This window comes from Triticum urartu, chromosome 4, assembly GCF_003073215.2.
Source record: "Triticum urartu cultivar G1812 chromosome 4, Tu2.1, whole genome shotgun sequence".
Classification (NCBI taxonomy): domain Eukaryota; kingdom Viridiplantae; phylum Streptophyta; class Magnoliopsida; order Poales; family Poaceae; genus Triticum; species Triticum urartu.
In genome coordinates, this window is record NC_053025.1 from 319,992,002 (window position 1) to 320,064,090 (window position 72,089).

Here is a 72,089-nt window from a genome sequence, read left to right on the forward strand (position 1 = left end):
TCGGGTTCCATCCGGAAGGAAATCCGTCCGGGATGTCCTCAACGTCCCCAAACGATGTGTGCAGGGTTCCCGAGACACCAAACGGGCGACTCGGTACACCGTGCCACGGTGTATCTACCGCATAATAGCCCACCCCTAGGGTCAGCGCTACGAACGGCCGCCAACACATAACCTACAAACACCAGAAACTAGTTGCAACTCCTAGATAGAGGACGAGAGGGGTCAGTAAGTCGAGCAGGGTCATATTTCAGGGCCCAATGTGTGGTAGTAGCTGAATCTTAAATCACGCATACAGATCTCAGTTCTTATGGACGGCCTCAATGAAATAACCCACCATGTACTCGTACATGGCCTCTCATCGATACCTTTACCAAGACATGTTCAACACATCCCTCACATCACCGACATAACCATTTCACTCTAGCCCATCACCCAGATGAACCAGACCTGACACAACTCTAAGCATAGCAGGCATAGCAAGGTAGGAAACACATACATGGCTCAATCAACTCCTACACATGCTAGTGGGTTTCATCTAGTTACTGTGGCAATGACAGGTAATGCAGAGGATAAGGGTTCAACTGCCGCAGCACACAGTAGTTTGAAACATTGTTGTCTTAAAGCAGTAAGTGAGAGCAGAAGCGAGAACATGGGATTGTATCGATATGATCAATGGGGCTGCTTGCCTGATGGAGTAGTAGTAGGGTACTGCCCTTCAGTTGGATATTCGGAGATATCCTCAGAGGCAGAACCTACCACGAAACACAACACAGAGCACAATCATCACATGGCAATATGGAACAATTTTATGCATGCTATGACATGGCCATATGAGGTGTCCTACCTAATGCAATGTGAAACAAGTTTAAATGGGTCCATTTGAATCAAGGATACAAATTGGAGCTTATGTTCTTAAGCATTATAAGTGTATTATCTTGTTTCACCTAAACAGCAAGGTTAAAGTGTTTTGTCATGCATGAAACGATTACAGATGGAAAGATTGAATTTTTCTGATCAAATTTCATATATAAATCTTTTCAATCTAAGTTATAGATTATTTTCTATGATTTTTAGAAGTTTTGGTTATTTTCTGGAATTTCCTATATAAGAATAAATCCAGAAAAGGATTTACTGCATCAGCCTGGCGTCAGTGTGACGTCAGCGGGTCAAAGGCGCCAACCCAGGTCAAACCTGACCGGTGGGCCCCATCTGTCAGTGTAACATCTAACTAACAGAGTTAGTTAGTGTTTCGTTAGCACTAAACTAGGTTAGTTAGGCCCTGGGCCCACATGTCAGTGAGACGGAGTTAGTTAGCGAGGTCATTAACCCCTAACAGTGTGATTAGCACTAACTAAAAATTAAACTATTTTAGTTACGAGCCGGCCCCACATGTCATTGACTCAGGGGGGGTTCAAACTGGGGTCAACCCGAGTCAAACTCGCCGGAGTTGACCCAGGGCTCGTCACCGACAAGGCCAGGGACGGCGGAGGGGTGTGGGTTTCCTCCTCCGGCGACCATTTGGCCGGCAGAGGGCATCTACGTGACGCGGGCACTCGTCCGCGTCGAGTGGTGTAGGTGGTTGGGCCTGGGGTGGCCGGAGTCGTCGCCGGCGTCGACCTTGGCGGTCGCCGGGGCTCGGGTCATGTCGGGGTTGTCATTGTGATGACCATAGTGGCTCATGCGGGGCGCGTACGTGCTCTACGTAGCGCGGGGAGGAAGCTGGGCACGACGGCTGAACCATTAGATGGCCGGAGACTCATCGGCGGCGAGAACAGGCGGCAGTGCGTGCGGGTGAGCATGGTGCGGTCGCTATGGCGCACAAGGGGAATAACGGAGAGGGGGGAAGGCTCAGTGGCTCACGGCGGTTGCGACGACCGTCGAAGTGGGCTCGGGGAAGGTCAGGGCTGAGCGAGGAGGTGAGGGGGATCTCCGGCGATGGCGGATCGAGAAGAGCTCGGTGCAGCGTCTCTGGGGCGAGCGAGCGCTCGGGGATGGGTTGAGGCGAAGCAGTGGACGACGGCGGAGCTTGTTGGCGCGTCGAGGCGACGAGTGGACGGTGGTGGCTGCGGTTTTCAGGACGGCGTGGGCGCGGCTGCGTCGGCCATGGCGTCGAGGGAGCGAGGGAGAGAGCAAGGGGGAGTGTGAGGTGTCGGGCAGTCCGGGGCGGCACCGAGGAGACGTGCGCGGCGTCGAGGTGGTGACCAGGTGAAGCAGGCGAGCAGGGAGGTGGCGTGGCGAGCTCGGGCGCGTGCGCCGTGTCCCTCCTCTGCCTACTGGGAGAGGTAGGCGATGACTGGCACGAACCAGCACAGTGCTGGGCCGGCCAGTGGGCTGCCAGGTGGGCAGCACCAGGTTAGTTCCCATCCCTCTCTTTTTCTGTTTTTATTTATTTTCTATTATTTTTGTAACTTCAGGGCTTTATTAAAAATGCCAGGGCATTTCCAAAAATCATAAAACTAGTCATGGCTACTGCTTAGAATATATCCAACAGTAAACATTTTAGTTTATGATTATTTGAGCATTTAAAATATTTTATAGCATTTAAATGCCCAAATGCAAATACTATATGAATTAATCCAATGACCTTAAGATGTCCGAGAAAAATGTTCACCATTTTTGTCAAAGGTTTTAACCCAAAACAAAAAGGGTGGGCTTTTTAGAAGGGCATTTCAGGTTTATTGAAAAAGTTTTTAGTAAACCCTAGTTGTTCCAGGGGGGGTGCTGGGGGTTCTGTCATCCCCATTTCAGTTTTCTGGGAAATTAAACATGATGCAACACTCTAATGCATGAACTAGCTAGGGTGTGACAATAGTGCTTTCGCTTGAAATACAATGACCGTCACGCGTGAATGTGTCAGGGGCATGCATACTTTTAGAGGGCCGAGAGATAGTTTGTGTGCGTACGTGAAAGTTGTGTAGAAAGAGGCGGTGTCCGGTGGAGACAAGGAGAGATATACCCTTCGTTTCTCTTTCCCGTGACTAATATTTAGGAGAAAATATAAACATTCACAATGCAGAACAAAAAAAATTGGATGCACCATGCAATTAACTTTCATGTATAACATTGTACTATTGTATATGCTTATTTTCTTAGTGGCCGATTGCGTGTGTGGTGTGGTGGGCACATCATTTCTAGTTGTGGTGGGTGTCAGTGTCAAAACCGGCGGATCTCGGGTAGGGGGTCCCGAACTGTGCGTCTGAGGTTCATGGTAACAGGAGACAAGGGACATGAAGTTTTACCTAGGTTCGAGCACTCTTGATGGAGGTAATACCCTATGTCCTGCTTGATTAATATTGATGAGTATGGGTGTTACAAGAGTTGATCTACCACGAGATCGTAATGGCTAAAACCCTAGAAGTCTAGCCTATATAATCATGATTGCATCTATGGACTAAACCCTTCGGTTTATATAGACACCGGAGGGGACTATGGTTGTACAAAGTCGGTTACAGAGAAAGGAATCTTCATATCTGAATGCCAAGCTTGCCATCCATGCCAAGGAGAGTCCCATATGGACACGGGTGAGAGAATCTTTGGTATTGTATCTTCATTGCCCAACAGTCCGGCCCATGTCCAACAGGCCGGATGCCCGAGGACCCCTTAGTCCAGGACTCCCTCAGTAGCCCCTGAACCAGGCTTCAATAACAAGGTGTCCGGTGCGCATATTGTCTTCGGCATTGCAAGGCGGGTTCCTCCTCAGAATACTCCAAAACAGCCTTGGAACAAAAAGAACGTGTCCGTCTCTGCAAAACAAGCACCACACACAACCGCAGAGAGTATAATATTTCACGAGTCCAATCTACAGACAACCTTTTTCTAGCGTGACACCACATCACCGCCCGGTCATTATTTCGAACCATTTTTAAGCCCGCCGCTTCATATTTCAAGATGCGGTTTTACTGGCACGTCTTTTCAAAGCAGAGATCGTGTCCCCTTATTACGGGATTCTCATCAATACGGGCGTGGGTAATCCAACTGTGACGTCTGCACAGCCGTTGGGAAGCAGGCGAGTTTTAAGGCAAGTGGTGAGGCGCTTGATATTCGCTGCCTTTACAAAGGGATAAAGACTCACCCCCTTTCACCCATGCCTTCTCTCTCTGCCCACCCATTCTTGAGCTACAGTACCCAAGTCCTCATCTCTTCCGCCTCAAGAAAGCACTCCGGTCATGTCCGGATTCGGAGCACAGGGCAAGGGGATGGTCTCCTCCATTAAGGAGAAGGACATCACCCAGCTCTGGGAGGCTAGATACTTGGCCAAGGAGGTCACCCACCGGCTTCCAGCCGAGGGACAGATCGTCCCTACCCCGGAGCCCCATGAGAGGGTAGTGATCATCCCTCACTTCATCCACGGGCTGGGATTTCCACTCCACCCATTCGTCCGCAGACTTATGTTCTACTATGGGGTGTATTTCCATGATGTGGCCCCCAACTCCTTCCTCAACATCTCGGCATTTATTGTCGTGTGCGAGGCCTTCCTCCGCATCTCACCCCACCTCAGCTTGTGGCTGAAGATCTTCAATGTGAAGCCGAAGGTGGTGGATGGCCAACACACAGAGTGCGGAGGCGCAATGGTGAGAAAGATGCCCAACGTCGAATGGCCCAAAGGTACTTTCGTGGAGACTGTCAAAGGGTGGTAGAAACAGTGGTTCTATGTCACAGAGCCCCGCGACAACACCTGGGCCGATGCTCCCGAGTTTAGGTCTGGGGCCCCCATGCGGCTCACCTCCTGGCTAGAGAAGGGCCTAGACTGGGCCTCGTCGGACAAGCTAACAGCGCAGCAGACGCGCATAAAGAGCATGGTCGATGTCGGTGTCAAAACCGGCGGGTCTCGGGTAGGGGGTCCCGAACTGTGCATCTAAGGTTGATGGTAATAGGAGGAGGGGGTTACAATGTTTACCCAGGTTCGGGCCCTCTAGATGGAGGTAATACCCTACTTCCTTATTGATTGATATTGATGATATGAGTATTACAAGAGTTGATCTACCACGACATCGTAGAGGCTAAACCCTAGAAGCTAGCCTATGATTATGATTGGTGTTGTCCTACGAACTAAACCCTCAAGTTTATATAGACACCGGAGGGGGCTAGGGTTACACAGAGTCATTTTCAGAGAAGGAGATCTACATATCCGAATCGCCAAGCTTGCCTTCCACGCAAAGGAGAGTCCCTCCCGGACACGGGACGAAGCCTTCAATCTTGTACCTTCATAGCCCAACAGTCCGGCCAAAGTATATAGTCCGGCTGTCCGAGGACCCACCAATTCAGGACTCCCTCAGTAGCCCCTGAACCAGGCTTTAACGAGGATGAGTCCGGCGCATGGATTGTCTTCGGCATTGCAAGGCGGGTTCTTCTCCAAATCCCGAGTACCTGTCATAACGAGTTGTGTCCGGCTTCCCATGAATGTTGCACTCCTTGGCTTCTGTGCTTTAAAAATGGCTATCTTCCACGTGTTGAGCGAATGCGAGAAGTCGGGGCATTTTTATATTTTCCACCCTAACCATGTAAGTAAATCGTCTATTTAAAGAGTCAGGGATCTTTAGATCCAGATCACACCATCCTCCCGCAGCGAGTATCCAACGGAGCGCGCCCGGAAAATTCCATCCCATCATGGCCGGCCATCGCAGCTCCTCCTCTCGCTCCCATAGCACTAAGCCAGGCAAGTGGGAGAAGTGTTCCGTCCCCCACAGCCAAATAGTAGAGTTGCAGACCAAGGGGTTTCTCCCTCCTACGTATATGGTCCCCGTCCGAGCCGGACTAGCCACTTATAATGGTGGGGAGCAAGCAGAGAGCTGTCGCAACCCATCTAGGGGGAGCGGGTATGCCTTGTCCCTTATTTATTGAGGGGACTCAGATTTCCAATCCATCCATTCCTCTGCAGGCTCCTAGATTTCTATGGCCTCCAGCTGCATAACTTTACTCCCGCCTCCATATTACACATCGCCGGCTACGTCGCCTTTTGCGAGCTGTTTCTGGGCTGCGAAGCTCATTTTGAGCTATGGAAGAGGCTATTCTGCCTCGTACCCCATACACAGGAGGTGTCAATATATCAAGTGGGCGGAGCCGAAATATGGTGCATCACCGTGACTGAATACCTGTCCGATACTATGAAGATGACATCCGAAGACTAGCCTTTGGAGTGGTTTTATATGGAGGACATCCCCCTTCTGGACCCTATTCGGATGGGCCTTCCTGAGTTTAATAATTCCCCTTTGAAGAAATGCCGTAGCTAGCGCCCTCGGAGTCCCCAGGAAGAAGATAATAGAGAGGTCCTTAACCTGTTGGGCAGGATAAAAACGCTGGCCAAATCAGGACTGACAATAGTCGAGGTTATGTCAATATGTATAATGCGGGGGGTGCAGCCACTTCAGTATCGGGGGAAACCCATGTGGCACTTCAATGGAGAAGATGATGCCACCCGCTGCGGTCGTAAAGGTCCGGACTCCGCCGCTGCTCTAGCAAAAATACTATCCGATTTGTACAAAGGAGAGGAAGAGGAGTTCATCCGCATTACGCCACGGGATGGATTCTCCATGTACAACCCCCCAAACTGGGTGAGCTGCTACCTTTTACTCCAGACCTTCCCGCATTCTTCACCATAAATATTTACCTTGCTATTTCATAGCAGGAACTACGAAAAGCTGTGAGGGAGGTCCATAGCCCGTCTCTACAGCCAGAGGACCCTGACCGGGCCGTCGACCCTGGACTCGAAGAAGATCCAGACATATTTCTGGAGCTCATCGACAGGACGTTTTATCAGTTAAGCTGCGATGGTGCCTTGGTGGCCATCATCGCCAATTATCCTGGCCTGCTCCCTGCATCGCATGTAAGTAAAACCGGAGTCCCAACTTCCGAGAAGGATCCCTTTTTTGCACTTCACCCACCGGAAACGTATTGCGTCTTATAGGGAAGGCCCTCGGGGCGCCATGCCGAACCCGCGGTGACTCATCAGCAAGGGGCACCGAAGCCGGGTAGGCTTAAAAGGAAGGCGGTCAGGACTGAGGCGCCGTCACAGAGGTATGAAAAAAACCCAGCTCCGTGGTTGTCGTCTTTAAAATATAATAACGTCCATGGTTCATGGCAGAAAAAACGCTCGCTGGACCCTTTCCGGAGAACCTGCCGGCCAAGCCTCCACCAGCCGGACTCCAGAGCCAGACTTAGGGGCAGATGCTAACGTGGGGACAACACCGGATGTTCCTCCTACAGAGGATGCGGATAGGCTGTCCGCTACGAATTCCGAAGTGGAGAGTGCCATGAATCAGAGGCGTCGCCGAGCCGTACTCCGCAACCCTGGTTTCTCCGATGAGGCGTTCGATGCCTTCAACTCAGGAGACGCGTACATCCGAGCTTCTCAAAATGGCCTTGCCAGAGCCACAGACCGGTATGTAAAGGATATACAGGTAAGAAAGTCTAATAATTATGTATATCAGTAGCCCCCGAGACATGAAACAATTGGCACAACTGATTTAAGGATCATTATATGCGTAGGTTCTTACGGAGAAGAATACCCAGTTGTCTCAAGAGATGGAGGAGTGCAAAGCCTAGCTACGGGCCGCCGTTGCCGGAATGGAGGAGTCCAAGAAGGCCCCATCTGGTAATACTTGTCCTGATCGAAAAGAATGAAATGACATGTACCAGTTAGTATTCGGCATGCATGCAAATCTAACAATAGATGCTGCAGATAATCTCGGAGTGAATCTGAAGATCGTGCAAGGGGATGAGCAACATGCTCAACGATAGCTAGAGGCTGGCGAGCGCGTGCTTACGCGGGTTAGGAGGGAGAAAAACGATCTCCAAGATGCCAATACCCGGCTGGGCGTTGAACTGAAAGATGTTCAGGCCCAGCTCGCTGACTCCGTAAAGGAGAATAAGAGGCTTCGACGCAGCATTTTTAGTAAGTGCTTGAACGAACTTTTATAGAGTTCGGCGAAGAAACCAGCTAATAGAGTTATATCTGTAGGTCTGCTGATGGGTCGTCCCGAAGAGGAGATGCCCGGATCTACGGGCGATCTTCTGCAAGATCACTCACAACTGCACAAACAAGTTCGGCAGGTGATGCAGGGCATTGCCCAGGCCTTTTGGCCATCCACCTCCCTGCAAGGAGGCATGGGGGAGCTCGTAGAGATCCTCAAGGCAGCGCGGCGGCGCTTCCGATTATGGAAGATATCTGCCTGCCGACAAGGTGCAAGGGAAGCCTGGGCCATGGTGAAGACGTGATATACCAAGGCTGACCCGAACCACATGGCCGAGGCCGGACCTGTAGGGTCTGATGGGAAAGAGATCCCCGTTAGTCTGGTATATGACCAGGTAAAATTAGCCGCAAAGTATTCCCAACAGGATTGTAGGCTAGACAGCCTGTTGGATGGTATAGAAGAAAATTTTAGTCAGTCTAAGTGACTATGTACTTCAAGTGACATATTTTGTCCCTAGACGGATTGTAAATCATTTTTCATGGCGGACCTTTTCTCTTCGACCTCCGAACCCAACAGTCCGGAGTGTATCTGAATACCCGCTCAGTTATGTCAAAACCGGGGTATGCGTGGAAACCAGTCATAGGGGTCATAAGTGCTTGAATAGACAAGTGCCCAACTAGCTATGTTATATTAGATGGATAGTAAGAAACATCTTCCAGGGAGAATAGTTCCGTTAAGGGTTCCTTTCCCTGGGTATGAATGCATTAATGTGCATGTCCGAACTGCGAAAAGAGACGCAGGATATAAACATCTAGGGGCATGTATTGCAATAAGTAAAAGTCATCTTTTGTTCACCGGCCTAATATTCCCTTAAGAATGCTTGCTTTCAGCTTCACCCAATCTGAGGTACACATCCGGCTGACCCGGCAATAACAATCGCAGAGGTGCTCCCCTTATGCCCTAGCCGAATTAACGGGGACGTGGGGCATAAACACAAGAGCCAAGCAAGCCAGCTTGGCCAAAACTTAAGTCATATCGATGCATATGATGGCAAAGAAAAGGTACATGTGGAAAAGTAACACATGTGGAGGAGGCATAGAACCCGGAACATAATTATATTAAGCTTTTGTATAAGAAGCCCCCAGGTATAATGAGCACACATGGCATGTCAAGATTGTGTAGTCAAGACACATTTTAACCTTTTAAGGCCGTGAAGAAAAAGGGAAGAAATAAAGAAAGAAAGATAGCGGATATATATAAAAAAGGCAGAGGTAAGGACACGAACATAGAGTCTGGCACTAGGCGAAGAACCTTCGGAGTCTGGCCGCCTTCCATGGGTTTGGCTCGAGTCGATTGTCCGATGCATCACGCAGACGATACGCTCCACCAGTTAGAACTTTGTCGATGATGAAGGGACCTTCCCATTTGGGCTTGAGCTTGTTCTTTTTCTTCTCTAGTAGGCGTAGAACGAGTTCGCCAACGTTATAAGTTTTGGCTCGTACTTCTCTGCTTTGATACCGTCGAGCCTGTTGCTGATAGAATGTGGAGCGGGCTTTTGCAACGTCACGCTCCTCCTCCAGGGCGTATAAACTGTCCTGCCGATCAAGCTCGGCTTCTTTCTCTTCGTACATGCGCACTCGAGGTGAGTCATGAATGGTGTCGCATGGCAGTACCCCCTCTGCGCCGTACACCATAAAAAACGGTGTGTATCTGGTAGTGCGATTCGGCGCGGTCCACAGCCCCCATAGTACGGAGTCGAGCTCCTCAACCTAGTGCGTATCTGATTCCTTCAAGGATCGCACTAATCTGGGTTTAATGCCGCTCATAATAAGACCATTTGCTTGTTCGACTTGACCATTTGTTTGGGTGTGATAGACGGAGGCATAATCGAGCTTAATGCCCATGTTGCCGCACCAAGTTTTTACCTCGTCAGCAATGAAGTTCGAGCCGTTATCGGTGATGATGCTTTGGGGGACACCATAACAGTGTACAACCCCGGATATGAAGTCTATCACTGGTCCAGACTCGGCCGTTTTAACTAGTTTGGCTTCTATCAATTTGGTGAATTTATCCACCATTACCAATAGGTACTTTTTCTTATGGATTCCTCCTTTAACGGGTCCGACCATATCAAGCCCCCAGACCGCAAAGTACCAAGTAATGGGGGGGTTTTGGAGAGCAGTAGGTGGCATATGGCTTTGGTTTGCTAAAAGCTGGCAACCAACGCAATGTTCGACAAGATACTATGCGTTTGCTCGGGCCGTCGGCCAGTAGAAACCTATACGGAAGGCCTTGCTTACAAGGGCCCGAGCTGCGGCATGATGGCCGCCGAGTGCAGCATGAATTTCTGCCAAAAGTTGCCCTGCTTCCTCTTCGGAGATGCTCCTTTGAAGTACTCTGGTAGCACTTTTCTTATAAAGCTCTCCCTCGTGGACCTTGTAGGCTATAGACCACCGCACAATGCAATGTGCCTCGTTTGGGTCCTCGGGGAGTTCTTGCCAATTTAGGTAAGCCAAGAAGGGTTCTGACCACGGGGCGATGACAACCATAATCACGTGGGACGAAGGTGTTATTTCGGTGGCGAAGCCTCCGATTACGTCAGACTGTTCGGGATCTGGTGTTGTGGCCGGATCCGTACTGTTGTTGCCGGTCTCCCCTTCCCACACCACGGATGGCTTAACCAGCCTTTCCAAGAAGATCTTAGGTGGGAGAGGGTGGCGCTTAGCGCCAATGCGGGCAAGGATATCCGTCGCTTGATTGTTTTCTCGGACCACATGGTGGAATTCGAGCCCCTCGAACCGAGCTGACATTTTGAGGACAGCATTGCAGTAAGCCGCCATTTCTGGGTCCTTGGTGTCAAAGTGTCCATTTATTTGAGATATTGCGAGGTTCGAATCCCCATGCACCTCTAGGCGTTGAATGCCCATGGAGACTACCATCCGGAGACCATGCAACAGGGCCTCATATTCTGTTGCATTGTTGGAGTCTGTGTATAATATTTGGAGTACGTATTGGACTGTATCTTAGAGCCGTCAAAGTGCATGATCCAATTGGAGTACGCGCCGTACTCTTTAGGGAGTTCGGCTTCTGTCCATTCGGTGACGAAATCAGCCAGTACTTGCGACTTAATGGCTTGATGTGGTTTGTATGTTATGTCGAACGGTAGGAGCTCAATAGCCCATTTAGCAATCCGCCCCGTGGCATCGCGATTATTTATTATGTCATTGAGCGGTACTTCAGAGGCCACCATAATTGAACATTCTTGAAAGTAGTGTCGTAGTTTCCGGGATGCCATGAAGACCGCGTATGCTATCTTTTGATAATGCGGGTACTGTGATTTGCATGGGGTGAGGACGGTGGATACGTAGTATACCGGCTTTTGAAACAGGAACTTATGTCCGTCCGTCTCTCATTCGACGATGAGCACTGCACATACAACCTGGTGTGTTGCCGCTATATATAACAACATTGGTTCGCCGATATTTGCGGCGGCCAAGATTGGGTTGCCAACCAAGAGGGCTTTTATTTCTTCCAATCTGGCCGTGGCCGCATCCGTCCACTCGAAGTGTTCGGTGCATCAAAGAAGGCGATAAAGAGGTAATGCCTTTTCTCCCAATCGGGAGATAAAGCGGCTTAAGGCAGCCACGCATCCGGTTAATTTCTGGACTTTCTTGAGGTCTGTTGGGATAGCCAACTGTGACAGAGCTCGGATTTTAGCTGGATTTGCTTCAATTCCTCTATTGGAAACGATGAAGCCCAAGAGCTTTCCGGCGGGCACGCCCAAAACGCATTTTTCCGGATTGAGCTTGATGTCATATGTTTGGAGATTGTCGAACATAAGCCTCAAGTCGTCTATTAAAGATTCGACGTGTCTGGTTTTGATGACCACATCATCGACGTATGCCTCCACTGTTTTGCCGATTTGTGTTTCCAACCATGTCTGAATCATGCGTTGATAGGTTGCACCGACGTTTTTGAGCCCGAAAGGCATGGTGTTAAAACAGAAGGGGCCGTATGGAGTGATGAATGGCGTTGCGGCTTGATCGGACTCCGCCATCTTGATTTGATGGTATCCAGAGTATGCGTCGAGGAAACACAATGAGTCATGTCCTGCGGTAGCGTCGATAATTTGATCGATGCAGGGGAGGGGGAAGGGATCCTTGGGGCAAGCCTTGTTAAGGTCCTTGAAATCGACACATAGGCGCCAGGATTTGTCCTTCTTTGGTACCATCACCAGGTTTACTAGCCAGTCTGGATGTTTTATTTCTCTAATGAATCCGGCCTCGAGTAGCTTGGCTAGCTCTTCTCCCATGGCTTGTCGCTTAGGCTCTGAGAAATGCCGAAGAGTCTGCTTTACCAGCTTGTATCCCTTTAGAATGTTTAAGCTATGCTCGGCCAGCCCGCGTGGGATTCCTGGCATGTCTGAAGGATGCCAGGCGAAGATGTCCCAATTCTCGCGCAAGAACTCCCGCAGTGCGGCGTCTGTTGTGGGGTTCAGCTGTGCCCCGATGGATGCTGTTTTTATAGGGTCCATTGGGTGGACCTGGAATTTGACTATTTCATCCACTGATTTAAAAGAGGTTGACTTGGGTCTTTTGTTGAGTATCACGTCATCCCTGTCCACTGTGGAGCGCAGTGCAGTTAGTTCTTCGGCCGTGAGGGCTTCGGATAATGCCTCGAGGGCCAGTGCGGCGGTTTTATTTTCGGCGCGGAGTGCTATGTCCGGATCACTAGCTAGAGTGATGATTCCATTGGGCCCGGGCATCTTGAGCTTCATGTACCCATAATGGGGTATAGCTTGGAAGATCGTGAATGCCTCCCGCCCTAAAAGGGCGTGGTATTCACTACTAAACGGGGCCACTTGGAATGTGATTTCTTCGGACCTATAATTCTCCGGCGTGCCGAATACCACATCTAGTGTGATTTTTCCCGCACATCGTGCCTTCCGACTAGGGATGATTCCTCTGAAGGTCGTGCTGCTTTGCTCAATGCGGTTCTTGTCTATTTCCATTTTGCTAAGAGTCTCCTCGTAGATGAGGTTTAATCCGCTGCCACCGTCCATGAGCACTTTAGTAAGCCGGAAGCCGTCCACAATTGGACTAAGGACCAAAGCGTCTGGTGCTCGGGCTATTCGGATTTGAGGTTCTTCACTGGCATTGAAGGTTATGGCCGTATCGTTCCATGGATTTATTGTTGCAACATGGCAGACTTCGGCGAGGCTGCGGAGTGCTCGCTTGCGCCTATTATTTGAGGCGAAAGTACCAGAGACTTTCAATATTGTATTGTTGTTTTCCACGGGATGGTGCTCTGTGGTATAGTTGATGAGGAGATCCTCGCCGCTCTTGGCCACCTGCCGAAGTATCCAACATGCTCTAAGGCTGTGTGTTGGCATGGTATCCGGTGTACTGTGAATTTTGCACGGCCCATTGAGCCATCCCTCCAATACGGTTCCACGCCCTGTAGTGGGCTTTGGTTTTTTTGTAATTGGATCGGGTGACTTACGAGAGTACACCCTTTTAGTTCGGACGGGGGGTTTAGTGAGAGCCGGAGGATCCCAGAATTTTGTTTGGGTTTTCCAGGCGCTTTCCGTCGCATAGTACTTCTGTACTATGGCCGCCAAGTCAGCGAAGTGTGCTATGTCACCGCGACTTATGGCATTGAGGATTCCCTTGTCCGTGCAATTTTTGCAAAAGAATGAAATTGCGTCTTCCTCGCGACAGTCCTTGACCTTGCTCATTACACGGAGGAATCTAGCCCAATAGTGATGTACTGTCTCTTGGGACTCTTGTCTAATGTGGGAAAGATCACTTATGTCAGGGTGGGTGGGTAGATTTAGGTCCAAACCCTGACCCGATCTGAGACCCAGGGGCAGAGGAGTTTCCGAGCTTGGCAGTTTGGGCTCCAGGACGTTGCCCAATAGTTCTGGCCTGTTGTCCGATTCTAGGTTCGAAGCTTGGGCCATGTCCTCCAGTAGACGGGTATCCGGCTCGGAGAGCTCGGGAATCCGGACATAGTTTGTCCTCAAAATAGAGGAAGAATCGCTGCATTGCTCCTCCACCACCGCTATCTGATGGGTGACCGGCGGAGAGTTAATATCCCTTTGGTCGGGTTTAAGCCCGATCCGATCATAGTACGTAGAGACTCCCTAGGCGGCGATGCGATCCAAGAGCTCATTCAAGGAAGAGAGCTCCATTGGATCCATCTGCTCGGTGAATCCCGAGCCGATGCGCGACGGCCGAACGGGCGGTCATGACGAAGCCACCTAGTCAGAGATTTGCCCTACAGCCAGGGCTCCCCAGAGGTAATGTTGTCCTTCACAATAAGATGAGCCATCAAGCCTTATCGTGACGGCACAGTGGAACTCTCCATGAAAGCACCAATGTCGGTGTCAAAACCGACGGATCGCGGGTAGGGGGTCCCGAACTGTGCGTCTAAGGCTGATGGTAACAGGAGGCGGGTGAGGGAGTCCAGGATTAGGGGGTGTCCGGATGGCCGGACTATACCTTCAGCCGGACTCCTGGACTATGAAGATACAAGATTGAAGACTTCGTCCCGTGTCCGGAAGGGACTTTCCTTGGCGTGGAAGGCAAGCTTGGCGATACGGATATGTAGATCTCCTACCATTGTAACCAACTTTGTGTAACCCTAACCCTCTCCGGTGTCTATATAAACCGGAGGGTTTTAGTCCGTAGGACAACATACAGAACAACAATCATACCATAGGCTAGCTTCTAGGGTTTAGCCTCTCTGATCTCGTGGTAGATCTACTCTTGTACTACCCATATGATCAATATTAATCAAGTAGGACGTAGGGTTTTACCTCCATCCAGACGGCCTGAACCTGGGTAAAACTTCGTGTCCCTTGCCTCCTGTTACCATCCGGCCTAGACGCATAGTTCGGGACCCCCTACCTGAGATCCGCCGGTTTTGACACCGACATTGGTGCTTTCATTGAGAGTTCCTCTATGTCGTCGCCGCCAGGCTTGATGGCTCCTACTATCATCGATAGTGATGCGGTCCAGGGTGAAACTTTGCAGATCGAAAGCTATGCCCCTGGCCATCAGGTCAGATTTGGAAGTTTAAACTACACGGCTGACATCCGCGGGGACTTGATCTTCGACGGATTCGAGACACTGCCGAGCGTGCCGCAGTGTCACGACGAGCATGATCTAGCTCTGCCGCCGAATAGTGCCCTGGAGGCCGCACCCGCATCGGATTCGACACTTAATTCGGAGCCAACTACGCCGATCTTGGATGGGTGGTTGGACGCTGCCTCGGGGCTGCGATCCCAATGGCGATCGAGCCAAACACCAGCCCCAGACTCCGTGAGACTCGTGACTCCAAGGAGCCGGACTCATCCCCGGACTCCGAACCCTCCGCGTCCCTGCCGATCGAATCCGATTGGGCACCGATCATGGAGTTTACCGCCGCGGACGTCTTTCAGCAGTCGTCTTTCGGTGATATTGTTAAAAGGCAGAAGCAAAGGCTCAAGGCTACGCAAGACACACTCCGAATCAGATGGAGTGAAATACTCAACACAGCAGCGAGGTACGGCGACAATCACCCCTCCAAGAGCTACCCAAAGCGGAAGCTGCTACCTGAATTCGATGAGGAGGCCTCAGACCCCCCACAACCAAATATCAAAGCATCCACCTGGCCGGATAGACGACCCCTCTACCAACACAGAGCGGCATACAACGCCACTCACAATACAACACGCGACCCATGCGAGGGCTCGCACCCAAAGGACGGCGCAACAAGATCCATCTATGGACCACGCAAGCGTGCCCCAACGCGGTACACCCAGCTACAGGGGTGCCGCACACCCCCTATGTTTCACCGATGAGGTGCTGGACCATGAATTTCCAGAGGGATTCAAACCCGTAAACATAGAGGCATACGACGGAACAACATACCCTGGGGTCTGGATTGAGGACTACATCCTTCATATCCATATGGCTCGAGGAGATGATCTCCACGCCATCAAGTACTTACCCCTCAAACTCAAAGGGCCAGCTCGTCACTGGCTTAAAGGCCTCCCCGGAAGCTCCATTGGAAGTTGGGAAGAGCTCGAAGACGCCTTTTGGGCAAATTTTCAAGGGACTTATGTCCGACCTCCGGATGCGGACGATTTGAGTCCTATAACTCAACAGCCCGGAGAGTCAGCCCGAAAGCTTTGGAACAGGTTTCTTACTAAAAAGAACCAGATTCTCGACTGTCCGGACGCTGAAGCCTTGGCAGCTTTTAAGCATAGCGTCCGTGACGAATGGCTCGCTAGACACCTCGGCCAAAATAAGCCGAGAACGATGGCCGCATTAATAAACCTCATGACCCGGTTTTGCGCGGGTGAGGATAGCTGGCTAGCCAGATGCAGCACCAGCGACCCAGTACATCTGAAGTTAGAGATGGAAACGGGAAATCATGGCGCAACAGCAGTAACAAACGCCGGAATAAAGAAGACAACACGAAGGGCACGGTAGTAAACGCCGGATTCAAAAGCTCTCGGCCAGGTCAGCAAAAGCCGCCCTCTAAAGGCACCAGGGATGAATTGTCCAGCCTCAACAAAATTCTTGACCAAGTATGTCAGATCCATAGTACCCCTGGTAAACCGGCTAATCATACCCACAGAGAATGTTGGGTCTTCAAGCAGTCCGGGAAGCTCAACGCCGTACACAAGGGGGAGGATACACCAAGTGAAGACGAGGACGAGCCTCCCAAGAAAGACACTGGGGAACAAAAGAAATTTCCACCAGAAGTCAAAACAGTAAACGTGTTACACGTGATCAAGGGAAAAAACAACGCGGCACTCCCAGGAAAACATACCCAAGTGCCTGTCACCGCGAAGTCCTGCCACTGGTCGTCTCAACCGATCACTTTCGACCATCGCGATTACTCAGCAAGTATCCGACACACAGGATGGGCTGCCCTGGTATTAGACCCAGTAATTGGCGGATATCACTTCACACGAGTCTTGATGGACGGTGGCAGCAGTCTAAACCTAATATATCAGGATACAATCCGCGGGATGGGGTTAGACCCAACAAAAATTCGCCACAGCAATACTACCCTTAAAGGAGTAACGCCAGGCTCAGGGGCTCGTTGTACGGGCTCCCTCCTACTACAAGTTATATTCGGCTCCCCTGATAACTTCCGTCGCGAGCATTTAACCTTCCACATCGCTCCGTTCCAAAGTGGCTATCAAGCACTGCTCGGACGCGAAGCCTTTGCTCGCTTTAATGCAATACCACACTACGCCTCCTTCACACTCAAGATGCCCGGTCCACGTGGCATCATTTCAGTGAAAGGAAATATCAAGCGATCTCTGCGCGTCGAAGAGAGTGCGGCTGCCTTGGCAGCCGCACACTAAAGGCGCCCGGACCAGCGAAAGCATCCAATAGGTCGTCAAGACCTCAGACACAACTAATCAAGTCCAGCGCCGCTATTTATACCGAATAAATGGTCACACCCCTATTTGTCAATACAAGGGGCTCAACGCGCGCAGACAAGTGGCAATTTCTTCTCATCTTGAATTATACATGGTTTCTTTAAAAACTATCCTTTTTACACGACAACTTTTTCACCTAAATTCCTCTCTTTTACAGACGATCATCGTGCTACACCCGTCCAGGATACGGCACAATGGAGACACAGGCGCAGACATGCAGCTGGGACCCGCCCCAAGGATTCTTTTTAGATTAAGACCCTGCGTAAACCTTTTTTACTGTCTCTTGTTGATGCATATCCACCGTTGAGAAGGATGCTAACGTCTTGGCATGTGGCCACGCCAGAAAAATGCACGTACCTGGACACAAGGGGCTTCTTACAAAGGCCATTGTTTAGGCCCGGTTTATACCACAAAGACCGAATACCTTAGGGAGTGTTCGGCGTCACGAGTTTGGCCCTATATGCATCAGCTCTGAATCATTGTCTTTGGTCAAATGTTGGGTTTTCCCAGCTCCTGTGTTTTGGTGCCTTACGTTCTGCTTTACCGGCTAAGGTAGCACCAGGAGAACTACTGCAATTGTGCCCTGGTTCATCCGGACAAGCACCTTAGTAGAGAAACCCGAAAACTGACTGTCATGATATAGCGTGAGACTGGTCAACCACTCGATGAACTGTTGGAATGTTAGAATTCCTCCGCCTTAACGAAGGGCCGTTTTCCGGCCAGGCATGTACGCACCCCGGGATCGGGAGAGTGCAGAGCCACCAGGGGCTATCTAGTAGCCCCACTGTCAAACTCCTATGGCTAAGTGAAAGTGTTAAAGCATTATAGTCCGGTTGCCTCGCTCGCTCCGCTATCACCTCCTTAATAGGACCAAGACGTTGGGTTAAGTGCGAACGTGTGTTTTTTGCGAGCACCTCCGCATTATATGCGTGGGGGTCGAAGCCGGCGGCTGCAATCTTTCAGGTTACACACATGTATACGTAAACGGCCGCCCAGGAGGCATCATATTACTTTCAGGAAAAAGTATAAAAATAGCCTTATAAAAATTTATAAAAGCTTTTCGCTTACAATGAGATTACATATCACTCAAACATAATATTTTTCGAGCACTGGGTCTCTATCAAACGAGCACCCTCAAGAACTTCTTCAAAGTAGTGCTCAGCAGCCATTCGACCTATGGCCGAATCCCGCGCTGCAATAGTGGTAGCATCCATCTCCACCCAGTATGCTTTAACACGGGCGAAGGCCATCCGTGAGCACTCTATTCACACTGACCTCTTCACCGCATTAATGCACGGCGCCACGTCAAGGAGCTGCTGCACGAAGCTGAAATAGCTGTTCGGTTTTGGCCTTTCCGGCCATAGCTGATCCACAACAGACCTCATGGCGAGTCCGGACAACCTATTCAGTTCGGCCATTCGGCTAATTGGTCAGTCAATGAAAGCGGACGCTCGGGAGAATGGAATTGTGTCCAAAACAGCTCGTCCACTTCATGGTCCATCTGACCCTGGAAGTACTTGGCCGCATCGGCAGCGCTCGCCGCCAAATCCATATACACATCCTCCGAACTCCACAGCCGATCCAGAGAGGCATACCATGGATCTCCGAACTTCCTCCGCAACGTAAAGGATTTCCCAGCTACAATATCCCCGGCTTCCCGCAGCTCCTCCTTCTTCGCCCTCATAGGAGAGCGGATGTATTTTCTCGTCGCAGCAGCCTTCTCAAGGTCCAATGCCTTCGCTAGGTTTTCCTTTTCAAGAACCCGGCAACGGTCGGCGGCGGCTTTTAATTCTATGGCCATCTTGGCCATCTTATCTCGACCCTCGCCATGCGTGGCCTTCTCGGTTTTCGACTCTTCGGCCGCCTTCAAAGCAGCCGCATTACTAAACCTCGCTTGTTCCTTGGCTCAGGCAAGTTCTGCCCGCAAGGCTTCAACAGTGGCATCTCCATCTGCAGTCACAACATATTAAAGATACTGGCATCATGCTGCTCTTACTATGTGCTGTTTACCAGATAATGACACTTACCATGTGCCTCGTCAAGCCTTTGGTTAATAAGCTCGATGTCGGCGTCTGCCGCATCCAACTGCCGTTTTAATGGGCAAACTCTCTAGTCCGGCTAGCCACCGGAGCTTCCATCACCTGCACATAGAGGCAGTATGGCTATTACCTGGGAATATGATCCTCTGTTCGTCGTCGTTTCTGACGACAACCAGAGTCTCAGGGGCTACTAAATACATAGGGCACACCTAGCATGTGCAGGACTATCATACATTATTTTACGTACCTCAAAGCCTGTCAGTAGACTCATAAAAGTTTCATGCAATCCACTTTCAGTAGACGAGATTCTCTCCATCACCGTATTCATCAGCACACGGTGTTCATCTGAGATAGCCGCTCGCCCTACCAACTCCCTCAGAACATCCATTCGCACACCAGACGGTGCCGGACTCTTTTTTCCGCTCTCTTCGGGAGCCGGACACTGGGAGCTTCGGGGGTCAATGGGATTATCTTCTGGCCTCACCGGACCCGGAGAGGCCTCCGCGACGACACTTCGGGGTCGCCCGCTTCCGGAGCGGAGGAGTCCGGAGGGGGCGTTTCGCTCTCCATCATCTCTGGAAGAAGATCCCCTGAAGACGAGCTCATTTGAGAGGGGCTAAGACCGGAACTGCAAAGATATATGCGGTGGTTATTTTCTCAGAAGAAAAAGATGGCATACCTGTACTATTAAAGTATTTTGGGTCACTTACGACTCGCTGGAGGATTGATCCCCCCGCAGACTTTGTGCGACAAAAGCACCCCCCGAGGTAGGACCCTCTGTGGGAGACTTCTTCTCCCGTTTGGAAGCTTCGGCTTCCGAATTCCCGGGCGCAGTCCTTTTCCTCCTCCGGTCGTCTTCCTTCATGGAGACACTCGCTCCCTCGGTTAGAATGGGCAGCGTTGGGGGCCCGCGTCCGCCCGTATTATCCTCCCCAGTATCTTCCTTCAAGGGCTCCGGTCAAGGTGTGTCCTGGAGCATCTTTTCCAATACCGGAATCTCCAAACCCTCAGGGAGGGGGGCCGAACACTGAATCAACTTCGCCTTTGTCAGCTAGTCCTGGTCAAAAAGCGAACTCTTAGAAATAACTTCGTAACAAGTGAGAGATAGTATGTTCGGCCGGAAGATTCCTTACCTGCTCGGCGGCGCGGTTACTACTCAGGCCCACGTCCTCAGTAATTTCCGGACACTCTACCTGAGGTCCGAAGAATGACTTGTACATCTCCTCATGCGTTAAGCCGAGGAAATTTTGAATGACACGCGGCCCCTCGGGATTGAACTCTCACAAGCGAAGGGGCCGGCGTTTGCAAGGCTGGATTTGACGAACCAGCATAACTTGTATTACCGCAACCAAACTAAGATCTCCATTGAAGAGATCTCGAATGTGGCTTTGCAGTATAGGCACGTCCTTGGCTGGACCCCAGCTTAGACCTCTATTGATCCATGACATCAGTTGTGGTGGAGGGCCCGAGCGGAAAACTGGGGCGGCCGCCCACTTGGCACTTCTAGGAGCCGTGATGTAGAACCACTCCTGTTGCCACAATTCAGACACCTCTGGAATGGAACCTTTGGGCCATGGGGCTCCCGTCATCTTGCATATTGAGGCACCTCCACACGCTGCATGTTGCCCCTTGATCATCTTCGGCTTTACTTCAAAGGTCTTGAGCCACAGGCCAAAGTGAGGGGTAACCCGGAGGAAAGCCTCACACACGACAATAAATGTCGTGATATGAAGAAAGGAGTCCGGAGCTAGATCATGGAAATCTAGCCCGTAATAAAACATCAAACCCCTGACGAAAGGATCTAGAGCAAGGCCTAGACCTCGGAGGAAGTGGGAGACGAACAAGACGTTCTCGTTGGGTTTGGGGGAGGGGACGGCCTGCCCTCGGGCGGGCAGCCGATGCACAACCTCGGCGGTCAGATATCTGGCCTCCCTCAACTTTTTGATGTCTTCTTCCATGACAGAGGAAGGCACCCATCGGCCTTGAAGGCTAGATCCGTACATGATTGAAGGTTCGGAGCACCTGACCTGAACCTTGGGTGTTTGAGCTTGAGGTGGGGGAAGGATTCGATTGAGCACGGGAGGGAAAAAAGTAAGAGCCTTGTCCCTTTATAAAGATGGTGAATATCAAGCGTCCTCTCCGTGACCGTTTGGACTTGCCTATAGTCTAGGAGTCCTAGGAGCGGTTGGGTTACCCACGCCCGTATTGATGAGAATCCCGGAATAAGGGGACACGATCTCTGCTTTAACAAGACATGCCAAGGAAACCGCCTCGCATGACGCGCTGAGGTGGGATAATAAAACGATTCGAATAAAGGCTTGGCCGTGGTGCGATGTCGCACTATGGAATACGTCAGCGGATTAGATCTGTGTAAATATTATTCTCTCTATGGCCATATGTGGAAACTTATTTTTGCAGAGCCGGACACTATCTTTGTGTTCAGAATCTTCTATGAAGTACTTGGAGGAGGAACCCGCCTTGCAATGCCGAAGACAATCTGCGTGCCGGACTCGTCGTCATTGAAGCCTGGTTCAGGGGCTACTCAGGGAGTCCTGGATTAGGGGGTGTCCGGATGGCCGGACTATACCTTCAGCCGGACTCCTGGACTATGAAGATACAAGATTGAAGACTTCGTCCCGTGTCCGGAAGGGACTTTCCTTGGCGTGGAAGGCAAGCTTGGTGATACGGATATGTAGATCTCCTACCATTGTAACCGACTTTGTGTAACCCTAACCCTCTCTGGTGTCTATATAAACCGGAGGGTTTTAGTCCCTAGGACAACATAGAGAACAACAATCATACCATAGGCTAGCTTCTAGGGTTTAGCCTCTCTGATCTCGTGGTAGATCTACTCTTGCACTACCCATATCATCAATATTAATCAACCAGGACGTCGGGTTTTACCTCCATCAAGAGGGCCCGAACCTGGGTAAAAATTCGTGTCCCTTGCCTCCTATTACCATCCGGCCTAGACGCACAGTTCGGGACCCCCTACCCGAGATCCGCCGGTTTTGACACCGACAGCGGGGGCACAATGTTTACCCAGGTTTGGGCCCTCTCGATGGAGGTAATACCCAACTTCCTGCTTGATTGATCTTGATGATATGAGTATTACAAGAGTTGATCTACCACGAGATCGTAGAGGCTAAACCCTATAAGCTAACCTATGATTATGATTGTTGTTGTACTACGGACTAAACCCTCTGGTTTATATAGACACCAGAGGGGGCTAGGGTTACACAGAGTCGGTTATAGAGAAGGAGATCTACATATCCGAATCGCCAAGCTTGCCTTCCACGCAAAGGAGTGTCCCGCCCGGACACAGGACGAAGCCTTCAATCTTGTACCTTCATAGCCCAACAGTCCAGCCAAAGTATATAGTCCGTCTGTCCGAGGACCCCCTAATCCAGGACTCCCTAATCAAAGCGGCGCCAGAGGCTGAAGCCTCGGCTGTCAGAAGCCTGGCGGAACGGATCCCCCTGGATACTAGCAATGGGGGCCATATCCAACTCGGCCCCCAGCCAAATACTATTCCGGAGACCCATAAGGCACCGGAATCAGGTAGGCAGCCTCCTTCGAAAGAAGGAGGTGCACCTATACCCCGGTGGCCTCTGTCCATCCAAAGGGCACCGGGTACTTTAATGGAAGCGCTGCAATGCGCTTCTATCAAGGAAGAACACCGCACCCTTATGGGTACGGTAATTGAGAGGGTTCAGTCCGTCAAGAGCGGACTGACCGAAGCCTGCACCAGCCATCTGACAGGCTTTGAGGTAAGCGACGCAATTTGATAGAAAGTCACAGTATAGACAGTAGCCCCTAAGACTCTGTCCAATGTTCGGAAAGAAGAGCCAAGTAGAGGATCAAATAGTTTTTCGTAGGAGACTAACCATATATGTCTGTGTGAATAAGCAGGCGTCGCTGGTAGGTGCCACTTCTCATGCTGCCGAAGTCTCCGGACTGAGGCAGAGGCTGGAGCGGGCCGAGGAGGAGCTCGGCCAAGCAAGGAAACAACTTGAGGATAAGCAAGGTATGTAATGGCCTGCTGTATATCAGAAATGATTGATAATTTATGTTGACTATAGTGTCATGCTGTTTGTAGGAGCGGCGACCGAGGTAGAGACCCTCAAGAAGGCGCTGGTCGAGGCCGAGAAGAGAGCGGCCTAGGAACAAACCGTGTGCGAAAATCATGAGGCCAGGGTCGGTGAGGTCCAGCAAGAGCTCCAAGACACCGTGAAGAAATGTGAGTCCTTGGAGCTCAATATTGGGGATCAAGAGATCGAACTTGCCAAGGCTCGCCAAAGCACACAAGATGCCCGGGCTAAAGCCCACGGAGCTCTCCAGGAGATTCAAGAGGCCAAGAAGATTGTGGCGGGTAAGGCCTTCATTATGCAGAGCAAATATGTGAAGAAGAGGTATCTCTTACTAACCTGGATTTGGAGTTCTCCGGGAGCGTTTGCGGATTTGCCGCGTAGTGTAGCCGACGCTGCGGGGTTCTTCCGAGCCAAAGAGGGGAGCTCGACGGAGAAGTTGTTCTGGTCGCAATACCTTGCACCATAACATCCGGTGCCCTTTAGCAACCAGCTAAAACAGCTGGTCGAACTGCATAGGGTGGTTGAACTAGCCATGAAGGATTTAACAAAATGGCTGTGACCTGCCGAAGCTATACCCAGCAGCTATTTTGGGCTCGTGAAGTAGCTGGTCAGTGCCTGCCCCTAGCTTGAGGCCGTCAAGCAGTCGGTCTGCATCGAGGGTGCGTGGATGGCCTTCGCCCGCGTTAAGGTGGAGTGGGCGAAAATGAACGTCGTCAAGCTCGTGACTAAGGGACCGCCCGCTGGCAAGGAGCACCGCATGCCCGAGTGGTATTTTGAAGATGTCCTGGAGGGGTTCTGCATTGTGGCGGCGCAATGTGCAAAAGACATTATCTTCGAATGAATACATTCGTGTTGTCACAGCCTTGTAAAACGAGATTGTTATGTAATATAATGCTTGTAATTATTTATTTAAAATGTTACCTCCTATGCGGCCATTTTTATTAAATCTGAGAGTTGGCCAGTCGTCGGCTTTAGCCCCCACGTAGGTAGGACGGGGCTGTTCGGGATGGAATCTAAACACTCTTGATCCAAAAATTTGGTCCTTGAAGGAGGTGTTTAGCGCAACGAACCAGTCAATCGGACTATGTGGCTTTATCACCCTCACTTTGCCATAGGAGTTCAACAATAAAAATGTAGGCGCAACCCCTAGTTAGCATTTAATCCGGACTAGGGTGATGTAAACACCTGATCGGACTGAGGCCGATCCGTCGCATAGTGCGGGAAAAATCGCAAAAGATTTGTAACCTCCGAACAGCTGACCGGCTCATGCTGCATCATGACAGTCAGTTTTCGGCTTTCTCTACTGAGGTGCTCATCTATATAAACCAGGACACAATCGCAGTAGATCTCCCTTTACTACCCTAGCCGATAGAGCGGAACGTAAGGTAGTAAGCACAGGAGCTGGGAAACCCAACTATTGACCAAAGACATGATTCGGAGCCAATGCATATAATGCTAAATTCGGGGTGCCAGACTATAGTGTCAAAAGTGTTCGGACTTTATTGCCGTAATATGGGGCGCAATGAAGCCCCAGGCGATTTAAGGCATACCAAAGTGTACAAGTGCAATTGATAAGATTATCAGGAAAAAAAATGAAGTAGTAAGCTAGAGCCGCAAAAGTTGGGCCGCAAACTGTTTCCATTATAGTTTGATTAAAGCGTATTTTGTACAAATAGTGCAATAAGCAATAGTGGTTATTTAACATGCCAAGACCAAGGAGGAGCTGCGTATAGGTCCTGAAAGAAGGTAGAATGATCGTTCAAGAAGAACGTCTAGAGATTGCCCCACACGTCTGTGCTACATGCCACCTTGGTGTACCTGTCCCTCTAAAGGACCGATTGCCATGTCGTTGAGAGGGGCTTGTGGAAAAGAAACCTGAAAAGGATAAACAGAAAAGTAAAAGTATGTGTGTCCAGAAGGTCAGGCCATATTGTGGACTACAGTCTGGTTATGCCTCCGTCTCTGCCCATGGTATTTTTAGTGCGTAATTATGTACGCGCGGTACATATGCCGCCACTTGGTCGGGGTTGAGACGGAGGTCGAATTGCTTGTCTAACTCTTGGTGAGCCGGACAGTCATGCTGCCGAGTAGTCCGGACTCGTTTGATAGTGTATGGGGGCTTGGCCGCTGAATTAAAGTTCTGCCTAAAAAGGCCGCTCTGTACTTCCACTGCCAGGGCCGCGATGTGCTCCTCAGTACGGAGGGAGCGCTCCATGTTTCCAATGACTGTTATGATGCCGCATGGGCCGGGCATCTTGAGCTTGAGGTAAGCATAGTGTGGCGCCGCATTGAATCGAGCGACTGTGGTTTGTCCGATCAGTGCATGATAGCCACTGCGGAAGGGGATGATATCGAAGATCAACTCTTCGCTTCTGAAGTTGTCCGGGGATCCGAAGACAACCTCCAATGTGATTGAGCCCATGCAGCGGGCCTCTACACCTGGTATAACTCCTTTAAAGGTAGTGTTTTTGGGCTTGGATGGATCGATGCCCATTTTGCGCACTGTATCCTAATAGAGGAGGTTGAGGCTGCTGCCACCATCCATGAGGACTCGCGTCAGGTGGAATCCAACAATTATTGGGTCGAGAACCAGTGCGGCTGAACCGCCATGACGGATACTGGTTGGATGGTCCCTATGATCAAAGGTGATCGGGCATGACGACCATGGGTTTAATTTTGGGGCAGCTGGCTCTCTCGCATAGACGTCCCTGATCGCGCGCTTGTGCTCCCTCTTGGGGATATGGGTAGCGTATATCATGTTCACCATTTTGACTTGAGGGGGAAACTTCTTCTGTCCCACTGTGTTCGATGGACGGGGCTCCTTGTCATCATTCTCGCTTTGCGACCCCTTCTCCTTGTCTTCGGCATTTAACTTGCCGGCCTGTTTGAAGACCCAATAGCTCCGGTGGATATGATTGGCTGGTTTATTAGGGGTGCCATGGTTCTGACATGGACGATCGAGTATGCGGTCCAGGCTAGAAGGGCCATTATTATTCCTTTTATATGGCTTCTTCCGCTGTCCGGACTTGGAGCCACTGAATCTGGCGTTGACCGTCGTGTCGTCGGTATTATCACCGTTGCTTTGATGCTTGTGTCTGTTGCGTCGGGCATGCCATTGCTATTTCTGGCTTCCGAAGTGCCAGGTTCGCTTGCATTGTTATTGCTACGGGCTAGCCAGCTATCTTCGCCCACGCAAAAGCGGGTCATAAGCGCCGTGAGGGCTGCCATGGACTTCGGATTTTCTTGGCCGAGGTGTTAGGCGAGCCATTCGTCCCGGATGTTGTGTTTAAAGGCCGCTAGGGCTTCGGCATCCGGACAGTCGATGATCTGGTTCTTTTTGGTTAAGAACCTACTCCAAAATTTCCTGGCTGACTCTCCGGGCTGTTGCATTATGTGACGTAAGTCGTCGACATCCGGAGGTCGAACATATGTACCTTGGAAGTTGTCAAGGAAGGCTTCTTCCAAGTCCTCCCAGCTGCCAATGGAGTTTTCGGCAGACTGTTCAACTAGTGTCGAGCTGGTCCTTTGAGTTTTAGTGGGAGGTATTCGATAGCATGGAGATTATCACCGCGGGCCATATGAATATGGAGAAGAAAATCCTCGATCCATACCATGGGGTCTGTTCTCCCATCATATGATTCGATACTTACGGGTTTAAACCCTTGGAATTCGTGCTCCATACCTCATCAGTGAAGCAGGTGTGCGGCGCCTCTATATCGGGCCACGTCGCGACGAAGCTCGGATGGAGTCCGTCTGTGGTTCTCGGCCCGGGCGTGATTATGATTGTTGCGTCCAGCTAGGTAGCCGTTGTCGCGCGCCAGGGCACGCCCCTGTGATACGTCTCCGACGTATCTATAATTTTTGATTACTCCATGCTATATTATCTACTGTTTTGAATGTTTATGGGCTTTACTATACACTTTTATATCATTTTTGGGACTAACCTATTAACCCAGAGCCCAGTGCCAGTTTCTGTTTTTACCTTGTTTTAGGGTTTCGAAGAAAAGGAAAATCAAACAGAGTCCAATTGACCTGAAACTTCACAGAACTCATTTTTGGAAGGAAAGAATCCCAGAAGACTTGGAGTGCACGTCGGGGGGTCTGCGAGGAGGTCACGAGGCTGGGGGGCGCGCCCTCCACCCTCGTGAGCCCCTCGTGGCCCCCCTGACGTACTTCTTTCGCCTATATATCTCCATATACCCTAAAAACATCTGTGAGCACAATAGATCGGGAGTTCCGCCGCCAGAAGCCTCCATAGCCACCGAAAGCCAATCTAGACCCGTTCCGGCACCCTGCCGGAGGGGGCAATCCTTGTCTGGTGGCCATCTTCATCATCCTGGTGCTCTCCATGACGAGGAGGGAATAGTTCTCCCTCAGGGCTGAGGGTATGTACCAGTAGCTATGTGTTTGATCTCTCTCTCTCCCTCGTGTTCTTGAGGTGATACGATCTTGATGTATCATGAGCTTTGCTATTATATTTGGATCCTATGATGTTTCTTCCCTCCTCTACTCTCTTGTAATGAATTGAGTTTCCCCTTTGAAGTTATCTTATCGGATTGAGTCTTTAAAGATTTGAGAACACTTGATGTATGTCTTGCTGTGGATATCTGTGGTGACAATGGGATATCACGTGATTCACTTGATGTATGTTTTGGTGATCAACTTGCGGGTTCCAGCCATGAACCTATGCATAGGGGTTGGCACATGTTTTCGTCGTGATTCTCCGGTAGGAACTTTGGGGCACTCTTTGAGGTTCTATGTGTTGGTTGAATAGATGAATCTGAGATTGTGTGATGTATATCATATAATCATACCCACGAATACTTGAGGTGACATTGGAGTATCTAGGTGACATTAGGGTTTTGGTTGATTCGTGTCTTAAGGTGTTATTCTAGTACGAACTCTAGGGCTGTTTGTGACACTTATAGGAGTAGCCCAACGGATTGGTTTGAAAGAATAACTTTGAGGTGGTTTCGTACCCTACCATAATCTCTTCGTTCATTCTCCGCTATTAGTGACATTGGAGTGACTCTTTGTTGCATGTTGAGGGATAGTTATGTGATCCAATTATGTTAGTATTGTTGAAGGAACTTGCACTAGGGAAAGTATGAACCCTAGGCCTTGTTTCAACGCATTGAAATACCGTTTGCACTCACTTTTATCACTTGCTACTTTGCTGTTTTTATAATTTCAGATTACAAATACCTTTATCTACTATCCATATACCACTTGTTTCACCATCTCTTCGCCGAACTAGTGCAGCTATACAATTTACTGTTGTATTGGGTGTGTTGGGGACACAAGAGACTCTTTGTTATTTGGTTGCAGGGTTGCTTGAGAGAGACCATCTTCATCCTACGCCTCTCACGGATTGATAAACCTTAGGTCATCCACTTGAGGGAAATTTGCTACTGTCCTACAAACCTCTGCACTTGGAGGCCCAACAACATCTACAAGAAGAAGGTTGTGTAGTATACATCAAGCTCTTTTCTGGCGCCGTTGCCGGGGAGGTTAGCGCTTGAAGGTATATCTTTAGATCTTGCAATCGAGTCTTTTAGTTTCTTGTTTTATCACTAGTTTAGTTTATAAAAGAAAATTACAAAAAAATGGAATTGAGTTTATCTCATACACTTCACCTTTTTAATATCTTTCGTGAGTATGATGGAAAGGATAATTGTGCTCAAGTGCTAGAAGAAGAAATCTATAAAATGTTTGGCACTAAATATTTGAATTATGAGCATGATTGCAATGTTGTTAGTATGAATTCCTTGAATATCCATGATGCTAATGATATGCAAAGCCACAATCTTGGGGAAGCTATGTTTGATGAAGATGATATTTTTTGTCCCCCAATTTTTGATGAGCAAATTTATTATGATGAAAGCATGCCTCCTATTTATGATGATTATATTGATGAAAGTGGTTATATTGTTGAATTCATTCATGATGCTACTGAAAATTATTATGAGGGAGGAATATATGCTTGTAGGAATTGCAATAATATCAAGTTTCCTCTCTACGTGCTTAAAGTTTCAAAGTTATGCTTGTTTTGCCCTCCTATGCTAGTTGATTATTGTTATCATAAGTTGTTTGCTCACAAAATCCCTATGCATAGGAAGTGGGTTAGACTTAAATGTGCTAGTCATATTCTTCATGATGCTCTCTTTATATTTCAATCCTTATCTTTTATGTGAGCATCATTGAAATCATCATGCCTAGCTAGGGGCGTTAAACGATAGCGCTTGTTGGGAGGAAACCCAATTTTATTTTTATTACTTGCTTTTTGCTCCTCTTTAGTAATAAATAATTCATATAGCCTCTGTTTAGATTTGGTTTTTATTGTTTTTGTGACAAGTAGAACCTTTGGGAAGACTCGGGGAAAGTCTTGTTGATCATGCTGTAAAAAACAGAAACTTTAGCCCTCACGAGAATTGCTGCCATTTTTATTTGGAGAGTGCTATTTAGTTAATTCTTTTTTCAGATGATTAATAGATAAATTCCTCAGGTCCATCAATTTATTTGAGAATTTTATGAGTTCCAGAAGTATACGTTTGATCCAGATTACTACAGGCTGTTCTGCTTTTGACAGATTCAGTTTTTCATGTGTTGTTTACTTATTTTGATGAATCTATGGCTAGTAAAAGAGTTTATAAACCATAGAGAAGTTGGAATACAGTATATTTAACACCAATATAAATAAATAATGAGTTCATTACAGTACCTTGAAGTGGTGATTTATTTTCTTATACTAACGGAACTTACGAGTTTTCTGTTAAGTTTTGTGTTGTGAAGTTTTCAAGTTTTGGATAAAGATTCGATGGACTATGGAATAAGGAGTGACAAGAGCCTAATCTTGGGGATTCCCGAGGCACCCCAAGGTAATATTTAATGATATCCAAGAGCCTAAGCTTGGGGATGCCCCGGAAGGTGTCCCCTCTTTCGTCTTCGTTCATCGGTAACTTTACTTGGAGCTATATTTTTATTCGCCACATTATATGTGTTTTGCTTGGAGCGTCAATTTATTTTGTTAGGATTTGCTTGCTGTTATTTAGAACAATGTTTTGCATCTTTTATTTCAATAAAAGTGGCATTGATAGCCTTTACTATGCCTATGTTACAAGTATACATGTTGCTGTTTGAAAATAGAAAGTTTACCGCTGTTGCAATAATTCCCTACAAAAGTCAGAATTTGATAAAATGTTAAAACCTTTTGCATATTAAGATCTGATAAATTTACTACAGTGTTAATTTTCTTTCATAATTTTTTGAGCTAGGGAATTATGGATTTTGCTGCATTCTGTACAGATTGTCCTGTTTAGGCAGATTGCTGTTATGTTTGCATTGTTTGCATATGTTTGCTTCTTTGATGATTCTATTTGAGGATAGGACTATTAAATATGCAGAGGCATTTAGTATGCAATGTTGAATAATAATTTTAGTGATTTGCTACAGTAGAGTATGATAAGGTTTTTGCAATGGTTTATACTAACTTATCTCACGAGTCCTTGTTGAGTTTTGTGTGGATGAAGCGTTTGAGATTTAGGGAGACCGTGATATGAGAGGAATTAAGGAGACACAAAAGCTCAATCTTGGGGATGCCCAAGGCACCCCAAGATAATATTTCAAGAAGTCTCAAGCATCTAAGCTTGGGGATGCCCCGGTTGGCATCCCACCTTTCTTCTTCAACAACTATCGCTTAGTTTCGGTTGATCCTAAGTTTTTGCTTCTTCACATGATGTTTGCTATTCTTAGAATGTCATTTTATTTTGCTTTGCTTGCTGTTTGAATAAAATACCAAGATCTGAAATTCTTAAATGTTAGAGAGTCTTCACATAGTTGCATAATTATTCGACTACTCATTGATCTTCACTTATATCTTTCGGAGTAGTTTGTCATTTTCTCTAGTCCTTCACTTATATCTTTTAGAGCATGGTGGTAGTTTTATTTTGAAGAAATAGATGAATTCTCATGCTTCACTTAGATTATTTTGAGAGTCTTAAATAGCATGGTAATTTTCTTAAAATCCTAATATGCCAGGTATACAAGATTAGTAAAAACTTTCTTATTAGTGTGTTGAATACTAAGAGAAGTCGTGCTAGTTGAGTAGTTGTGAAATTGAGAAATACTTGTGTTGAAGTTTGCAAGTCCCGTAGCATGCACGTGTGGTGAACGTTGTGTAACAAATTTGAAACATGAGGTGTTATTTGATTGTCTTCCTTATGAGTGGCGGTCGGGGACGAGCGATGGTCTTTTCCTACCAATCTATCCCCCTAGGAGCATGCGCGTAGTGCCGAGGTTTTTGATGACTTGTAGATTTTTGCAATAAGTATGTGAGTTCTTTATGACTAATGTTGAGTCCGTGGATTATACGCACTCTCACCCTTCCATCCTTGCTAGCCTCTTTGGTACCATGCATTGCCCTTTCTCACATTGAGAGTTGGTGAAAACTTCGCCGGTGCATCCAAACCCCGTGATATGATATGCTCTTTCACACATAAACCTCCTTATATCTTCCTCAAAACAGCCACCATACCTACCTATTATGGCATTTCCATAGCCATTCCGAGATATATTGCCATGCAACTTTCCATCATTCCGGTCTTCATGACACATTCATCATTGTCATAATGCTTAGCATGATCATGTAGATGGCATAGTATTTGTGGCAAAGCCACCGTTCATAATTCTTTCATACATATCATTCTTGGTTCATTGCATATCCCGGTACACCGCCGGAGGCATTCATATAGAGTCATCTTTGTTCTAGTATCGAGTTGTAATCATTGAGTTGTAAATAAATAGAAGTGTGATGATCATCATTATTAGAGCATTGTCCCAAGTGAGGAATAAAAAAAGAGAGAAAGGCCATAAAAATAGACAGAAGGCCCAAAAAAGGAGAAAGGCCATAAAAAAGAGAAGGCCCAAAAAATGAGAGAAAAAGAGAGAAGGGACAATGTTACTATCCTTTTACCACACTTGTGCTTCAAAGTAGCACCATGATCTTCATAGTAGAGAGTCTCTTGTTTTGTCACTTTCATATACTAGTGGGAATTTTCATTGTAGAACTTGGCTTGTATATTCCAACAATGGGCCTCCTCAAGTGCCCTAGGTCTTCGTGAGCAAGCAAGTTAGATGCACACCCACTAGTTTCTTTTGTTGAGCTTTCATACATTTATAGCTCTAGTGCATCCGTTGCATGGCAATCCCTACTCCTCGCATTAACATCAATCGATGGGCATCTCCATAGCCCATTGATTAGCCTCATTGATGTGAGACTTTCCCCTTTTTGTCTTCTCCACATAACCCCCCTCATTTTATTCTATTCCACCCATAGTGTTATATCCATGGCTCACGCTCATGTATTGCGTGAAAGTTTATGAGTTTGAGATTACTAAAGTATGAAACAATTTCTTGGATTGTCATCGGGGTTGTGCATGATGAGAGCATTCTTGTGTGACGAAAATTAAACTTGACTAAACTATATTATTTTGTAGGGATGAACTTTCTTTGGCCATGATATTTTGAGAAGACATAATTGCTTAGTTAGTATGCTTGAAGTATTGTCATTTCTATATCAATATGAACTTTTGTCTTGAATCTTTCGGATCTGAATATTCATGCCACAATTAAGAAGAATTACATTGAAATTATGCCAAGTAGCACTCCGCATCAAAAATTCTGTTTTTATCATTTACCTACTCAAGGACGAGCGGGAATTAAGCTTGGGGATGCTGATACATCTCCAACGTATCTATAATTTTTGATTACTCCATGCTATATTATCTACTATTTTGAATGTTTATGGGCTTTATTATACACTTTTATATCATTTTTGGGACTAACCTATTAACCCAGAGCCCAGTGCCAGTTTCTATTTTTACCCTGTTTTAGGGTTTCAAAGAAAAGGAAAATCAAACGGAGTCCAATTGACCTGAAACTTCACGGAACTCATTTTTGGAAGGAAAGAAGCCCAGAAGACTTGGAGTCCACGTCAGGGGATCTACGAGGAGGTCACGAGGCTAGGGGGGTGCGCCCACCCGCCTGGGCGCGCCCGCCACCCTCATGAGCCCCTCGTGGCCCCCCTGACGTACTTCTTCCGCCTATATATCTCCATATAGCCTAAAAACATCTGTGAGCACAATAGATCGGGAGTTCCGCCGCCAGAAGCCTCCATAGCCACCGAAAGCCAATCTAGACCCGTTCCGCTACCCTGCCGGAGGGGGCAATCCTTCTCCGGTGGCCATCTTCATCATCCCGGTGCTCTCCATGATGAGGAGGGAGTAGTTCTCCCTCAGGGATGAGGGTATGTACGAGTAGCTATGTGTTTGATCTCTCTCTCTCTCTCATGTTGTTGAGGTGATACGATCTTGATGTATCGCGAGCTTTGCTATTATATTTGGATCCTATGATGTTTCTTCCCCCCTATACTCTCTTTTAATGAATTGAGTTTCCCCTTTGAAGTTATCTTATCGGATTGAGTCTTTAAAGATTTGAGAACACTTGATGTATGTCTTACTGTGGATATCTGTGGTGACAATGGGATATCACGTGATTCACTTGATGTATGTTTTGGTGATCAACTTGCGGGTTCCGACCTTGAACCTATGCATAGGGGTTGGCACATGTTTTCGTCGTGATTCTCCGGTAGGAACTTTGGGGCACTCTTTGAGGTTCTATGTGTTGGTTGAATAGATGAATCTGAGATTGTGTGATGCATATCGTATAATCATACCCACGAATACTTGAGGTGACATTGGAGTATCTAGGTGACATTAGGGTTTTGGTTGATTTGTGTCTTAAGGTGTTATTCTAGTACGAACTCTAGGGCTGTTTGTGACACTTATAGGAGTAGCCCAACGGATTGATTGGAAAGAATAACTTGGAGGTGGTTTCGTACCCTACCATAATCTCTTTGTTCGTTCTCCACTATTAGTGACATTGGAGTGACTCTTTGTTGCATGTTGAGGGATAGTTATGTGATCCAATTATGTTAGTATTGTTGAAGGAACTTGCACTAGGGAAAGTATGAACCCTAGGCCTTGTTTCAACGCATTGCAATACCTTTTACACTCACTTTTATCACTTGGTACTTTGCTGTTTTTATATTTTCAGATTACAAATACCTTTATCTACTATCCATATACCACTTGTTTCACCATCTCTTCGCCGAACTAGTGCAGCTATACAATTTACTGTTGTATTGGGTGTGTTGGGGACACAAGAGACTCTTTGTTATTTGGTTGCAGGGTTGCTTGAGAGAGACCATCTTCATCCTATGCCTCTCACGGATTGATAAACCTTAGGTCATCCACTTGAGGGAAATTTGCTACTGTCCTACAAACCTCTGCACTTGGAGGCCCAACAACATCTACAAGAAGAAGGTTGTGTAGTAGACATCAAGCTCTTTTCTGGCGCCGTTGCCGGGGAGGTTAGCGCTTGAAGGTATATCTTTAGATCTTGCAATCGATTCTTTTAGTTTCTTGTTTTATCACTAGTTTAGTTTATAAAAGAAAATTACAAAAAAATGGAATTGAGTTTGTCTCATACGCTTCACCTTTTTAATATCTGTCATGAGTATGATGGAAAGGATAATTGTACTCAAGTGCTAGAAGAAGAAATCTATAAAATGTTTGGCACTAAATATTTGAATGATGAGCATGATTGCAATGTTGTTAGTATGAATTCCTTGAATATCCATGATGCTAATGATATGCAAAGCCACAAGCTTGGGGAAGCTATGTTTGATGAAGATGATATTTTTTGTCCCCCAAGTTTTGATGAGCAAATTTATTATGATGAAAGCATGCCTCCTATTTATGATGATTATATTGATGAAAGTGGTTTCGGAGAGGTCATGACTTTATTTTGTGATGAATCCACTATTTCGGAAGAGGTTCCAATTGATTATGAGAACAAAGTTGCTATCTATGATGATTATTGTGATGACTTCTATGCTATAGAAAATAATGATAACCATAAAACTTGTCATCATGATTTTAGTTTTCAATTGGATTATGCCTCATATGATAATTATTTTGTTGAGTTTGCTCCCACTATTATTCATGAGAAGAATTTTGCTTGTGTGGAGAGTAATAAAATTTCTATGCTTGTTGATCATGAAAATAATGCCTTATGTGCTGGTTATATTGTTGAATTCATTCATGATGATACTGAAAATTATTATGAGGGAGGAATATATGCTTGTGGGAAGTGCAATAATATCAAGTTTCCTCTCTACGTGCTTAAAGTTTCAAAGTTATGCTTGTTTTGCCCTCCTATGCTAGTTGATTATTGTTCTCATAAGTTGTTTGCTCACAAAATCCCTATGCATAGGAAGTGGGTTAGACTTAAATGTGCTAGTCATATTCTTCATGATGCTTTCTTTATATTTCAATCCTTATCTTTTATGTGAGCATCATTGAAATCATCATGCCTAGCTAGGGGCGTTAAACGATAGCGCTTGTTGGGAGGAAACCCAATTTTATTTTTATTACTTGCTTTTTGCTCCTGTTTAGTAATAAATAATTCATATAGCCTCTGTTTAAATGTGGTTTTATTGTTTTTGTGCCAAGTAGAACCTTTGGGAAGACTCGGGGAAAGTCTTGTTGATCATGCTGTAAAAAACAGAAACTTTAGCGCTCAGGAGAATTGCTGCCATTTTTATTTGGAGAGTGATATTTAGTTAATTCTTTTTGAAGATGACTAATAGATAAATTCCTCAGGTCCAGAAATTTATTTGAGAATTTTATTAGTTACAAAAGTATACGTTTGATCCAGATTACTACAGGCTGTTCTGCTTTTGACAGATTCAGTTTTTCATGTGTTGTTTACTCATTTTGATGAATCTATGGCTAGTAAAAGAGTTTATAAACCATAGAGAAGTTGGAATACAGTAGATTTAACACCAATATAAATAAATAATGTGTTCATTACAGTACCTTGAAGTGGTGATTTATTTTCTTATACTAACGGAGCTTACGAGTTTTCTGTTAAGTTTTGTGTTGTGAAGTTTTCAAGTTTTGGGTAAAGATTCGATGGACTATGGAATAAGGAGTGGCAAGAGCCTAAGCTTGGGGATTCCCGAGGCACCCCAAGGTAATATTTAAGGATAGCCAAGAGCCTAAGCATGGGGATGCCCCGGAAGGTGTCCCCTCTTTCGTCTTCATTCATCGGTAACTATACTTGGAGCTATATTTTTATTCGCCACATGATATGTGTTTTGCATGGAGTGTCAATTTATTTTGTTAGGATTTGCTTGCTGTTATTTAGAACAATGTTTTGCATCTTTTATTTCAATAAAAGTGGCATTGATAGCCTTTACTATGCCTATGTTACAAGTATACATGTTGCTGTTCGAAAATAGAAATTTTACCGCTGTTGCAATAATTCCCTACAAAAGTCAGAATGTGATAAAATGTTAAAACCTTTTGCATATTAAGATCTGATAAATTTACTACAGTGGGAATTTTCTTTCATAATTTTTGGAGCTAGGGAAGTATGGATTTTGCTACATTCTTTACAGACTGTCCTGTTTAGGCAGATTGCTGTTATGTTTGCATTGTTTGCATATGTTTGCTTCTTTGATGATTCTATTTGAGGATAGGACTATTAAATATGCAGAGGCATTTAGTATGCAATGTTGAATAATAATTTTAGTGATTTGCTACAGTAGAGTATGATTTATACTAACTTATCTCACGAGTCCTTGTTGAGTTTTGTGTGGATGAAGCGTTTGAGATTTAGGGAGACCGTGATATGAGAGGAATTAAGGAGACACAAAAGCTCAAGCTTGGGGATTCCCAAGGCACCCCAAGATAATATTTAAAGATGTCTCAAGCATCTAAGCTTGGGGATGCCCCAGTTGGCATCCCACCTTTCTTCTTCAACAACTATCGGTTAGTTTCGGTTGATCCTAAGTTTTTGCTTCTTCACATGATGTTTGCTATTCTTAGAATGTCATTTTATTTTGATTTGCTTGCTGTTTGAATAAAATACCAAGATCTGAAATTCTTAAATGTTAGAGAGTCTTCACATAGTTGCATAATTATTCGACTACTCATTGATCGTCACTTATATCTTTCGGAGTAGTTTGTCATTTGCTCTAGTGCTTCATTTATATCTTTTAGAGCATGGTGGTAGTTTTATTTTGAAGAAATAGATGAATTCTCATGCTTCACTTAGATTATTTTGAGAGTCTTAAATAGCATGGTAATTTTCTTAAAATCCTAATATGCCAGGTATACAAGATTAGTAAAAACTTTCTTATTAGTGTGTTGAATACTAAGAGAAGTCGTGCTAGTTGAGTAGTTGTGAAATTGAGAAATACTTGTGTTGAAGTTTGCAAGTCCCGTAGCATGCACGTGTGGTGAACGTTGTGTAACAAATTTGAAACATGAGGTGTTATTTGATTGTCTTCCTTATGAGTGGCGGTCGGGGACGAGCGATGGTCTTTTCCTACCAATCTATCCCCCTAGGAGCATGCTTGTAGTGCCGAGGTTTTTGATGACTTGTAGATTTTTGCAATAAGTATGTGAGTTCTTTATGACTAATGTTGAGTCCATGGATTATACGCAATCTCACCCTTCCATCCTTGCTAGCCTCTTTGGTACCGTGCATTGCCCTTTCTCACATTGAGAGTTGGTGAAAACTTCGCCGGTGCATCCAAACCCCGTGATATGATACGCTCTTTCACACATAAACCTCCTTATATCTTCCTCAAAACAGCCACCATACCTACCTATTATGGCATTTCCATAGCCATTCCGAGATATATTGCCATGCAACTTTCCATCATTCCGGTCTTCATGAAACATTCATCATTATCATAATGCTTAGCATGATCATGTAGCTGACATAGTATTTGTGGCAAAGCCACCGTTCATAATTCTTTCATACATATCACTCTTGGTTCATTGCATATCCCGGTACACCGCCGGAGGCATTCATATAGAGTCACCTTTGTTCTAGTATCGAGTTGTAATCATTGAGTTGTAAATAAATAGAAGTGTGATGATCATCATTATTAGAGCATTGTCCCAAGTGAGGAATAAAAAAAGAGATAAAGGCCATAAAAAATAGAGAAGGCCCAAAAAAGAGAAAGGCCATAAAAAGAGAAGGCCCCAAAAATGAGAGAAAAAGAGAGAAGGGACAATGTTACTATCCTTTTACCACACTTGTGCTTCAAAGTAACACCATGATCTTCATAGTAGAGAGTCTCTTGTTTTGTCATTTTCATATACTAGTGGGAATTTTCATTATAGAACTTGGCTTGTATATTCCAACAATGGGCCTCCTCAAGTGCCCTAGGTCTTCGTGAGCAAGCAAGTTGGATGCACACCCACTAGTTTCTTTTGTTGAGCTTTCATACATCTATAGCTCTAGTGCATCCGTTGCATGGCAATCCCTACTCCTCGCATTAACATCAATCGATGGGCATCTCCATAGCCCATTGATTAGCCTCATTGATGTGAGACTTTCTCCTTTTTGTCTTCTCCACATAACCCCACTCATTATATTCTATTCCACCCATAGTGTTATATCCATGGCTCGCGCTCATGTATTGCGTGAAAGTTTATGAGTTCGAGATTACTAAAGTATGAAACAATTGCTTGGCTTGTCATCGGGGTTGTGCATGATGAGAGCATTCTTGTGTGACAAAAATTAAACATGACTAAACTATATGATTTTGTAGGGATGAACTTTCTTTGGCCATGATATTTTGAGAAGACATAATTGCTTAGTTAGTATGCTTGAAGTATTGTCATTTCTATATCAATATGAACTTTTGTCTTGAATCTTTCGGATCTGAATATTCATGCCACAATTAAGAAGAATTACATTGAAATTATGCCAAGTAGCACTCCGCATCAAAAATTCTGTTTTTATCATTTACCTACTCGAGGACGAGCGGGAATTAAGCTAGGGGATGGTGATACATCTCCAACGTATCTATAATTTTTGATTACTCCATGCTATATTATCTACTATTTTGAATGTTTATGGGCTTTATTATACACTTTTATATCATTTTTGGGACTAACCTATTAACCCAGAGCCCAGTGCCAGTTTCTATTTTTACCCTATTTTAGGGTTTCGAAGAAAAGGAAAATCAAACGGAGTCCAATTGACCTGAAACTTCATGGAACTCATTTTTGGAAGGGAAGAAGCCCAGAAGACTTGGAATCCACGTCAGGGGATCTGCGAGGAGGTCACGAGGCAGGGGGGCGCGCCCACCCGCCTGGGCGCGCCCGCCACCCTCATGAGCCCCTCGTGGCCCCCCTGACGTACTTCTTCCGCCTATATATCTCCAGATACCCTAAAAACATCTATGAGCACAATAGATCGGGAGTTCCGCCGCTAGAAGCCTCCATAGCCACCGAAAGCCAATCTAGACCCGTTCCGCTACCCTGCCGGAGGGGGCAATCCTTCTCCGGTGGCCATCTTCATCATCCCGGTGCTCTCCATGACGAGGAGGGAATAGTTCTCCCTCGGGGATGAGGGTATGCCCGAGTAGCTATGTGTTTGATCTCTCTCTCTCGTGTTCTTGAGGTGATATGATCTTGATGTATCGCGAGCTTTGCTATTATATTTGGATCCTATGATGTTTCTTCCCCCCTCTACTCTCTTGTAATGAATTGAGTTTCCCCTTTGAAGTTATCTTATCCGATTGAGTCTTTAAAGATTTGAGAACACTTGATGTATGTCTTGCCGTGGATATCTGTGGTGACAATGGGGCATAGGGGTTGGCACATGTTTTCATCGTGATTCTCCGGTAGGAACTTTGGGGCACTCTTTGAGGTTCTATGTGTTGGTTGAATAGATGAATCTAAGATTGTGTGATGCATATCGTATAATCATACCCACGGATACTTGAGGCGAAAGTATGAACCCTAGGCCTTGTTTCAACGCTTTGCAATACCGTTTACGCTCACTTTTATCACTTGCTACTTTGCTGTTTTTATAATTTCAGATTACAAATACCTTTATCTACTATCCATATACCAATTGTTTCACCATTTCTTCGCCTAACTAGTGCACCTGTACAATTTACCGTTGTATTGGGTGTGTTGGGGACACAAGAGACTCTTTGTTATTTGGTTGCAGGGTTGCTTGAGAGAGACCATCTTCATCCTACGCCTCTCACGGATTGATAAACCTTAGGTCATCCACTTGAGGGAAATTTGCTACTGTCCTACAAACCTCTGCACTTGGAGGCCCAACAACGTCTACAAGAAGAAGGTTGTCTAGTAGACATCACCCCGCGATCCATAGATCGATCTGTTCTGACCTGCACTCCTATCCGAGTCCTGTCGCAGGTCATATGTATGTCCCCGAGCTGTTTTTTCTCTGCCTTTATGGTGAGGTAGTATGGGCTGGTGTTCGGCTTGAGTTGCCGCTTTGTCCCGGCCACGTGGTGGTCGGTTAGCCACATTGCGCGATGATGGTACAGGCTCTAGTGCCTCGTCATCGAACTGAGGTAGCAATTTGCGCTACAGATAACTTTTGGCTGGGCGCTCGAGGCCTTATTCCTCGGCTACCAGGACATGAGTCCATCTATCATTGAGCAGATCTTTGTCAGCTTGAAGCTGCTGCTGCTTCTTTTTCAGGCTCCTTGCAGTGGCTATTAGCCGGCGCTTCAAGCGCTCTTGCTCAAGAGGTTCCTCAGTCATGATAAAATCCTCGTTGCCGAGGCTCACCTCATCCTCAGAGAGTGGAATATAATTACTGTCCTCCGAGTCCTTGTTTATGGCCTGTTGATCAGGGCTAACTTGCCCGTCTTCCTATTCGTCCAGTTCTGAAGTTGGTTCAACGGGGTCTTCATTGTCTTCGGCATCGTCCGGGGTATTGTTTTCTCCCGTGCCTGTATTGCTGTCTTTTCCATGGCATGACTTGGAGTGGCGCCGCTGACGTCGGTGCCTTGGTTGTATCTCAGGAGGTTTATCCTCGTCTGGGTCTTCCTTGTCGTCGCCGATATTCTCTTTGGGTGTATCCACCATGTACATGTCATATGAGGAGGTGGTCGTCCAACTCTGGTAAGCGGAGGGTTTTGGGCCTCCTCTTCTCTGGCATCATCGTCCATACCATCGATGTCTTCGGAGTCGTAATCGAGCATGCCGGTTAAGTCCTCGACAGTGGCTATGAAGTGGGAGGTGGGTGGGAAGCGAAATTCCCCGTCATCAACCCCTAGTTCGAGCCGGATATAATTCGGCTGTGAGTCCCCTGCTAAGGAGAGGGATTTTAATGAGTTCAGCACATCTCTTAAAGGTGAGTGCCGGAAGATGTCCGTGACGCTGAATTTGACGACCGACGCCTGATCGGGCTCGACAGACGCGGGCTAGTGGAGTTCGGAACCTATGGCCGGAGACGAACCCGAGGTTCCAATGACGTAGGTCATGTTCGAGGTTGGGTCTGTGTGCGTCTCCAGCGCCTCTAAGTCTGCGGATCCCGTGGTGGGGTTGAGCTTCCCGTCCTCGGGTGGCGCAGTCTACTCCGGATCTAGGGCCGGAGCACTCACAAGTGCTATCTCCTGGGTATGGTCCGATGACAGATGTAGGTCATGCTCATCGCGGTGGTAGGGAGCGACTACCGTGGGCTCGAACCCGTCGAAGATCAAGTCTCCGCGGGTATCAGCAACGTAGTTCAAGCTTCAAAACCTGACCTGATGGCTAGGGGCGTCGCTGTCGATCTGCTCTAGATGGCCAAGCGAGTTGGCCCGTAGTGCGATGCCGCCGAATGCGAAGATCTGTCCGGGGAGAAAAACTTCTCCCTGGACAGCATTGTTGTAGATGATCGACGGGGCCATCGAACCTTTTGGCGGCGACACAGTGGAACTCTCAATGAAAGCACCAATGTCGGTGTCAAAACCGGCGGATCTCGGGTAGGGGGTCCTGAACTGTGCGTCTGAGGTTCATGGTAACAGGAGACAAGGGACACGAAGTTTTACCCAAGTTCGAGCCCTCTTGATGGAAGTAATACCCTACGTCCTCCTTGATTAATTTGATGAGTATGGGGGTTACAATAGTTGATCTACCATGAGATCGTAATGGCTAAAACCCTAGAAGTCTAGCCTATATGATTATGATTGCCTCTACGGACTAAACCTTCTGGTTTATATAGACACTGGAGGGGAATAGGGTTGTACAAAGTCAGTTACAGAGAAAGGAATCTTCATATCTGAATGCCAAGCTTGCCATGCACGCCAAGGAGAGTCCCATCCGGACACGGGTGAGAGAATCTTCGGTCTTGTATCTTCATAGCCCAATAGTCCGGCCCATGTCCAACAGGTTGGATGGCCGAGGACCCCTTAGTCCAGGACTCCCTCAGTGGGTCAACATCAGGACTCATGGGTTGGTTCCATCCTACACCACATAGGTTGGACCAAGACGCATTATACGAAGACCCATGTGGAGGACTCAGCATACAAGACGAAGCTACCAGAGTCATGGAGGACTCTATCCCCACTAATGATAAGCCGACTATATATGATTTGTAACCCTAGGCCCCGAGTATGTTATAGAAGCCCGGGGGCTAGTTCGTCGATAGTATACACACACGCACAATGCCTTGTATTCACATGTACTTTGTACACACCCCTATCACTAATATACAGTACCAGGAGTAGGCTTTTTCCTCAACTGCAAGGGCCTGGACTTTGGTAAAACTTTGCCTCGTATTACCATCCAGCATAATAGTTAGGGATATCCTACCGAATGATCTGATGGAATCATATCTGCCAACTACTAAGAGGGAGGTGTGTCTCTAGGGGGGTGCAATGTGTGCGAGAGAGGCCTAAAGATAATGTGCATGCGGGAGACACGTAGGCCCATATATGTGCGTATAGAGGGCTAGTAGAGACCGTGCATGTGTATATATGCATGTGAGAGAAATAGTGAGATTTTTTTGCTTGCAATGATAGGAGTGATCTTAAGAAATTATTAGCTAAGCTGAAACAAAAAACTTTAAATGCTAGAATGAAATATGATCCTGCTTATGCTACTTCACCTATCTTTGTTACTGATAAGAATTATGATTTCTTTGTTGATCCTGAGATAATTACTTTAGTTGAATCTGATCCTTTCTATGGTTAGGAATCTGAAACTGTTGTGGCACATCTTACTAAATTAAATGATATAGCCACCCTATTCACTAATGATGAGAGAACTCGCTACTTTTATATCCTTAAGATATTTCTGTTCTCATTAAAGGGTGATGATAAGATATGGTTTAATTCCCTTGATCCTGGTTGTGTGCGTAGTCCCCAGGATATGATTTATTACTTCTCTGCTAAATATTTCCCCGCTCATAAGAAACAAGCTTCTTTAAGGGAAATATATAATTTTGTGCAAATTGAAGAAGAGAGTCTCCCATAAGCTTGGGGGAGGCTTCTCCAATTACTTAATGCTTTGCCTGATCATCCTCTTAAGAAAAATGAAATACTTGATATCTTTTATAATGGACTAACCGATGCTTCCAGAGACCACCTGGATAGTTGTGCTGGTTGTGTTTTCAAGGAAAAAACACCAGATGAAGCTGAAATTCTATTGAATAATATGTTGACTAATGAAAATAATTAGAACCTTCCTCATCCAATTCCTGACCCAATTCCTGAACCAACTCCTAGGCCAACTCCGAAAAAGAGGGGTATTCTATTTCTCAGTCCTGAAGATATGCAAGAGGCAAAGAAATCTATGAAGTAAAAAGGTATTAAAGATGAAGATGTTAAGAATTTACCTCCTATTGAAGAAATACATGGTCTTAATTTACCGCCCGTTGAAGAAATACATGGTCTTAATAACCCGACACAGGTAGTAAAGGTAAATTCTCTCTATAGATATGATAAAGCTGAAATCCCATTTACTAAGTTTGCTAGCCCATGCTTGGATGAGTTTGATGACTTTATGGTTAAGCTAGAAAACTTCAATGCTTATTTTGGTAGAGAATTAAAACGCAATGCTGATATGCTTGAACACTTGGGTGATTATATGGCTAATGTTAAAGGTGAACTTAAACTTATTAGTAAACATGCTTCTATGGTTACTACTCAAGTAGAACAAGTACTTAAAGCTCAGAATGATTTGCTCAATGAATTAAATAGTAAGAAGAATGATAATGTTGTTAGAGTTATCACTAGAGGCGGTAAAATGACTCAGGAACCTTTGTATCCTGAGGGCCATCCTAAGAGAATTGAGCAAGATTCTCAGAGAAATATTATTGATGCACCTAGTCCTTCTAAAAGGAAGAAAAAGAAAAATAATAAGACTTTGCATGCTTCTAGTGAACCTGTTATTGACACACCTGAGAATCCTAATGATATCTCTATTTCTGATGCTGAAACACAATCTGGTAATGAACATGAACCTAGTAATAATGTTAATGATGATGTTCATGTTGATGCTCAACCTAGCAATGATAGTGATGTAGAAATTGAACCTGATGTTGATCTTGATAACCCACAATCAAAGAATCAACGTTATGATAAGAGAGACTTTGTTGCTAGGAAGCACGGTAAAGAAAGAGAACCATGGGTCCAGAAACCCATGCCTTTTCCTCCTAAACCATGAAAGAAAAAGGATGATGAGGATTTTGAGCGCTTTGCTGAAATGATTAGACCTATCTTTTTGCGTATGCGTTTGACTGATATGCTTAAAATGAATCCTTATGCTAAGTACATGAAAGATATTTTCATAAATAAAAGAAAGATACTGGAAGCTGAAATTTCCACCATGCTTGCTAATTATACTTTTAAAGGTAGAATACCTAAGAAACTAGGAGATCCCGGAGTACCGACTATACCATGCTCCATTAAAAGAAACTATGTTAAAACTGCTTTATGTGATCTTGGAGCCGGTGTTAGTGTTATGCCTCTCTCTTTATATCGTACACTTGATTTTAATAAGTTGACACCTACTGAAATATCTTTGCAAATGGCTGACAAATCAACTGCTATACCTGTCGGTATTTGTGAGGATGTGCCTGTTGTGGTTGCAAATGTTACTATTTTAACGGACTTTGTTATTCTCGATATTCCTGAGGACGATAGTATGTCTATTATTCTTGGAAGACCCTTTTTGAGTACTGCAGGCGCTGTTATTGATTGCACCAAAGGCAATGTCACTTTTCATGTTAATGGTAATGAGCACACGGTACACTTTCCGAGGAAACAACCTCAAGTTCATAGTGTAAACTCTATTGGAAAAATCCCATCGATTATTTTTGGAGGTTTTGAATTTCCTCTTCGTATTGCCAAGAAGAAATATGATATTCTTATTGTTGGGGATGTGCATATCCCCGTTGAGGTAACCTAGTGTTATTCGAAAATTCTCTGGTTCCATGTTATTCGGAATGAGTTTGTTAACAAGACCTGATCAACCTTGTTCGTGGATACCTTTTGATGAGCATGAGACGGATGAATTTAGAAGACACAACTCTATGTACCCTCTTTTTACTTTCTTTTATTTATATTAAATAAAGCAAAAATAGTAATTTCTATCTGTTTTCTGAATTATCAATGCAATAAAAAATACCCCGAAAATAAAACTTCTCCAAATGCCCTGAAAAATTAAATATGATTTTTTTCTAGAATATTTTAGAATATCTGGCACTGAGAACACAGCATGGGGAGCAAGCACCTGGCCACGAGGGTGAAGGGTGCGCCCTATCACCCTCGGTACGCCCCCTGCCTCGTGGGCCCATGGTGGCTCCCCTCCACTTATTCCAGCTACCACACATTCCTTCTTCCTCCCACAAACACCACTAACCAGCTCAAACCCGAGTCCAAGCTCATTTTGCTGCCATTTTCGATCTCCTTGCTCAAAGCACCTCTCACAAAACTGCTTTGGGGGATTGTTCCTTGGTATGTGACTCGTCCAATGGTCCAATTAGTTTTTGTTCTAGTCCTATATTCATTGCATATTTTTGCTGCTTAGGTGACCCTGTTCTTGAGCTTGCATGTCAAATTTATATGGTCAAAAGTAGTTTTAATGCATGATATTACCTCTTGGCACTTGTAGGAGTAGTTGCTATCAATATTGTTGAGTTTGGTTCACTTTTATTTTGAAGTTACTAAAATTTCATAAATTTTTCAGAGGAAGAAATATGTTTACAAAAATGTACCAAGGTGGTCCTTCAAGGAAGCAAGGACCCAGGCTCGCAATGCGCGATGCTGATGAAGAACAACCGAGGAAGCTCGAGTGCGGGCTTGTGAATGGCCTTCAGAGGACTTTATGGATCGAGCAGGAATCAAGGAAGAATTTAACGCATATGTGTGTAATGCTGATCTTGAGTGCTTCGAGGCAGACAAATGCCGCCAGTACCACCATCTCACTGATTCCTTTGTGAGGAGGTTTGAATTTTCATCATCACGCAATTCTCAAACTGTCATGTTTGATATGTATGAAAATTCTTATACTATGGACTTAGATGATTTTGACACTTCTTGCAAACATCCGCAATGGGGTAGTCCTAATGAACCTCGCAAATCTGAATTTAGAGATTTTCTTGCTAGTATAACTATGGGTGAATCTAGAGACATAACACAAGCTACCATAGGGAGCATTCATTTTCCTGCTATACATTACTCTGCTCTCTTCATAGGTAGGTGCATAAATGCTAAGGATGAAGCATGTCACATGTGTGTCCCTGACCTCAGTGTTCTCAGGAGTGCTGTATTTGAAGATAGACATTATTATTTGGGAGCCATCATTGCACATAGGTTACATGATAATAAATTTAGTGGAGATTTCTTCGGTGGAATTTATGCAACCCGTCTAGCTAATTTTCTTGGTGTACCCATACGTGGGTATGATATTGAGTTGCCTCTTGTTTATTTGTATCATGCGGCCATGGTTCGTCATCAGTTTGTTGAGAGGAATGATCAGTTCCTCCAGTACCGACTAATCTTTGACAGATGACGCACCTATCACGTCGCTCTCCCTGCTCCTGCTTTCTTTGACTTTCAGGAAAAAGGGAGATATGTTATAACTAGGGAGGAGGCGGACGAGTATAAGAGGAGGACGAAGACGGCCCGTCTCCAAGCGGTAGCTCATGAGGCAATAGCAGCTGCATCTCAGTATGACCCTAGCTACAACTTTAGATATCCGCCAGGCCAGCCATGGCCATAGACCAACTTAGGCCAAAAGCCTAAGCTTGGAGGAGTATGTATTTCTCACCGACATTACATTCATGTTCACACACTCATTTCCAGTTGTCAGTGCTCATAACTTTTCATTGTATCATCCATGCTAGTTTATTTTCCTTTTTGTATGCTTTTCTTCTTGTGTGTTTAATAAACCTTAAGAAAAACAAAAAAAATAGTTGTAACTTTTAGTTAGTTTACTTTCCATGCTTGTAGTAGTAATTAATAAGAAAACCCAAAAAGATTTCTCGTTCTTCTTTTGCTTGTTGGGAGCTTTCTGTCACAACCCTAGCTTAGCCTATGTTTGTCCTTGCATGATCATCATGTCAAAATTTCATTTAAATATGAAATGGGGATCCTCAAACCCTAGCACCAAATGAATTCGACTAGGGTCAAACCTAAAATCTTTTCATTGAACTCAAATGCCCTTTAAAAATGTTCAACATTTCTGGTTTGAGGTGGAAGCATGCACCAAAAATGGTTTACAATTTTGCAGGACATATTTGGGCTTTGAATTAATTCAAATATATTTGAATTGGAGCTATTTAAATGCTATATATATTTTAGGTGCTCCAAAAATGTTGGAAATTGTTATGGGTCACTGGAATAATTCAGACAGCACCCCTAATTGTTTCCAGGATTTTCTAAAATGCTTTAGTATTTTACTAAATCAAAACAAAACAGAATAAATAGAAAATAGAAACAATTTATTTAAATTAGAAAACAGAGAGAGAGAGAGAGAGAGTTACCTCGGCCTTACCTGTAGCCGGCCCAACTAGCTGCCAGGCCCACCAGGGGCAGGGGCGTCTTCCTCCTCGCGCCAGTAGGACGCCGCGCGCCTGGTCGCCGCACGCCGGCACACGCTCGGCCACCTCCTGCTTCCGCCGCTGCCCCGACGCGTCTGGACGATGCCACGCATCACCCCGAACCCCCTGACCCCTCTCACTCTTCCCCGTGGCCCTCCTATCATCCGCTCTCGCTCTCTCTTCCGAAGCCGAGCGGAGCCGTCGCCGCCACTCGTCGTTATCGTGGCCACCAGCATCCCCACGCCCGGCCAGCGCCCCACGAGCTCCGCCTCGACACCGTAGAGCCGCACACCAAGGCACGCGACCCCGGGAGCCCAGCAACATCGTCATCGCCGTCGTCTTCCACCTCGGGCTCCGGCCACCATCGTCGTCGATTCGCAGCAACCCAGCCTTCCCCGAGCCCGCTTCGACGCCTGCTGCAACCTCTGTGAGCCCCTGAGTCGAACCCCCCTCTTCTCTGCTTCGTTTGCTCGCCGTAGTGTCACACCCTGCATTTTGTAACATTTCATTTGCATTAATAAAGCATGAAAATTTGTACCAACAAAAACTTTTGCATTATTTGGCTTTTTATTTCGGAGTTGGTTTTCTCTCTGTGATTTTCAAGTGCTCTTTAAAGTCAGCTACTCCACCTTCTGTACTTCATCTCCCTGATCCAACTTCTTCCCAATGATCATGCCATCTGTATAGTGCAATATAGTATTTTCTTACAAAAATAATTTGGCCAAATAGTACTTTCAAAAAATTAGTTTTCCAAAAACCCCTGAATTGAGGTTTGCACTACAAGTACTTTATTTGGGGTATGAAAAATATTTCAAAGAGTATATTTGAAACCTATTAGATATAGGATTCCCATAAACCACAAAAATATAATTTTAGAGTTATTTTCCTATTTTATTTAAAAGCTTTTTCTTAAGTCCAGAAATGGTCTTTAATAGGGAAAAATTATTTTATTGTTTCAAAAATATTTGACAAAAATCAGGGAAACTCAGTGGACATATATCTTTCCATATATAAGAGTTTCAACACATGGTCATGTTCAACATATTGGACAAAACCTTCCAAAACCATTTCTGCCCATTTCAAGGATTTGAAATATTTCTATAAGAAATATTTTCATAAAAATCCAAGGAAAATCCAGCAAGTCACAAATGCATATTTTTATCACCTTGCAAAGCCTCATGTCAATCAAGGTCATTTTGGTTCACCAAAATGCCCCAAAACCCTCTCTGACCAGAATCAAATTTTAACAATTTTGTACTACCAAATTTCTCTCCTTGATCCCAACTTTTGTGATCATGTTCACATGACCAAATGAGGCCACTACACCAAGTGGTGCATCAAGGAGAAGTGATTTGCTCAACTAGATCTACACAAGTTCATTTCTGCTAATTTCTAGGGCTTACAAAAGTTGCATTGGCAACTTTGCCCAAATAAGCTCCAAATTGGTGGAAGGCCCTAATTATATGTGTTATTACACCCTGTGGAGTCTCATGGCAATTGGAAATATTTTGCTTGCCCAAACCATTATCAAACACCTTCTGCCACTTTTCAAAAATCACCATTTTGACCACTAACACTATTCTCCTTGAGCTCAACTTTTTACCACAGCTCCTCCTAGTCCTCTCCTACCTCCAGTAACTCTTCCCTGGCCTCAGCTCAATGATTGAAGAGTGAAACATCCCCATTTACCCTTCTGGACAGCAGCATTCTTCTCCTTTCTCACCTCCCTCCTCACCCCAGTGGCCACCCAGGGCATCCAATGCCCCTCCCCCATTCTTTACTCCCCCCTAGAGCCACTAGACACCTTTGGCCCGTGCCCACACTGCATAGAAAATGGCCATGCCGGCCATTTGGGCGCTCTGGAGCGCGCTACAGTGCGCTCCCGCACTGTAGCCGCCTCGACGTCCCCCTCCTCCTTCTCCCTCCTCCCAGCGCGCCCGACGAGACGCCTTGACGTCCGCAACACGGCAGCTGGTCGGCCCCCTCCTGCTTCTCCCTCCTCTCGCCCCAGCTCGCACGCGCGCCGGCCGCCCGAGCGCCCCAGTGAGCGCGCTCGCACGCGCGGTTCCCTGGCCCCCCTTGTTTTCCCTCTCTTCTCTCCCCACACCCTAGACCAACCCCACAAGCACCCCAGACACGCCCACACGCGCCCCCGTGACCCGTAGCAACCGCAGAAGGCTCGCTGGCGCACGGGTCCTCGGTGAACCGTCGCCCGCCTATTTAAGGGTCTCCCTGAGCTCTCCTCTCCTCACCAGTCGCTCTCTGCACCACCGAATCATCCCCCTGCACCCCCAGTTCCTCTCCAGAGCCACCCGAGCTCGAGATCGAGCTCTAGCTCCGCCACTTCGGCTCGCCGGAGTTCGCGAGGTACATGCCTCCCCCGCTCCTCCTCTGCCTCGATCTGGAACCCCCGAGCACCCTTGATCATTTCCCCTTTCTCCCCCGCTTCTTTTGCAGCCTGAAATGGCCGGAACCGACGACGCCCGAAGCTCCTCCGCCGCGAGACCTCATCGCCGGTGAACCAGGCCACCCCGGCGACTGCAACCACCTCCACCCGAACGGCGACTCAACGCTGAGTCCATCGGTACCCTCGCCCGACCTCGCCGTGCCCTACATCGACGCCGGTGAGCTTGCCGGCCCTCTGTCGCAGGGTTAGGGATTACAGGCGGGCCCCGCGTGTCAGCCTCGCCTCTCCATCGCCCCGCTCTCTCTCGCTGACGCCTGGCCCCTGCCCGTTAGGTTTAAACCTGGCGCGCGCGCGTGCACCAGTGCGCTGGGCCGCCTCTCTGGCTAGGCCTGCTGCGCTGTGACTGTTCAGGCCCAGCAGGCACAGAGCCCTTTTTCCTTTTCTTTTTCTGTCACTTTTCCAAAAATTCCTATGGAATAAATATCAATCCAAATGCAATAATTCCAACTCCTAAATTCTTGTAATAATCCCACCTATTTATTGGTGCAGGTTTCATTCTTATCAAACCAACTTTTCTTCACTGTTCAAATTTAAATTTGAATTTGAGCATTTATGCCTGTCATTTAAAATTCCTAGCACTATTTCCATGACTCCAAATCCAAAACTAGGAATTTTCCCCTTCTTAGTTCTCACCCTAGTATTTAACAAAAATAAGTTGACATTTTTCTGAGCATTTTGGTTTTTCTGTTTTATTATTGCCTTATTTTTCTCGTTATTATTTTGCGACGATAGATTGCGTTGATGACGAGGGAGTTGGACCAGAAGACTTTGAAGACCCAGAAGACTTTGTTGAGCCAGGAAAGCAGCCCTTTGACCATGTCTATGAAACCCCTTTTTATGCATGTCATATAACACTTTTAATGCTTGCATCGGAGTCATGATACCGTGGTAACCACATGGGGTGGTTTGCCACCGTTACTTCCTCGTTGGTACTTGCATTGTGCATGACCCAACCTTCTTATGAGGGATATGCTGGTGGGAGTAGATAGGATGCTAAAGTAGTTGCTACGCAAAAAGGGACGGGAATATGCATGGTGATGGAGGCAAAGTATCTTCAAAAGACTTTTCAAAAACCCCATTGGGTGCCACTTATGCCCGAGGGACATAATGAGTTGGGTAACAACTTGATGACGAAGTGGTGTACTGAGGCAAGTGTGTGTGTTGCTTTCGAAAACGGATTAGATTTAAGATTTGTCGACTGTCCCAACCTTACATGCGCAACCACTCTACCCTTGTATGGGAAAGGGCATTATTGATTACCTAAGCCGATACTAGCTTGGAGCCCGCATTACTAGTGACGGGGGAGAGTTGGTGCTCTCTCTCGGGACGGGGTCGTGCCAGGTAGGGCGGCCATGACTGTCTTCACAGGGCACCGGATACACCGTTGTGTCCCCTCTCGGATGTTACGATCTCGAGTGAGTCTCATATGATGTACATCGTGAGGATATGGAACAACGAGTGGACTCCTTGTTAGTGTCGTCTAGGGAAAGATAGTGATCGGGTGCTTACCCCGGGTACTTGAGGTACCGCGGGTTGTGAATGACACAGAAGTTCCCCGGATCTTGTGGGTAAAGTGTGCAACCTCTGCAGAGTGTAAAACTATTCGAATAGCCGTGTCCATGGTCAAGGACAGTTGGGCAGTGCTGCTTAAACTACGTCCAGAATTTTGCAAACCACGTGTGTGTGTGAGTGTGTTGATGAAGCTAAATGGGTTAAGTCAGATGACTAGACACGATGATCTAGTTGGATTGGTGTCCAACTCTGTTTATGTTGATATCTCTAACTTGTTCATACGGATATCTATACTCTCATGATGCATACTTTACAGGTTGATAGATCATGCCATTGCACTCAAAACTAGCTTTCTGCAAACTACCTACTTAGTGCTATATCATTGCATTATTGTGCCTTGTTCCAATCATGGGTTGCTTGCGAGTACATTCAAAGTACTCATTGGCTTGCCACTGGTTATTTAATTGGCCAGGCATGGAAGAACAGGAGTTCGAAGAAGAGTTCTTTGGGGACGAACATGCGAACTAGGACGTTTCCCAGTCAGAATGCCTTTGGGTTAAGGCAGATGGCATGGGTTCTACTTATCGACGAAGAATTTCCGCTTCTTAAGTTTATTCGATATTCAACCCTTGTGGCTTTATCTTTGTAAGACTTGATAATAATGGTCATAATTTGTGTAAGACTATATGTATGGATGTAAGACTCTTGTTATTCAGCTTTTGTGTGTTCAGTGAGCATTGATCTCTGGGATCACTGTACACGTGCATTCAGTGATCACGACTTATGAGTCGGGGTCCCCACACGTAGACGCTGCCCCTTTGCTCAACGTAGCACGCCGCCGCGCGAGCTCGATGCTGGCACCACTCCGGTGACCATTTGGTCAGGCGCGGGTGCCTAACGCACTCACCGCACCTCGTAGCGCCTCGCTAGTGCATCCGTTTCCCCGTTAGCTCGCTGCAGCAGCAAAACCACCAACGGCCGAGCTCCGGCCGCCACCCCGAAATTGTTTCCGACGAGCTCCGGCCACCCCAGCTGACCTCGCCTGCTCCACCAGCCGCGGCGCACTCCAAAGAACTCATAGGAGCAAACCACGCATCAAACCATGGTCGGAGCAGCGTTTCCGCAGCACTCCGCCGCGTCCGACCACGCCGGCAAGTTTATCACTTTGACCGGCAGGGGTTTGACCCTGTCTGACCAGGGGTTTGACCTCTCTCTCTCTCACTGACATGCGGGCCCCGCCTGGCTAACAAAGTTAGTTAGTGATAATCCTATTTAGGTTAGTTAGGTTAGCAGCTGACATGTGGGCCCTGGCCCCTGTTAATTAGCTAAGTGTTAAATTAACTTAATTTACAACCCACAGTCACTGACGTGTGGGTCAGGGACTAATTAGCCTAGATTAACTGTTAGTTAGTGCTAGTTAACCCTGTCAGTTGACTGAGTCACTGACCAGTGGACCCCACTGGTCGGGTTTGACCTGGACGGCTCCTGTTGACCTGCTGACATCGGCATGACCTAATGCTGACGCAGTATTACATTTTCTAGATTTATTACTAACCAGGAAATTCCAGAAAATAGTAAAAACTTCTAAAAATCATAGAAATTCAACCATAACTCCAAATGAAACAAATTATATATGAAAAATGATCAGAAAAATTGAATCTTTCCATCTGTAATGGTTTCATGCATGACAAAGCACTTTAACCTTGCTGTTTAGGTGAAACAAGCTAATGCACTTATATGGCTTAAGAACATAAGCTTTCATTTGAATCCTTGATTCAAATAGACTCAAACCAGCTTGTTTCACAATGCATTAGGCAGGACACCTCATATTGCCATGTCATAACATGCATCATATTGTTGCATATTGCCATGTGATGATTGTGTTCTGTGATGTCTTTCGTGGTAGGTTCTGCCTCCAAGGATATTTCTGAGTATCCAACTGAAGGGCAGTACCCTACTACTACTCCATCAGGCAAGTAGCCCCATTGATCATATCAATACAATCCCATGTTCTCGCTCCTGCTCTCATTTACTACATTAAGATAACAACGTTTCAAACTTCTGTGTGCTGTGGTAGTTGAACCCTTATCCTCTGCATGACCTGTCATTGCCATAGTAACTAGATGAAACCCACTAGCATGTGTAGGAGTTGATTGAGCCATCTATGTATTTCCTACCTTGCTATGCCTGCTATGGTTAGAGTTGTGTCAGGTCTGGTTCATCGGGGTGATGGGCTAGAGTGAAATGATTATGTCGGTAATGTGAGGGATGTGTTGAACATGATTTTGTAAAGGTATCGATGAGAGGCCATGTAGGAGTACATGGTGGGTTGTTTCATTTAGGCCGTCCTTAAGAACCGAGATCTGTATGTGTGATTCAAGAATCAGTTACTACAATGCATTGGGCCCGAAACCAATGGACCCTCTCTGCTTCTTAATCACCCTAGTACTTTGTCCAGGAGTTGCAACTAGTTACTGGTGTTTGTAGGTTATGTGTTGGCGGCCATGCGTAGCGCTGACCCTAGGGGTGGGCTATGATGCGGTAGATACACCATGGCACGGTGTACCGAGTCACCCGTTTGGTGTCTCGGGAACCCTGTTCACATCGTTCGGGGCCGTATGTGGAAACCTCGGCCGGACTCCAGGTGGATGGAACCTGGATAGGCGATAAACCTAGACTAGAGACTTGAGTGCTTATGTAGGCCGTGGCCGACACCCTCGTTGGGCTTCCGCTTGAAGGTTGCCGAGTACATTTCATGTAAACGACGGTAAGTGGTGAGAGCGTATGTGAAGAAGTACACCCCTGCAGGGTTAACATCATCTATTCGAATAGCCACGTCCGTGGTAAAGGACTACTTGGTTGCCTATACAGTTCATAGACAAGTTAATGGTTACTACTAAAAGACTCAAGATAAGTGTGAGTACCGAGGATGGCCCTCTCGTAGGATGACGAGGGAAGTTCCTCGGTGGAGTATTGTGTTGGTGATTAGTGGACTTGTGTGCGAAAACTATTTACTAGTGGTGTCTCGTAGGATAGCTTAGCCAAGAGTCAAAGCTGGCTTGCTGCAATAACTCCACCACCTTCTTGAGAATGAGCATGTATAGTAGGATCTGTTGTAAGACTTGCTGAGTACCTTTGTACTCATGTTGCTTTAATTACTGTTTTCAGACGACAACACCGCCCCTCTCATGGGTTTTACGTAGACCTCGACGTCGATGAGTGACTTGCCACCCAGGAGGTGATTCTGGCCATGGAGGGCCCTATGTAGATAGACAGGCTTCGTCAAGCCTTCTTTCTTTCTAGTTTCCGTACTCAGACTTATTTGCTTCCGCATGTGCTTGTATGCTTGTATGACTTGAGTGTTGCGTCATGTGATCCCTACCTTTATGAACTTGTTATGTATGGCTCTCCGGAGCCTTTAAATAAAGTATTTTGAGTTGTAGAGTTTTGTTGTGATGCCATGTTGTATTTACACATATCGAGCATATTGTGTATATGATTGAAATGCTTGGTATGTGTGGGATCCGACAATCTTGTTGTTTATCCTTGGCAGCCTCTCTTATGGGGAAATGTAGTCTAGTACTTCCATGAGCCATAGTAGTCCGCTACAGCCCGGTTCACCGGAGTCCTGCTAGCCCAGCACTACTGCTCCGGAACACTTGACTGACCGACATGTGATTCACATCGTTCATGTGTCTGTCCCTTCGGGGAAATGTCACGCGGTGACATCTGGAGTCCTGCCTAGCCTGCTACAGCCCGGTTCACCGGAGTCCTGTTAGCCCAGTGCTACAGCCCGAATTCGCACGCTTCTGACCGACATGCTCGATGTCGATTCATGTATGCCTGTCCCCGTAAGTTAGTGCCACCTTGGGTTCACGACTAGTCATGTCGGCCCAGGTTCTCTGTCATATGAATGCTAGCGACACTATCATATATGTGAGCCAAAAGGCACAAACGGTCATGGGCCATGGTAAGGCGACACCCGTGGGAATACCGTGCGTGAGGCCGCAAAGTGATATGAGGTGTTACCAGCTAGATCGATGTGACTTGGAATCGGGGTCCTGACAGCTTTGGTATTAGAGCCTGACTGCCTATAGGATTGCCAAGCCAAACCGGTCGAAGTTGTGTCTAGAAATGCTTTAATTATGTAGGGCAATTGATTGTGGAAGGGAACGTAAGGCTCTTTTTACTCCTTTACCTTATGGTCTTATGATCTGAGTCATCCTCTTCTCTTCTACGGGGTTTAAGAACTAGGCCTTCTCATCTATCTATCAGGATGACGTGTTACAAATCCATAGACTTATAGGATTGATGGATTCAATTCTTAGTTCAGTTCCTACTATTTCTGTGTGTTGACAGTTGATCTCGAAACATTGATATTGTGATGTTAAGTGGTTATGCCACCATTTTGCAGGATGTCTCAAATCATTTTGAGCATTTACAGCCGTTATGCTGTCCGAGTCATCCTAGGTTTCTAAATAGTCTGATGCATTTGCAAATCCCTTCTTTCCGTTCCCGATGTTCCTTTGGGCCAGTTCAACCACACTAATCCGTGAGTTGAGGTACTCTATTGCCTCGACATATATGTTGGAGCTATTATTATGACCCTAGGTGTTTTAGGGAGTCACCTAGTAATCCAGCCAGGTTTTGTGTTCCGGTGTGATGATTCTGGCCACCATTCTCGAAAGCATCCCGTGATGCCATTTAGTAGTAGGTATTCTATACCTGGGTTCTTGAACCCGAGATTCACCCTACTTACCTCCTGTTGATAGTGTTTGCTCGTTCATTTAGGATATTAGTAACCTTTGCATTAGTCCTCGGGGTCTATGGTATTTCCTTCTTCCAAATACTATGAACCGCTTATGGAAGAAGTTCTTTGAACCAAAAGATCACAACCAGAGTGCTCTTAATGAGTTCTCCATTCTATATTGTGAAACTGCCAGTTCTATCGTTCTACATGGGTTATCCGGAAGAAATATTGAGCTTTACTCGACAGGCTAATCCATGCATCCATAACTCAGAAAATTATATGTTCCTTTGAGTTGTCCCTCTTTAGTTGTATTCTGACCCTCGTCCATCAATTGATAGTCAGGAGTAGTAGTGCATTCGTGTTATCGATGCTTATTATTCTTGTGGTCCGTCGAGCCATTCTATTTCAGAATGACTAGGAGAAACAAACTCCAGTACCTCATCCATATCTAGGATTGGGTCAAAGCAGTTGTATTCCGTAGATCAAAATGCCAATCCAGCTTTTGATTCTATTCTACCCTGAAGTATTACCCTCTTTATGTCAGGAATATCATAGGAATTGCACAACCTCGTATGAACTCTTGATACAGTGATACTGCTCGCCATCATTATTCATTCCTCGGTCCCGTGTTGTTGCAACCAGAATGCCGACAAGTAAACTGTGATTTGTGAAATCAATACTCCTAGCAAACTTGTTGCTTGGTAGATAATGGACAATAATCTTATCCTTAGCGTGTTGATTATTGAATCATCACCCTAAGGTTTATGGTGCTACCTATTCCTTATTTCCGGTGCACTTTTCGACCAATGAGTTAGGATAGTGTCAATCCTTGCTTATTTGATCATATCGTCTTGCCCTGAAAAGCAAGATTGTTCTCGAGCTTAGTAACATATCGGTGGTTCATAACGTTCCTGTTATCTTCTCGGAAGTATTACTAGGTTGTCACCTGACCGCTATGTTGAGTTCGTGATCATGTTAGTTTCCCTCCAAACCACCCATTCTCCAAAAATTTGTGTTGGATACCCCTGAGCTAGTTGGTTAAGCCAAACAACAACTTGGAGAGTTGGAAGATGAAAGCTTGTCCAACTTAGTTCATCGCTAAGGGATATCCTTGAGTGTGTGTGTGTTGAAGAAAGATGATATTTTCATCGACTGATCCCCGTGATCAGTTGTTGAATCTATTGCCTTGTCAAAACTTTGACTTGAGTATGGGCCATCGTCAAGTCAAATCAGAACCAGCGATGTTCGTAATGTTGTCTTACTTGTGCTTGATGCCTCGAGCATACACCATTACATCTTTTGGTCTGACCAATGCTATCACCGTGTTCACATGATGGTGGAAGTCCAGTGATATGGAAATTCCGATGAGTTGTTGTTGAGCCCATCAGCATCATTTTGTCTCCCCCATGATTCATGTTGAACGTCAACCTAGTGTTGAAAACTTTGTAAGCAATGCCTTCGTGTTCCGTTCATGAAGCTTATGCTTGGATGAAAGAAGTGACTTTCTCCAAGTTCACGTGCATTAGGTGTAAGTTGTCGCCATGAATTTGAAAAAGGTTTGTTTTGTTTCCCTTGGAATCATTCCAAATCCGTCATGCATACGTGCGAAGTATTCAATGGTTTGGTAGATTAATTACCTCCACTCCATATGTGTTCCTAGCACACCAAGTCACTGATTGGTTTGTTCAAGGAGAAGAAGTTTCTTCTTAAGAGCTAGACTTACGCAAGGACCTCGATATCCTCGTTGATGGTTCCCCCCCCCCCCCGAACTAGGTAGTGTTTCATTGTAAGACTACCAGGGGACCATGCTTGTTTAGGACAATGTGTTCACATGCTTGTAGCAGAACCGGCTCATATTTTGGAGCTCACTACCGTAGTTCATTCCCCGAGAGTCTCGCAACGTCATCTCATCGATTTGTGTTGCTACCTTTCTTTTCCAGACATGATGTCTGAAATATCCCGATACCAACCAGATCTGAATATCAGGCAGATATGATGGTTGGAACATTCCCAACATTTTCATTTTGTTCCCAGCTTGCACCGCCATTGTGCCATTTTCTATGGTCTTCCTTCTCAGTAATTAATGTCTAGGATCATCTTCAAAAGTGGACTTCCCATGAGTCACATCCATTTCCGGTGATAAGCAAAAATAATCCATTGCCTTGTCTTCAACAAGGTAGTCCACATCGTCCATTCTAGTCGATATATGCCATTCTTTCGAACCTCCTTGAACGATCGTTTGTGATTGTCTTAGGCTGGCATAAAGAGTTTCAATGATCATTATATCAAAAGTAATTCTTTTTGCCACTTAAGGGAATATCTCTATGAGTCACCTTCCTTGAGGTGCCCCATTAGGTAATCATGGCAACTTATCTCCTCGCTACTTTGACACTCACTCACCTTCTCACCTAAGCGTGGGATTGCTGCCTACCAATTTGGACCTTCGTCATATGTGCCTCTACATCCCTCTTGATACGTGTTTTGTGTCTCAGTTCGCGAGATGTTTCTACGCCTCACTCCGTGAATTGATCGTAAGTTGCTCGACCTTCGAGAAGATCAACTTTTTAGGGTTTCCCTTCCTTCTCATTGTCATGATTGGATGGATTCCTCGGAGCAAGATGTCAAGACTATATGATGAATGGATCAACATATTCGAGAAGAGCAATTGGATCATGGATATCATGTTAGCTTTGTGTCCCATCTGTCTTCTTACCTCACGTCCTGAATCTCGGGACGAGATTCTTGTTTAGTGGGGGTGAGTTGTCACAGCCCTAGCTTAGCCTGTGTTTGTCCTTGCATGATCATCATGTCATCATGTCTAAATTTCATTTAAATATGAAATGGGGATCCTCAAACCCTAGCGCCAAATGAATTCGACTAGGGTCAAACCTAAAATCTTTTCATTGAACTCAAATGCCCTTTAAAAATGTTCAACATTTCTGGTTTGAGGTGGAAGCATCCACCAAAAATGGTTTACATTTTTGCAGGACATATTTGGGCTTTGAATTAATTCAAACATATTTGAATTGGAGCTATTTAAATGCTATATATATTTTAGGTGCTCCAAAAATGTTGGAAATTCTTATGGGTCACTGGAATAATTCAGACAGCACCCCTAATAGTTTCCAGGATTTTCTAAAATGATTTAGTATTTTACTAAATCAAAACAAAACAGAATAAATAGAAAACAGAAACAATTTATTTAAATTAGAAAACAGAGAGAGAGAGTTACCTAGGCCTTACTTGTAGCCGGCCTAGCTAGCAGCCAGGCCCACCAGGGGCAGGGGCGTCTTCCTCCTCGCAAGCTGGCACACGCTCGGCCACCTCCTGCTTCCACCGCTGCCCCGACGCGTCTGGACGATGCCACGCATCACCCTGAACCCCCTGACCCCTCTCACTCTTCCTTGTGGCCCTCCTATCCTCCGCTCTCGCTCTCTCTTCCGAAGCCGAGCAGAGCCATCGCTGCCGCTCATCGTTATCGTGGCCACCAGCATCCCCACGCCCGGCTACCACCCCCACGAGCTCCACCTCGACGCCGTAGAGCCGCACGCCAAGGCACGCGACCCCTGGAGGCTAGCAACATCGTCATCACCGTCGTCTTCCACATCGGGCTCCGACCACCATCATCGTCAATTCGCAGCAACCCGGCCTTCCCCGACCACGCTTCGACTCCTGCTGCAACCTCTGTGAGCCCCTGAGTCGAACCCCCCTCTTCTCTGCTTCGTTTGCTCGCCGTAGACGCTGCCCCCTTGCTCACCGTAGCACGCCGCCGCGCGAGCTCGACGCCGGCGTCACTCTGGTGACCATTTGGTCAGGCGTGGGTGCCTAACGCACTCACCGCACCTCGTAGCGCCTCGCCAGTGCGTCCGTTTCCCCACTAGCTCGCCGCAGCAGCAAAACCACCAATGGCCGAGCTCCGGCCGCTGCCCTGAGCTCGTTTCCGATGAGCTCCGGCCACCCCAGCTCACCCCGCCTGCTCCACCAGCCGCGACGCACTCCTAGGAACTCATAGGAGCAAACCACGCATCAAACCGTGGCCAGAGCAGCGTTTCCGCAGCACTCCGCCACGTCCGGCCACGCCGGCGGCTAAACGCTGGCAAGTTGATCGCTTTGACCGGCAGGGGTTTGACCCCGTCTGACAAGGGGTTTGACCTCTCTCTCTCACTAACATGCAGGCCCCACCTGGCTAACTAAGTTAGTTAGTGATAATCCTATTTAGGTTAGTTAGGTTAGCCACTGACATGTGGGCCCTGGCCCTGTTAATTAGCTAAGTGTTAAATTAACTTAATTTTAAACCCACAGTCAATGACTTGTGGGTCCAGGGACTAATTAGCCTAGATTAGCTGTTAGTTAGTGCTAGTTAACCCTGTCAGTTGACTTAGTCACTGACTAGTGGACCCCACTGGTCAGGTTTGACCTGGACGGCGCCTATTGACCTGCTGACGTCGGCATGACCTAATGCTGACGCAGTATTACATTTTCTGGATTTATTAATAACCAGGAAATTCCAGAAAATAGTATAAACTTCTAAAAATCATAGAAATTCAACCATAACTCCAAATGAAACAAATTATATGTGAAAAATGATCAGAAAAATTCATATCTTTCCATCTGTAATGGTTTCATGCGTGACAAAACACTTTAACCTTGCTGTTTAGGTGAAACAAGCTAATGCACTTATATGGCTTAAGAACATAAGCTTTCATTTGAATCCTTGATTCAAATAGACTCATACTAGCTTATTTCACAATGCATTAGGCAGGACACCTCATATTGCCATGTCATAGCATGCATCATGTTGTTGCATATTGCAATGTGAAGATTGTGTTCTGTGATGTCTTTCGTGGTAAGTTCTGCCTCCGAGGATATTTCCGAGTATCCAACTGAAGGGCAGTACCCTACTACTACTCCATCAGGCAAGCAGCCCCATTGATCATATCGATACAATCCCATGTTCTCGCTCCTGCTCTCATTTACTGAATTAAGACAACAATGTTTCAAACTACTGTGTGCTGCGGTAGTTGAACCCTTATCCTCTGCATGACCTGCCATTGCCACAGTAACTAGATGAAACCCACTAGCATGTGTATGAGTTGATTGAGCCATGTATGTGTTTCCTACCTCGCTATGCCTTCTATGCTTAGATTTGTGTTAGGTCTGGTTCATCTAGGTGATGGGCTAGAGTGAAATGATTACGTCGGTAATGTGAGGGATGTGTTGAACATGATTTGGTAAAGGTATCGATGAGAGGCCATGTAGGAGTACATGGTGGGTTATTTCATTGAGGCCGTCCTTAAGAATTGAGATCTGTTTGTGTGATTCAAGAATCAGTTACTACCATGCATTGTGCCCGAAACCAATGGACCCTCTCGGCTACTTAATCACCCTAGTACACTGTCCAGGAGTTGCAACTAGTTTCTGGTGTTTGTAGGTTATGTGTTGGCAGCCGTGCGTAGCGCTGACCCTAGGGGTGGGCTATGATGCGGTAGATACACCGTGGCACGGTGTACCGAGTCACCCATTTGGTGTCTCGGGAACCCTGTTCACATCATTGGAAGCTGTATGTGGAAACCTCGGCCGGACTCCCTGTGGATGGAACCTGGATAGGTGATAAACCTAGACTACAGACTTGAGTGTTTAGGTAGGCCGTGGCCGACACCCCCGTTGGGCTTCCGCTTGAAGGTTGTTGAGTACATGTCGTGTAAATGACGGTAAGTGGTGAGAGCGTGTGTGAAGAAGTACAACCCTGCAGGGTTAACATCATCTATTCGAATAGCTGCGTCCGCGGTAAAGGACTACTTGGTTGCCTATACATTTCATAGACAAGTTAATGGTTACTACTAAAAGACTCAAGATAAGTGTGAGTACCGAGGATGGCCCTCTCGTAGGATGACGAGGGAGGATCCTCGGTGGAGTATTGTGTTGGTGATTAGTGGACTCGTGTGCGAAAACTATTTACTAGTGGTGTCTTGTAGGATAGCTTAGCCAAGAGTCAAAGATGGCTTGCTGCAATAACTCCACCACCTTCTTGAGAATGAGCATGTACAGTAGGATCTGTTGTAAGACTTGCTGAGTACCTTTGTACTCATGTTGCTTTAATTACTGTTTTCATAAGACAACACCGCCCCCTCCGATGGGTTTTACGTAGACCTCGACGTCGATGAGAGACTTGCCACCCAGGAGGTGATTCTGGCCATGGAGGGCCCTATGTAGATAGACAGGCTTTGTCAAGCCTTCTTTCTTTCTAGTGTCTATACTCAGACTTATTTGCTTCCGCATGTGCTTGTATGCTTGTATGACTTGAGTGTCCAGTCATGTGACCCCTACCTGTATGAACTTGTTGTGTATGGCTCTCCGGAGCCTTTAAATAAAGTATTTTGAGTTGTAGAGTTTTGTTGTGATGCCATGTTGTATTTACACATATCGAGCATATTGTGTGTATGATTGAAATACTTGGTATGTGTGGGATTCGACAATCTAGTTGTTTATCCTTGGCAGCCTCTCTTATGGGGAAATGTAGTCTAGTGCTTCCAGGAGCCATGGTAGTCCGCTACAGCCCGGTTCACCAGAGACCTGCTAGCACAACACTACTACTCCGGAACACTTGACTGGCCGGAATGTGATTCACGTCGTTCCTGTGTCTGTCCCTTCGGGGAAATGTCACGCGGTGACATCCGGAGTCCTGCCTAGCCTGCTACAGCTCGGTTCACCGGAGTCTTGTCAGCCCAGTGCTATAGCCCGGATTCGCACGCTGCTGACCGACATGCTCGATGTCGATTCATGTATGCCTGTCCCCGTAAGTTAGTGCCACCTTGGGTTCACGACTAGTCATGTCGGCCCGGGTTCTCTGTCATATGGATGCTAGCAACACTATCATATACGTGAGCCAAAAGGCGCAAACGGTCCTGGGCCATGGTAAGGCGACACCCGTGGGAATACCGTGCGCGAGGCCGTAAAGTGATATGAGGTGTTACCGGCTAGATTGATGTGACTTGGAATCAGGGTCCTGACACTTTACCATGTAAATTGTTTTATTTCTTTCTTGTTCTTTGGGGGTCTAGAGGAGAAGACCATAATTAAAATGTTGAGTGGCTCTTATATGCATTATTGTTGATCTAACAAAGATCCCATATTACCTTGTCTTCTCTCTTGAATTGAATGCTTGCAGATTACAGCTTAGTCCAATGCATGTGCACTATTATTATTATCCACACTATTCGGTCGTGCAAGTGAAAGGACATAATGATGATTATATGATGAACTTATTAAGATGAGAAAAGCTGGTATGAACTCGACCTCTCTTGTTTTTGTATATATGATTAGTTCATCGTTCCTGATTCAGCCCATTATGGATAAACATGTTTGCAATGACAATTAGAGATCATAGTTGCTTATGCCATGCTTAATTAGGTAGGAGCTTATAATGGTTTACCTTGCGTGCCAACATGCTATTAAAATGGTTGTGATGAGGTATGATAGGGTGGTATCCTCTTTTGAACGATTCGAGTGGCTTGACTTGGCACATGTTCACGCATGTAGTTGAAACAAAATCAACATAGCCTCTATGATATTTATGTTCATGGTGCATTATATCCTACTCATGCTTGCATTCGGTGTTGATTAATTTTAATGCATGTTCATGACTGTTGTCGCTCTCTAGCTGGTCGCTTCCCAGTCTTTTGCTAGCCTTCACTTGTACTAAGCGGGAATACTACTTGTGCATCAAATTCCATAAACCCCAAAGTTATTCCATATGAGTCCACCATACCTACCTATATACGGTATCTACCTGCCGTTCCAAGTAAATATGTATGTGCCAAACTCTAAACCTTCAAATAAATATCCTGTTTTGTATGCTTGAATAGCTCATGTATCAACTAGGGATGTCCGTATCTTCCATGTTAGGCGGGTTATTCTCAAGAGGAGTGGACTCCGCTCCTCACTCACGAGAAAATGGCTGGTCACCGGGATGCCCAGTCCCATGCTTTATGCAAACCAAATCAAAATAACTGCAAACAGAACTCCCCCAGGACTCTTGCTAGTTGGAGGCACTCGTTGTTTCGAGAAAGCCATCGATTGATGCTTGTTGGTGGAGGGGGAGTATAAAATTTACCATTCTGTTTGGGAACCGCCTATAATGTGTGTAGCATGGAGGATATCGCCATATCTTGGTTGTTATGTTCACAATGAAAGTATACCGCTCAAAATATTATTCATATCTATTTCAAAACCGAGCTCTGGCACCTCTACAAATCCCTGCTTCCCTCTACGAAGGGCCTATCTATTTACCTTTATGCTGAGTCATCATCCTCATATTAAAAAGCAACAGTTGGAGAGCACCACTATCATTTGCATCCATTATTGTTAGTTTACCTTCAGTGTGACTTGACTGGATCTCTTTTACCATGAATTACAATGTCCAGTTAGTCCTTGATCTTTAAGGTGCTCTACATTTATGTTTTGCGGTCTTAGAAAGGGCTAGCGAGATACCATCTTGTTATATCATATTATGATTGTTTTGAGAAAGTGTTTTCATCTGAGATTTATTATTATTGCTCGCTAGTTGATTATGCCATTGATATGAGTAAACATGAGACCTAAATGTTATTGTGAATATGGTTAGTTCATAATCTTTGCTGAAAACTTGAATGATGGCTTTACATATTTACAACAACAAGAGCAAACAGAGTTTGTAAAAGTTTTTCATTATCACTTTTAGTTTATCAACTAAATTGCTTGAGGACAAGACAAGGTTTAAGCTTAGGGAGTTGATACGTCTCCGTCATATCTACTTTTCCAAACACTTTTGCCCTTGTTTTGGACCCTAACTTGCATGATTTGAATGGAACTAATCCGGACTTATGCTGTTTTCAGCACAATTGCCATGGTGTTATTTTTGTGCAGAAATAAAAGTTCTCGGAATGACCTGAAAATAATGAAGCATTATTTTGGAATATATAAGGAATATTGGAAGGAAGATCCATGTCAGGGGGTGCCCCACCTGTCCACGAGGGTGGGGGCACGCCTGCCCCCGGGCGTGCCCCCCTGCCTCGTGGGCCCCCTGACGCTCCACCGACTCAACCTAGACTCCATATATTCACTTTCGGGGAGAAAAAACTGAGAGAGAAGGATTCATCGCGTTTTACGATACGGAGCCGCCGCCAAGCCCTAAACTCTCTCGGGAGGGCTGATCTGGAGTCCATTCTTGGCTCCGGAGAGGGGAATACGTCGCCATCGTCATCATCAACCTTGCTCCATCACCAATTTCATGATGCTCACCGCCGTGCGTGAGTAATTCCATCGTAGGCTTGCTAGACGGTGATGGGTTGCATGCGATTTATTATGTAATCGAGTTAGTTTTGTTAGGGTTTGATCCCTAGTATCCACTATGTTCTGAGATTGATGTTGCTATGACTTTGCTATGCTTAATGCTTGTCACTAGGGCCCGAGTGCCATCATTTTAGATCTGAACCTATTATGTTTTCATCAATATATGAGAGTTCTTGATCCTATCTTGCATGTCTATAGTCACCTATTATGTGTTATGATCCGTTAACCCCAAAGTGATAATAATCGGGATACTTACCGGTGATGACCATAGTTTGAGGAGTTCATGTATTCACTATGTGTTAATACTTTGGTCTGGTACTCTATTAAAAGGAGGCCTTAATATCCCTTAGTTTCCGCTAGGACCCCGCTGCCACGGGAGGGTAGGACAAAAGATGTCATGCAAGTTCTTTTCCATAAGCACGTATGACTATATTCGGAATACATGTCTACATTACATTGATGAACTGGAGCTAGTTCTGTGTCACCCTAGGTTATGACTATTACATGATGAACCACATCCGGCATAATTCTCCATCACCGATCCATTGCCTACGAGCTTTTCATATATTGTTCTTCGCTTATTTACTTTTCCGTTGCTATTGTTATCCTCACTACAAAATACCAAAAATATTACTTTTGCTACCGTTATCACTACTATCATATTACCTTGCTACTAAACACTTTGCTGCAGATATTAAGTTTCCAGGTGTGGTTGAATTGACAACTCAGCTGCTAATACTTGAGAATATTCTTTGGCTCCCCTTGTGTCGAATCAATAAATTTGGGTTCAATACTCTACCCTCAAAAACTGTTGCGATCCCCTATACTTGTGGGTTATCATCACCGAACTGTCACTCAGTCTGACCGAGTTCACTAGTTTAGGTTCCAAAAATTGCTTCGGTATCACCGAGTTTAACAAATCGGTAGCTCCGAAGTGCTTTCTGTGGAGAACTAAAACCAAGTTTTTAAGTCATCTATTTTGCAAAAACTCTGCATTTTCTGATGCTCATCTTTTCTACCTCATCTATATCTATTCACAGGGTTTGTTGTCAGTATGATTGCCAAGATGTCAGACCAGAGTGATAGCCAGAACAGATCTCAAGAGAAAATACAATTGAGTGAGGACACTAGTCCCTCAAGCAGTTATGATGAGGGCAACAGGAGCACACCAAGTAACTTGCCCAAAGCAGCCACCAGGTCAAGGAAGAAGAAAACCTCAGATTCTGAAGATGAGGACTATGTGGCTGTTGAGGAGGATGTCAGCTCCAAGAAGAAGGTGCTCAAGAAAGAGTATGGTACTGCTGCAACTACAAAGCCTGGTCTGGACAAGAAGGCCCCAGATGTCGGTGTCAAAACCGGTGGATCTCGAGTAGGGGGTCCCGAACTATGCGCCTAAGGCTGATGGTAACAGGAGGCAGGGGACATGACATTTACCTATGTTCAAGCCCTCTCTATGGAGGTAATACCGTACTTCCTACTTGATTTATCTTTATGAATGCGAGTATTACAAGAGTTGATCTACCACGAGATCAAGATGGCTAAACCCTAAAAGCCTAGCCTGTATGACTATGGTAATGATTGTCCTTCTATCAGGACTAAGCCCTCCGGTTTATATAGACACCGGAGGGGACTAGGGTTGTACAAGGTCGGTTACAGAGAAAGAAATCTTCATATTGGGTCGCCAAGCTTGCCTTCCACATCAAGGAGAGTCCCCTGGACACAGGAGAGAGTTTTCGGTCTTGTTTCTTCATAGCCCATTAGTCAGGCCCATGTCCAACAGTTCGGATGCTCGAGGACCCCTTAGTCCATGACTCCCTCAGTAGCCCCTGAACCAGGCTTCAGTGATGAGGTGTCTGGCGCGCAGATTGTCTTCGGCATTGCAAGGTGGGTTCCCCTTTCCGAATACTTCAGGATAGTCTCCGGACGAAATGACAGTGTCCGGACCTGCAATACAAGTACCGTAGTCGTAGAGTATAGTATTTTAGAAGTCCAATCCGCTGATAATTTTTTATAACGTGACATCATGCTCGCCTGGTTATTTATTTCAAACCGTTTCCTATCCCATCGTTCCACGTTTCGAGGCGTGGTTGTTATTGGAACGTCCTATCGAAGTAGAGATCGTCTCCCCTTATTGCGGGATTGTCATCAATATGAGCGTGGGTAACCCAATCGTTCTGTTCGAAAGATTCCTTAGGAATAGGTAAGTCTTCAGGCTCAGGAGGAGGCGTTCAATACCCGATGCCTTCATAAAGGAACCAAGGGCCGTCTTTTTACGCCAAATCTCTCCTCGGCCTTTCCAACCTCGAGTTCTAGAACCCAAGGTTCGACTCCATTGCTCTAAGCTTCCCCATCATGTCCGGACCCAGCCCTCAAGGTCGATATGTGGCTTCCTCCGTTACAGAGGAGGATATCGCAAAGCTTCGGGCGGCCAGATACCTGACCGCGGAGATCCCCCATAGGCTTCCTGCTCAAGGACAGGTTATTCCAACCCCCAGATCCGGCGAGAGGGTCGTATTCATCTCTCACTTCCTTCGAGGGCTAGGGTTCTCTCTCCACCCCTTTGTCCAGGGGATAATGTTTTATTATGGACTAGATTTTCATGATCTAGCTCCGGATTCCCTCCTCCATGTCTCAGTGTTTATCATCACGTGCGAGGCGTTCCTCTGAATCCCCCCACACTTCGGCCTATGGCTCAAGACCTTTAGTGTGAAGCCGAAGGTAGTCGATGGGGAACATGCGGAGTGCGGCGGTGCTGCAGTAAGCAAGCTTACCAACACTCTCTGGCCGAAAGGCTCTTTCACCAAAACTTCCAACCAATGGCAGCGAGAGTGGTTTTACATCACGAAACCCCGTAGTACCAAGTGGGCAGCTATACCTGCGTTCCGTTCCAGCCCTTCGTTACAGCTTGCATCATGGATCAATAAGGGGCTTGGCCGGGGATCAGTTGATGAAGTGCAGACTCTACAAAGCCGCATCTGAACCCTCCTTGAGAAGGACATCGATCTTGTCAACGTGATTCAAGTAATGCTAGTTCGCCGAGCTCTGCCATGCCAGCGTAGTCCTCTCCGCATGTGGGATTTTAATCCGGAAGGACCACGAACCCTCCAACACTTCTTCGCCATTACGCACAAAGGGATGTGGAAGTTGTTCTTCAGGAAACGAAAAAATTGGCCGGACACCACTGAGGACGCCGGCCTCGACTGCAACCGTCTAGATACCCCGGTAAGCACTTGACTTCTGAACACTTTGTATTTAAGTATGCCGTAATACATTACTGAGCAAACTATCTTCTTCTAGGGATGGATAAAGAAAGCGGAACTAATTAGGTGTTCGGCCCCCCTTCCCGAAGGCTCAGCGGATCCCGTATTAACAAGGATGGTGGCCCCGGCTCCATACCAGATGTGTGTGAAGGAGAGCAAGGTGGAGAGTGGGAGGACCAAAGATGGCCTCCATCCCGAAGGTATATCAGACATTATGTCCGGGAGAATCAAGATTCCATTGTTCGAAGACAAAAATGAAGGGGAAGTAAACGTCTCTTCCCCCCATGGAAAGAGAAGGGCCACCTCCGAAAATTAGGAGGAAAAGGCTCCTAAGTGAGGCAAGATGCCTCTATCGGGTGGCTCGGGCTTGGAGGACAACGTCATCACGCGGTCCCATGACGAGGAGAAGCCTCAGGCCAAATCGTAAGTGAACAAGGGTGTTTTAAATATGTCTCGTTCCTTTCTTGTAATGTCTAGAATATATGTTTTTTGTAGTTTGGCACGCAGTCTTCTTCAACAATCCTCTTCCTCAGGGGAACTTCTCTCAGAGATGATGGAAAGTGAGACGCCACCACCGGTCGCCTCGCCCAATAGGGCGGACGACTTCGAGGTGTCGTCGCGGAGGGTCTCCCCCAATTAACATGTGGCCCAAGGGATGATGAAGACACTACCCGAAGGTGATACTTCGGTGGCCCAGGGTCCGGAGACCAACAATGGAGGTCCTGAGCAGTCCGGTCTATAGCCGGATGCGAATAAACATATTCCTTAAAAGGGAGGCCGTATTCCTTTAGCAACTTCCGGAGTCCAGGAAGCGTCGGATATATTGACGAACATGCTGTGGCAGGCGTCTGTCTCAGAGGAACATCGTACCTTGATGGGCACAGTGGTTGAAAAGGTACTGTCCGTGAAAAGCGGATTGAATGAGGCCTTCATGAGCCTGCTAAGAGGCTTCGAGGTTTGTACTGTAACAAGTTCGATTGTATTTTATTCATGAAATACACCTGTGTATAGATAGTAGCCCCTGAGACTCTGATTGGCTTCCCGAGGAAGGCGATCAGAGGATCAAAAGATATGCCCAGGAAATAACCTGATTAATTGGAACACAGGCTGTGACCTCCCTGATAACTGCCCGGACTACAGAAATTGCGGATTTGCAACACAAGATTGATGAGGCAAAAAAAGACATCGCGCTTATCAATAGGCGACTTGATGAGGCGCAAGGTATGTTTTCGAGGCAGCCATACTATGCACGTTTTACAATATAAGCATGATGTGAAGATTTGTGTAATAAGATGTACATATCTGCAGATGGTGCTGCCGCCGTCGAGATCCTTTGAGCTGAGCTAGCCTGGGCCAAGGAGCAGGCCCGGATTAGTAATGTGGTTGCCGAAAAGGCATCTGCCAAGTTAAAGGCCGAACATGCTGCTCGGCACCAATACGAGGAGAAAATATCCTCGATGACGCTTGAACTAAAGGCCACTAGCCGCTGCGGATTTCTCGAGAGGGATAATAAAGCCAAAACGGTTGATCTTGACAAGGCCTTGCAAGAGGCAAGATAAGTCCGGTCCAAATCGAGAGCGGCCTGGGAGGAGATCCGACAAGCTGGGGAGATCGCGGCTGGTAAGCCCTTTTTATTGCAAACTAAGTTCGGCGATCCGAATTATGCCCCACTTAATCAAGTGTGGAGTTCTCCAGATGCTTTGTTGGATTTGCCGAAGAGTGCTTCCGATGTGGTGCGGTTTAACCAAGTGCAAGAAGGGTATGCAATGGAGAAGCTTTTCTGGTCGCAATTTGGTGCGTCAAAGCGCCCACTGTTGCTAAACGAGCAGATGACCCAATGTGCAGAACTACAACGAATATCCGGCATTGCCATGAAAGATGTCGTAGTCCGGCTGTGGCCGACCGAGTCAATTCTGGATAGTTATTTTGGTTTGGTGCGGCGACTTGCTGCCACGGTGCCGCGCATCGATGCCGTTAAGCGATCAACGTGCATTGAAGGTGCATGGATGGCCTTTGCCCATTTGAAAACATATTGGACGAAGACGAAGGCCATCGATGTTGCAGCGAAGAGTCCACCCAAGGGCAAGGACCATCAGGCACCAGAGCATTATTTCGAAGATGTCTTAGAAGCTGCCCGGTTGATAGAGGGTCAGTGCTCGAAAGATATGATATTCGAGTGAGATGTATTGACATTGTGAAAAACGGTTTTATGAAATAATAAAGTTTATTTTAGAGTTGCTTAAATGCTTTAAATCCTCCTGTGCGGCCGTTTTTATATGATCTGAAAGATTTCCAGTCATCGGCTTCAGCCCCCTCGTAGGAAATGCGGGTGTCGGTGTCAAAACC